The following is a 72,089-nucleotide window of genomic DNA, read 5'->3' as shown; positions in this document are numbered from 1 at the left end:
TAAAATTTATGAAAACGTACAGCTTCTGTTCTTATCATAATTTCCTTACCAGGCAGCAGACTATTTAAAGAAAAAATAATAATATTGTAAAGTTTATAACATATGTAGTTGTAAAAATGTGGCAAAAGGTGGTGAGTAGGTAAGTAGGATTATACTGTTAGAGTACTGTATTTGTGAAGTAGAAAATAAGAAGTAGAAAGTGTTAAGTTTGAATGAGAGGTGGGAAGTAGGAAAGGAAACCGCAAAGTTTCAGGTGTGAAGTGAAAATTAGAAGAAGTATGAAGGGTCACTATGAAATGTGAAATGGTGCCATATTGACTGTAAAAGACTGATACATTAATGATACCAATTTTTAGATCTAAAAAAAAAAATCACTAAATTTTTTTGAAGACATATTTTAGAAGACAGTGCAAAAACTAAAATAGGAGAGTAAAAAAAGTTTAAATTACCCCAAAGAAGGCAAGAAAAAAGCAACAGAGTACCAAAATCAGGAAGGATAAATGGGGAGAAAAGCAAAATAGCATACTTAACTGCTAATATCAATATCACTGTAATAAGTTAAAGATATATATTGCAAACCTTATTGTAAACACCAAAAAAAGAAGTATAGCTAATAAACCAACAGTAAAAAAATACTCAATCCAAAAGAAAGAAGAAAACAATAATTTAAAAAAGAAAATAACAATAAGCAAAATAATAGAAAACAAAGAGTGAGAAGATAATTTTTTTATTCACCTGAATAGTCAGGTGAACTTTCACTTATGTAGATTTTAATTTTTTCAAATTCTAACCAGAAGCTAAATACAATTGAGAATTGGTAAGCACTATTTTTACTCCAAAGGAGTAGGATCATTTAGATTTATTCCAATAAAAGCAAAGTTTTTCTTCATTTAAAAGAAAAAAAAAACACACACTTCTATATGATAGTCTTTCATGATGTTAATTGCATAAAATAGGAAAGTAAATGTAAATCCAAACCAATAATTTAACATTTCAATTAACATTTAGCATTCTCTACAAGGGTAGGGGGAAAAAGACAACACCCAACTATATATAAAACAGTATATGGTATATGTCATATAACTATATTATAATATTATGTAATGTTAGTTACATATGACACTGATGAGTAGAAAACCAGAGTGACTACAACACTAGAGAAAATAGACATGAGAACAAAAATTATCACCGTGGGTAAAAGAGACATTTCATAATGATAAATGAATCAATTCATCAAAGAGATGCAACAATCCTAAATTAGTATACATTCAATGATAGCTTTAAAATGCATTTAAAAACTTTAATAACTGAAAATAAAATAAATTCATAATTTCTGTTGGAGATTTAACATTCTTCATTTAATAGCCAAGTAAGAACAAATCAAAAATCGGTAAGGATATAGAATACTTGAATAAAAAGATTAACCGATCAGATAGAATTGACATTTGCAGAACACTCCACTAAATAACTGCAGAATACATATTTGTTTCAAGTACACATGAAATATTCACTAAGATAAGCAATTTTTTGGCCCTGAAATGAATCTCAACAGAATTAAAAGTATTTAAATAATATAATATAGTCTCTGATCACAGCAAAATTAATTTAGATATTAATAATTGAAAACATATCTGGAAAAATCCACAAATATTCAGAAATTATACAACACACATCTAAATAATCCACCTATTTTGAAAGATATTAAAAATAAAATTAGAAAAATTATTGAACTGAATGAAAATAAAAACATAGCATATCAAAATTTGTAGGAAACAGGTAAAGAAGAGATGAGAGGGAAACTTATGCCTTTAATTGTATATGTTAGTAAAATAGAAAGCTCTAAAATCAATACACTAAACTTCTCCTTTAAAAGCCACAAAAGATAAATTTAACACAAATTTAGTAGGAAGAAGAAAATAATAAAGATGAGAGTAGCTATCAGTACAATATGAAATTTTATAAAGAGGAAATCAAAATTGGTTTTTTGAAGAAATCAATGAAATTGATAAATTTCTAGCAGGATCAATAAGGAAACAAAGAGATACAACATGAATTTTCAATACCAGGAATGAAAGAGAGACCATCACTACAAACTTTACAAACATTGAAAGAATAATAAGAAAGTATTTTTTGAAACTTCATGATGATATATTCAACAACCTAGATGAAATGGTCAAATTTATTGAAAGACAAAAATTATCAAAACTTAGTCAAGGAGAAATAAAATGTCTGAATAGTCTGACATTTACTAAATGAATTAAATTCATAATTAAAATCTTTCTATGGACACGAAAATATTTCAAGCTTCGTTGGCTTCACTGCTGAATTCTACCAAACACTTGCGGAAAAAACAAGATCAGTCCTACACTAACTCGTTCAGAAAATAGAGGAGGAGGGAATACATCATAACTAAGTTCACAAGGCCAGTTTTATCCTGATACCAAAACCAAGGCAGGTCATGTGCAGTGGCCCATGTCTGTAATACCAACACTTTGGAAGGCCAAGGTGGGCAGATCACTGGAACCCAGGAGTTTGAGACCAGTGTGGGCAACATAACAAAACCCTGTCTCCACAAAATATACAAAAATTAGCCAAGTGTGGTGGCACACACCTGTGGTCCCAGCTATTCAAGAGGCTGAGGTGGGAGTATCACCTGAGCCTGGGAAGGTTGAGGCTGTAGTGAGCAATGACGGTGCTACCCCACTCCAGCCTGGACAACAGAGTGAGACCCTCTCGAAAGAAAAAAGATATTACCAGTTAAAATTAGATACCAATATACCTCATTAACATAGATTTTAAAAATCCTCAACAAAATATTAACAAATTCAATACAACAATATATAAATAAGATAATAGACCATGATCAAGTGGGAATTTTATCCAAGAATTGTATGTTGGTTTAACATTTAAACATCAGTCAGATTGGAAACAACCCAAATTATTTTCAATGGGTTAATGGATAAATAAATTTAATGCATCCATACAATGGAATATTACTCAGCTATGAAAAGAACAAACTACTGATGCAGACAACAATGTATATGAGTCTTAAGAAAATTATGCTGAGTGAAAAAAATCTCAGAAAGTCACATACTGTATGATTTCATTTATACAACATTATTGAAGCAACAAAATTATAGTGATGGATAATAGACTAGTGGTTTCCAAGGGTTAGAGTTCAGAGAGGGTATAACTATTAGGTGGTAACAAGAGAGTTTCTTTGTGGTGATGAAATGGTTATGTATCCTGGTTGTAGTGATAGTTACAAAAAATCTATATATGTGATAAATTTGATAGAACTACACACACACACACACACACACACACACACTACACAGAAAAAGAGAGAGAGAGTCAATAGAAAATAGTCGAATTCAAATAAGGTCTATAGTCAAATTAATGTTATTGTACCAAAGTCTTTTTTTTATTTTAGCACTGCACTCTGGATATTATCATGAAAGAAATCTGGGTGAAGTGCACACAGGAACTCCTTTCTATCTATTATTTTCTTGTGTCTTAAAGTATTCCAAAATAAAAAGCATTAAAAAGAGAAAAATATATAGCATTACAAAAGAAATGAGTTATAATAAAATGCAGCCATCAAAATATTAATAATCAAATTTGTGATATAGTAAGAAAACATGATCGTTGTATTTCAACATATTAACAGAATAAAGGAATAAAAATTGATAATCTCAGTAGAAGCACATAAAGTAAATGACATAATTCAATGATAAACAGAAATTCCAGCAAACTAGAAATAGAAACTTCCTCAAAATGATAAAAAACATCTACGCAAAATCTATAGCTAACATCATATTTTATGACAAAAGAAACTGAATGGTATCTCTCGAGATTAGCAACAAGGCAAATTGTACACACTCTTCACTATATCAAGGCAAGGTAATCACCTCTGTTAAACAATGTACTGGAGGCCTAAGCTGCTGCCAACAGGCTTAAAAAATATACAGATCAGAAATGAAGAAGTAATATTATTTTTTTCTCAAAATACATGATTGTTTGCATATGAAATCCAAAGAAATCTACAAAAAACACTCTATAATAACTGTTAAGGTCCAAGGACACAAGTTCAATGTACAACAAAATCTGTTATATTTCTATATATTAGCTACACAGTATGAGAAGCTGAAATATACAAAATTACTACTTATATATGTATCAATAAACACAAAAATACTTAGGGATAAATTTAATAAAATTCTACAAGACCTACATTTTTGAAAACTTTAAAATATTGCTGAGAGAAATTTAAAATCATTTACATAAAAGTAGAGATACAGTATACCATGTTCATGGATGAGAAGATTCCATTTTAAGATGTCCATTTTTCTCAAATTGTTCTACATATTCAACATAATCCCAGTCAATGTGCCAGCAGTATTTTCTAAAGAAATTGGTAAGCTGATTATAAAATTTGTATGGAGTTCCAAAAGACCAAGAATAGTCAAAATAATTTTAAATATTGAGAACAAAGTTGAAGGATAGAAAATCAATAACGGTTTAAAAGACTTGAATATGACTATCAACCAACTTGATGTAACTGATTTTTATAGAATACTCCACTCAATAACAACAGAATCTACTTTCTTTTCGAGTAAACATAGAACATTTAGGAAGGCAGACTATATCCTAGGCTATCCAACAAATCTCAATCAATTTGCAGTCGTTTAACTCATAAAGTGTTCTCCGACTACAATAGAATTAAATTAAAAATAAATAATAGGAAGATAACTGGAAAATCTCAAAACATATGAAAACAAAATAGCACACTTCTATATAATTCATGCGTCAAATAAGATACCAAAAAGAAAAGTATAATGTATTTGAAACGTTTGTGAAACTGAGATAGCTATTCCTATTTTACAGGTGAAAAACACCAGTTCTGAGACCTTAAGTGTTCTGTTCAAAGCCACATGACTAGAGTTTGCCAGAGCTGGAATTCATATTCAAGCTGTGGTGGTTCCAAAGCCCAACATGCTATCCTATATAACTAGTCACTAATATATAATTGTTCCTAGAACCCAAGATATATCAGAACTTAATTGGTAGTAGTAGTAGCTAACACTTATTAGGCAATTAATGTGCTAATGCACTTTTTGCATAGTGCCTTATTAAACAGCACTTTGCCTGTATCGATTCATTTATTACTTAATACAACTCAATGAGGATGGTACTATATCTATCGTCATCTTATAAATGAGGGGACTGAGGTGCAGAGAAGATAAGTAACTTCATAGACAGTTAGTTAAGGTAGAATTGTGACTTGAACCCAAGCAGTCTGGCTCCAGAGTTTGCATCCTTAACCAGGATACTCTATTGCCTTCAACGTATATGTGTATGTGGTGAGGAGGAGGAAGAGTGAGAGACAAATTGTGTTTCTAATGAAACTAGTGTCACATTAAATTTGTCAAAATAAATTTATAATTTGTGTGTCAGAATAAAAAGTACACGTAAATTTAAAATATTAGAGATATGAATTAAAATATCAGTTTAAAGTGTCAAATATATGTGACTATCTGACAGAAGAAAAGAGGTCTATGCATAAATATTATTTAAAAATCAATACGCAGTCCTTCAGTATTCCTGAGGGATTGCTTATAGTACACCCACAGATACCAAAATCCACAGATTCTCAAGTCTCTGGTATAAAATGATGTCATATTTGCAAATAACCTACACACAACCCCTTACATACTTTAAATCATCTCTAAATTACTTATAATACCTAATTATAGTATTAATGAATGTTGTGTAAATAGTTGCCATGATGAATTGTTTAGGGGATAATGACAAGAAAAAAGCCTGTACGTGTTCAGTACAGATGTGACCATCCTTTTTTTCCCACCTGAATATTTTCAGTTTGTGATTGGTTGAACCAACAGATGAGGAACCCATAAATTTGGAGGTTCAACTGTACAAATAACACTAAAATTTAAACTTTTGAAACAAAGAAAATGAAAAGATGTTTTTTGGTTAAAAGATTAATAGCTGTAATATATAAATAGGCCTTATAGAACAATCAAAAAGAACACTCATTTATTCTAATATAAAAACAGACCATGAATATAAACACACAAAATGACAGAAGAGTTACAAGAGGCCACTACACATAATGCGGACAAAAAGAAGAAATTCCAGTAAAGACAGAAATGTAAATTTAAAACAAATATCCTTTTGTCCATGTTTGTATGGCAAAGATAATCCTGTATTTGTTCTGAATAAGTTCTTTTGCTTTTGCTGTTGTGTTCAAATAATTCTTTTGTGCAATGGAAGAAAAAGTATGGCCTTACTCATATACTGTTTATAGACTTGTCAATAATATAATTTTTCTGGTGTTTACATTGTCAGTATGTATTTTGAAAGCCTAAAGACCGGGCGCGGTGGCTCATGCCTGTAATCCCAGCACTTTGGGAGGCCAAGGCAGGTGGATCATGAAGTCAAGAGATCAAGACCATCCTGGCCAACATGGTGAAACCCCATCTCTACTAAAAAGTACAAAAATTAGCTGGGCGTGGTGGTACATCCCTGTAGTCCCAGCTACTTGGGAGGTTGAGGCAGGAGAATTGCTTGAGCCCGGGAGGAGGAGGTTGCAGTGAGCTGAGATAGCGTCACTGCACTCCAGCCTGGCAACAGAGTGAGACTCTGTCTCAAAAAGAAAAAAAAAAAAGAAAGTCTAAAACATATTATATTCTTCATATCAGTAAAACTTTGTGAATTTGTAATGAATAAATACTCAGTGCTGCACACCAAGATTTACATGGAGAGATGTTCCTGGTATGATATATGATAGAAAAAATAGGAAATAATCTATACGTACATTAGAACGTTGGTCAACATGATCAAATATATAGAGAAATTTAAAACCAAATTTTAAAATAATTTTTGGGAATTTTTAAAGAATGAAAAATGTGCAGGCTATCTTATGTAAAAACTCAGCTTATGTAGAACATGAACACAATCGTTTATATATAAAGCCAAAAGGAGACACATTTTTAAATGGAAAGAAAGGCAAAACTCTAACATTTATCTCTGGGTTGTGATTTTTGCAGTACTATTATTACCACTTTTCAGATTTTCTATCATACTCCTTTGTTATTATTACAATCAGAAAAATTATAAATTCCTTCTTAAAATCTCCACTTAACTCATACCCTCCACCTGGAATGGGGTGCGATTCTTTCCCTGTTAATATTAGCTTAAAAAATAGAACAGCTGCAATGCAATTATGTTGGCATTCCTCTCTCCAGCCAGATTGAACCTGGCCTTAAATTAACAATGATCTTGTAGGAGTAAAATATCACCTGCATTCCTTGCCAGAGGACCAGAGCTTTTTAGAAGAATTCCTGAGAAAATGAAAAAAAAAAAGATTCAATCACTTCTTGAGACCTGTGCATTCCTTCCAGAGCATTTGCGAGGAGTGTTCAGCTGCTGCAATCAGCCCATGAATCCTCTGCTACTTGGAACAGGTGTACAACTCTGAGCCACAGTGGGGAGGCAGATTAGTGATAAAAGAGAGCTACAGCAGCCTCAGCCCCCATGTCCATCCAGCCAGGAATCTCCAGTTGAGGTTTGTATACACCAGGGAAAGAAACTTACCATCACTCATGGATTTTGTTTTTAGTGGATAACCATTTTATCCATTTTTGAAAATGCAAGAGTCTTCAGACAGTTGGTTTCTGGATGAAATGATAACAAAAGGGACAGATAGATGCAACTGGATCTCTGAGGGCGAAGTGTTGCAACAAGATCTTCATCGATTTGCTAAGTGTGTCTAGTGACGGGCCCTCCAGCAACCAATCAGAATGAGAAATGGAATCTATTAGTGGAGTTGTTAAAGCATCCCTGATCTCTGTGGATGACAGCCAAGTGTGTGCCTTTTTCTACAAACATTAAATCATTCACACAGGAGAGAGAGGGGTTAGAGGAGGGTGCGAGAGAATACACACACTACTGGAAAAAGTCTGAACAGTGATTGCTTTATTTTGGAGATGACATTGAGAACACCCGAAGTTCCAGTTAGAAACACTTGGAGATTTATTTTTGTGAGTTTTCATCCTCAGGAATTATTTACAGGGCAACCCCTGAGACAAAGTAATAATTCACCATGCACCATGGGACTGGGTCTATGTTCTGAAGCCTTGAGAATAAAATATTCATTTTTTATTCTGTCTATGGCTGTGAAAATGAATGCTAAAAGTTAGTGATGGATAGGAACTCTGTCATATTAATTCACAGGCTTGCCAGTTCCAAAATTAATATGGCTTCACCTGTGTGCCTAGAGCTTCCTGAATTCACCTATGGTAACATTGCTACACTTTGTACCATGCATCACATCAAATTGAAAACATAATTTCATATTGGATGAGAAAGAAGAATGCGGTCCTTCTGGTAATTAACTTAGTACCACTGATCCTTGTAACAAACCAGAGTAGTGAAGCATGCCTCATCAGTAAATTAGACTTATGGGTAATCAGTAAATCTGTAGAGTTAGTCATGCTGACATGGTATTTGACGATGATGGAAAAAAACCTCACTGCCAGACAAAGACAAACGCATTTATCACTTGCCAGGGCTTTGATCTCCAAATCCTTGCTATCTTCAGACACACACAACAATCATAAACTTCTAGACTTGGTGTCAAGTCAAGGCAGTTTAATTCATCCAGCAGTCCTCAGATCATTCAGATGTTCCAGTTAAAAATAAATAAATTATACTATCTGGTCACAGACCCATATTGGGTCACAAATAATAACTATCAGATTAAGATTTCTTCCAAATCCTTTTACATTTCCAATGATTATTATTGTTGTAAAGGCTGCACACCGCACAGGTCAGCTCCTCCTAGCTAACATTCCAGGGGCAATAGCCTTTCACTTGCATGTTATTATCGAGTTTTGTTCCATGTGCATCTCTGGCTCTCATTGTTGGATTGCATTCTATTGCCGATTCACAAAAATAGATCAACCACTCAAAAGTCAACGATCGATCATGAAAGCATTTTGAGTTTTCTTTAACCACATGAAAGAATTCTTTCTACCACCAAATCTGGATTCCGAGTTTCTTTTCAGATGGAGTCTTGCTTTTCTTACCCTTAATATGGATAGCTACATTTACAGTTTGAGATATGCCTGTCCAGAGTTCAGAAAATAATTTCTCAGCCTTGATCATAGTGAATTTCTGGTTTCCATTCCTTGAATTTCAGGGTTTTACACTAAGGGGTCTCACCCAATGCAAAAGTCATGCTCTCCCCAGTGGGGAGAAAAAGGTGTGCATGTGTAGTGTGGAGGAGGTTTTGCAAACGCAAAGTAAAAACATTTGGAGGGGCAGTGTCCTAATCTGTATTGTGCTGCTACAACAGAATACCTAAGACTGGGTAGTTATAAAGAACATAATTTTATTTCTCAGGTCTGAAGGCTGGGAAGTCCAAGTTCAAGGCACCAGTAGGTTCAGGGTCTGGTGACGGCTGCTGTGTCCACGATGGCATCCTGTTGCTGCATCCCCCAGAGGGGAGAAATGCAATGTCCTCACATAGCAGAAGGTGAAGGGCAAGCTAGCCCAAGGCTGCATGAAGCCTCTTTTACCAGGGCTCTAATCCTAGTCAGGGAAGAAGCCCTCTGACCTAATCACCTCCTTTTGTTTGGGTGGGGGGCAGGGTGTGGATGGAGTCTCACTCTGTCGCCAGGGGGAGTGCAGTGGCACAATCTTGGCTCACTGCAATCTCCACCTACTGGGATCAAGCGACCCTCCTGCCTCAGCCTTCTGCATCACTGGGACTACAGCGCACACCACCACACCCAGGTAATTTTTGTGTTTTTAGTGGAGGTGGGTTTTCACCATGTTGGCCAGGATGGTCTCGATCTCCCGACCTCGTGATCCGCCTGCCTCGGCCTCCCAAAGTGCTGGGATTACAGGCGTGAGCCACCGTGCCCAGCCTACTTCTTAAAGGATCCACCTCTTAATATCTTCGCATTGGATATTAAGTTTCAACTGAATTTTAGGGGCGGCACATTCAGACCATAGCAGGTAAGGTATAAATCAAACTATTAACGACAGTTAACTTTGAGGATTGGAACTGAGAGTGATGTGAGAAGAGAAGAAATTTGACTTTTCATACAATTTCTGTACTGCTGTCACAATTTATTCATTCAGATGCTGTTTACTGAGCCCTTGCTGTGAGCAGGTGTGAACATCCACAAGACAGACAAAGGCCTCTGCTCTCAGTGAGCTACCTTCTCGTGGGAAATGAAGGGAGTAGACACATAAACAAGGAAGCACATTTGATAAATACACACTGGAAACAGCACCGTGAGAAAAATAAGTGTTCCACAGGGACCTGCTTTAGAAAGAATTGATCAAAAACATCTCCACTATCTCACAGGAAGTAACATTTGTTGTTCAGTGAGGAGACATCATCATTACAGGGAGAGGAATAATCAACAGAGAAGGAAGAGCAAATGCAGTGCCTAGAAGTGAAAATTAGTGGAGTGTGTGAGGAGCTGCAGGAGGCCGGTGCCCCAGAGATTAGAAGGAAAGGGGAGAGAGACTGACATGAAGTGGGGAGGTGGGTCGGTGGGTTGGTCGTATGAACAGTTTGAATTTTATTCAGATAACACATATATCCTTCAAAAGATGCCTTTGAAGAAAAAGAGAAAGACACCCAGCCCCAGGTATGACCTTGGACCTGAAGCGTTTGTATTGGCACCCCTATTCCTTGGTAGGGGTCTCAGGGTGGGAGTGGTACAGACCACAAAGCTGGAGAGGGCAGGGCCTCCATTCATATTCTGGAACCCAAGAAGAGGCCTTCAGTGGGTGATGCAGATGTAGACTCCTCCAGGGCAGGGGATTGGTTTGGCCCTCCGGGCATGCCCGGTAACCGCTGCTGTTCTTCATCACAGGACAGGCTCCATAAATGTTGCCCAAGCTAAATGAGAATGACCATGGTATTTTCTAAACTGTTTAGTGACAAGGAAAGCCTACGATGATGCAGGTCTCAATTGGAAGGTGAGTTCCTTCATCTACTTTTGTGAAGACTTCCTGAACATCAGGGGTTCAAAGTGATGATAACCCTTCCTTCTGCATGAATGTCCTTGGAGCCTTTAAGTGTCAGGATCATTTTCCTATTCATCCATTCACTGAGCTGACGACAAGTCAGCTCTTCTAAATAAGCCAGAAAGAGTCATAGACTCTTAGCGGGGAAGCCAAATGCCAGTTCCATTTTAAGAGATTGTAGGGACTGGCCACAGGGGAAAGGCTCTGGCTTGACCTGACTCTATTCCCCACTGTACCCAAAGGCTGGAGCAAGCATAAAATTGAAAGTTTCTGCTTCATGGCGCCTCTCCCAAGTGGGGGCAGAAGTGAATTCAGACCCTACAGCAGTTCCACAGATGAACCCTGGATAGTGCAAGATAAGCAGGATGGGAAAGTTTTCCTCTCACATGAGGGAAACCTCTAACCCATTTGAGGGCAGTGGAACCAGTTAGAAGCTGCAACCATCCATGTTGATAAGTGCAACTTGAAGATAAAGAAAATGGCCCATTCTCTCACTGAAGTTGACTGTTAAATGCAAAAGGCCAAGTCAACTCTTCTAAATAAGCCAGAAAGAGTCATAGACTCTGCTTCATCATGCAACAAGCTTGCAGGCATGATACGGCTTTCTGTCACTAACATCCTGTGTGAATGTATGCAGGTCACTACAATACTTGGAGTATTGAATTCGTTGGCTATAAGACAAAAGAAAAATCACCCATTCCTCCCTATCTCCTAGGGCGAGTTCCAATCTTCAGGTGATGAAACGTCAGGCAAGTTCCTGGGACCCACAGAGGGTGGTGGCTCGACCTAGGAGTATCTCTCAGGTGAGAATCTCCCATACTCTAGATAACATAGAGCAGCATGGCATCCCTTGTTCCTTAGGAAATGAGGTCGGGAAGAGGTAGCTGTAGCTAGTGCCCTCTTTTGAGCACAGGGGGACAACAGCATGAGCATTCACAAATATTTATCAAGTATGCTTAGATCCATAAGGGCTATGCTTTGTGCTCAAGGCAAAGAGATAAGTCTTCTACCTTCTCAAAGGTCACTGTGTAATAGGGACACAGGAAAAGTACATAAAGGGATGAATAACATAATGTTGCCAAGAGTCGCAGGACCAGACAAGGAACAGCCATCAGTGTTGGCCTCATGGAGGAGGGGAGCATGTACAGGGGCCTGGAGACAGGTTGGGATGGAGTCAAGAAGAAGGCTGGTGATGAAATTGAGGCTCAGCGGGACCAGGGAGATACATCTTAAGGAAGAGTGGTGTAGTAGAAATCAAAGCATCAGAGGGATAAGGTGTGAGAGCTGGGATTGGAGATGTGGTGCAGGCCAGGCTGTAGAGGGCTTTGAATGTCAGAGTGACATGCTTCCATTTTATTCTGTGCACAAACGGAAACCACTGAAGGTTTTTTGATCGGAGAGGGTGATGTGCGTCAAGTCGAGTTTTCCGTTTGAGAGGGACAAGTCTGAGGACATGGAGTTCTGGCATCAGACAATCTAGGCTGGAAGTAGACAAGGGTCTTAATTAGAGAGGGGTGGGCTGGATTGGGAAGGGAAACATCCAAAACATGACTGGAGGAGTGATCTTATTTGCTAGCAGTTTAAGATGTATTAAGATTCCTACATGAAAACATAGGAAAGAAGCCAGGGATCACAGAGAACACTGAAATATCAAACCTGGATGACTAAAGTGGTGACACCTAGGCAGGAAGTGGGGAAATGCAGAGTGGGAGAGAGACTGCTGAGGAGCATCTAAAATAAGGGACACACCAGCTACAAGATCAAAGACAGGTACAGAGGGGGACAAGGACACTCTGCAGGGTGAAGAAGACATGCTGTGAGGTCAGAGACCATCAGGGCAGAGTATTTACTGCATTTTTGTTTGTTTGTTTGTTTGTTTGTTTGTTGTTTTCTGAGACAGAGTCTTGCTCTATCTTCCAAGCTGGAGTGCAGTGGTGTGATCTCAGCTCACTGCAACCTCCGCCTCCCAGATTCAAGTGTTTCTGCTGCCTCAGCCTCCCGAGTAGCTGGGATTACAGGTGCATCCCAGCAGGACGGACTAATTTTTGTATTTTTAGTAGAAACGGGGCTTTGCCATGTTGGCCAGACTGGTTTCAAACTCTTAACCTCAGGTGATCCACCTGCCTTGGTCTCCCAAAGTGCTGGGATTACAGACGTGAGCCACCACGCTCGGCCTTCACTACGTGTTAAATGACAGACACCACATGCGTGCAGACAGTCTTGACCATCACAGAGGGCCCTGTCTAGTAAACAAAAACACAGACCAGGAAAGGTGAGGAATCACAGTGCAGCACGAAAACAAATGCCCCCATGCATGTTCTCCACTAGAAGGTAAGCTCCATGAGGGCAGGGACCTGGCTCTATCACTATGCATCATCAACATGGAGAACGGTGCCCAGCACAGGACAGTGCCCCATAAACATGAATTGGATACATGCAATCCAAGGGTAACTGAGCAAAGGGGGTGAACAGTGAGATGACTTTTGGAAAGGAAGGAATTAAGAGTCAACTCATGAAGGGGACACTACTTGGATAAGATGGGGTACAGAAAATGCTACCCCCAAAAACACCTTGGCATACTGAATATTTTAAGCTGAAGGAAATTGCAGAAGCAGAAAGATCTCTCTTACCTTCTACCACCTCTTTTCTGAAGCAGGCCTTATAAACTGGCATTCCTCATGCCCCTTCTTCCCTGAAGCAGGCCAAAAACCTAGGAAGGTCCCTCTCTCTGACCTTCTCCTTCTCTCCTTCCCTGAAGACCCTGATGTGACAGGTATCCTGCTCCATATCCAGAAGGAGGGAAGGTCACACAGAGAGGGCAAGAAGAATCTGAACAAAAAGGCCTTGCTAAGTTGACCTCAGTTTATTACCTTTCCAACATACCTTTTGTGCCCCAGTTATACTTCTGCAGGGCTGTCCATAAAAATACATGATTTTCCCTCGATCTCTGAGTACTCATTTCTTTTTTTTTTTTCCTTTTTCAACTTTCATGTGAAACTCTTGGGGTATATGTGTGGCTTTGTTACATAAGTATGTTGTATGATGCTGGGGTTTGAAGTACAACCTGTCCCCCAGGTAGTGAGCATAGTACCAAATGGCAGTTTTTCAACCCTCGTCTCCCTCTCTCCCCCGTCTTGTGTTCCCCCACGTCTGTTGTTCTCATCTTTACGTCCATGTGTTGGGTCTTCATTTCCGAAGGTTCCTGTGTCATGTACAACTTATGTTAAATAAATGTGTTATGCCTTTCTCTTATTAATCTATATTTTGTCACAGTGGTCTCAGCCATGAGACTCCTGGTGACGGTAAGAAGAAGAAATTACTTTGTATCCCCTAGAGATAGGTAGCATGAAAGGAAGAATGCATTCCATGTAAAGGTAATGGCTTTGGAGACAACACAAACGTAGACTACCGTAAGCATCAAGAGAAGGAAGGGAAGAGGGGAGGAAGATGACCTGCCCAGTGAAAGGGACTTATAAGCCCCAAGTCAAAGTTTCTTTCACAGAGTGACTCAGAGAACTTACTGTCATTTTGAGGAGGTGCATATTTTAGTTTAAAGTCTCCCTAAACACAAAGATTCCAGTACACAGAGGAAAAGTGGGCTGGCTGAGCGTGAAACTGCTCACCATGTCATCAATTGCACAGCGATCATCCTATGAGTGTACAATCTGATTTCCCATCTTAATAAACCTTGGCCAAGAGAAAAGACTTCTGAAATTCTGAGGTAAGAGACCTCAGGAGAGCTTCTTGATCTCCATTTTCCTCAGAAGACCCTCATACAAAGAGAACATCAGAACAGATGGCCACCACGCCCCGCCCCAGTTCTGTCCTGTCCTACAATCGTCTTTGTCCAATCCTGGCTGAGCTTCTTGAGCTCAAAGCAAAGAATGAAACCCAGCATCTGGGAGGTCCTGGAGAGGAAGGGCTTTCTAACTGCCGTTCTTCTTACGGTGTTATGTTTGGAAAAGAGACTCTGTGAAAATGATACCATTGATTTCCCCTATTTATTTTCTCTGAAAGGCTTTCATATCAAATTTGCTCTGTCTTCAGATCAAACATGTCTGTGGGAAGCAAGGCTTAGAAAAAGAAGTTACGAAAGTCTGCCTCTCTAAAGAGTGGTTCTCTGATACAGAGAGGCCCACAGGAAAGGAGGGAGAACGGTCACTTTGCCGGTAGTCTGGGCTTCCCTTAGAACACCAAGAGAACCAAGACGCCACCCCAGCCCAAGTGAGGCTCTTCTGCAGCCTCATCTTCAAAGAATCTCAGGGAAGCATAAAATGGCTTTTGATGGCAATTGATCTACTTCATTTGTTTGGTAAAGTTTCTGACCCCCTCTTGACTCAGAACATCAGACTTTCCATAACCACACCCATGGGTTGATAGGTGACTATATCTCTCTCCAGCATTGCCGATTACCCATTTCCCATATTATCCTGAGGCCCAGAAAGAAGAAATATGTTAATGTTCACACTGTCCAAAACATACTAGCAAATGAAGCATTGCTCTTTCCAAAATCTGTGCTATTAATGGTGACACCTAAATCACCGTTTTATTTGTTCTATGAAAAGTTGCTTAGTTAAGATTTGTTTTGTATTATCAAAATAAAAACTAGAGACAATGAAAAATACCTTACACAGCGTATCTTCTGGCCAACCTCTTTCACCTCTACCATGAGAGCCCCCTCATCTCATCTTGCAAGGAATGACTGAAGCGCTTTGCAGCCCCCAAACTTGCAGGATTCAAGTACTTCTGAGCTTCAGAGGTTATTGATCCACCAACTTTTGCTGACCTGTATTTTGCAAAAGTAGTTGGACCACTTTATGGATTAAAGGATTAGAGAGGCCAGGCTCAGTGACTCACACCTATAAGCCCTGCACTTTGGGAGACCAGGGCGGGAGGATCACTTAGCCCGGGAGTTCAAGACCAACCTCAGCAACATGGTGAGACATTGTCTCTACAAAAAAAAAAAAAAATTAATTAGCTGGGGGGTGGTGGTGGTACATACCTATAATCCCAGCTACCTGGGAGGTTGAGGTGGAGGATGATGGCATGAGACCAGGAGGTCCAGGCTGCAGTCAGCCATGATCCTGCCACTGCACTCCAACCAGAGTGACAGAGCAAGACCCTATCTCAAAAAAATAATAATAATAACAATAATAATAATAAAGAAGGCTGGGCACAGTGGTTTATGCCTATAATCTCAGTACTTTGGGAGGCCAAGGCAGGCAGATTGCCTGAGGTCAGGAGTTTGAGACCAACCCAGCCAACATGATGAAACCCTGTCTCCACTAAAAAAAAAAAGTACAAAAATTAGCCGGGTGTGGTGGTGGGCGCTTGTAATCCCAGCTACTTGGGAGGCTGAGACAGGAGAATCGCTTGAACCCGGGAGGTGGAGGTTGCAGTGAGCTGAGACAGCGCCATTGCACTCCAGCCTGTGCAACAAGAGCGAAATTCCATCTCAAAATAATAACAATAAAGAATTAGAGTATGACTTTGACAGGTTACTGGGTAAACATAAGGCTTAGCCAAACAGCCAAGCCAGAAGTGCTTACAAAATGTGTCTCCTGCAATGGCCAGGACACAGTACCCAGCTGGTTATTTATTGAAGAGAAGGTAGCACGGAGGTTTGACTGGAGGCTTTTTGAGGAAAGCAGGACACTGGGAAACTAGAACCAGAGGCGCAACACTGTAACTCTACAGCTGTCTGACTATTGGCTGAGAAACAGGCAAGGAACCTGCCTTCACAGAAGCACGAGTCCTTTCTTATTCTTTTTTTTTTTTTTTTTTTTTTTTTTTTTGAGGCGGAGTCTCGCTCTGTCCGCCAGGCTGGAGTACAGTGGCCGGATCTCAGCTCACTGCAAGCTCCGCCTCCCGGGTTCACGCCATTCTCCTGCCTCAGCCTCCCAAGTAGCTGGGACTACAGGTGCCCGCCACCTCGCCGGGCTAGTTTTCTTTTTTTTTGTATTTTTGGTAGAGACGGGGTTTCACCGTGTTAGCCAGGATGGTCTCGATTTCCTGACCTCGTGATCCGCCCGTCTTGGCCTCCCAAAGTGCTGTAGGTGTTGTAGGTGTGGACCGGACCTGTACCGTGGAAAGACTAAAAGGCAGAAGCACCCGAAAATCCTCCCCATAAATTTCAGCATTTAAACACCAGCATACATGTGCTGTTAGAGGAATAAATCTGACAAGCATCATGTAGAAACACTGGAATGTGACCTTAACAAATCCGCTAACTTGATTCAAATTTGAGAGATAAGTTACAGTTTCTGATTTTGCAGGACTGTTTCCAAATTAGGACCAATGATGTCCTAAGAATGGTTAATAAGGACACGTTTGGGACAATGTTTAAGGCAGTTCTGTCCAACAGAAGCAAAATGTGAGCCACCAATGTATGCTACTGATTGATTTTTAATTTTCTAGTGGCTACATTAAAAATAGTAAAGAGAAACAGGTGAAATTAATTTTAAAAGTATATTTTATTTAACACAATATATCCAAAATATTGTCATTTCAACATGTCAACAATAAAAAAATAATTATGGCCCGGGCACAGTGGCTCACACCTGTAATCCCAGAACTCTGGGGAGGCCGAGGTGGGCGGATCACCTAAGGTCAGGAGTTTGAGATCAGCTTGGTCAACATGGTGAAACCCCATCTCCACAAAAAATACACATACACAAAAAAAATTAGCCAGGTGTGGTGGCAGGTGCCTGTACTCCCAGCTACTCGGGAGACTGAGAAGAGTCACTTGAACCAGGGAGGCAGAGGTTGCAGTGAGCTGAGATGGTGCCACTGTACTCCAGCCTGGGCGACAGAGCAAAATTCCACCTCAAAAAAATAAATAAATAAAAATAATTATTATGAAATGTAGCTTTCCTTCTAGTAAGTTCAAATCCAGTGTGTATTTTACATTCCCAGCATATCACAGTTCAGACCAGCCACATCTCCAGGGCTCAGTAGCAAGAGGTGGCCAAGGGCTATCACACTGAAGATTGTATTTCTAATCTGCTATCAGTATCATTGGACTTAACAGCTGAAACAAACAAACAAACACAAATAACTGTCAATATAATAAAACGTAACACTGGTACAGAATAATTGTTTGAAGATTAGATTCTCCAGAAGGTCCAATTCATGTTCCGAGGTTTAGAGCCTTCATTAACAGAGCTGAAGAAAGAATAAAAGGCCTTTTTCTCACTCTAATTAAAAAAAAAAAGACACACTTTTTTTTTTCAGCGTACAGAACAAAAGGAATCAGCTACCATTTGTTAGGATAACTCAATGCAGATTATCCATGGACATCTCAACTTGAAGAATCAGATGTAATTGCAGGTCTGTGTTACATGGAAGAACCGTCAGTGACAAGCACTCACATCAGAAGTATGGGCCTATTTTATCGAAGCACTTAATAAATGTCTACAGCATGTAAAGAATGAGTTTCTTAGCCATTACCAGTAAAGGTCACTATTTCCTAATTCAGAACCAGAAAATGACTCCTCAAGTACCCCTTTGGGAAGAGAAGGAAGACAAAAACAAAGAAAATCCCTGGAGCCCGGTAATCACAGCCAGAGTCAGGAAGGACTGAAACACATTGTTTTGTTTTCATCTTACCCATTGTGGATGTGCAGACAGGGACAGCCCAGTATTCCAATGGGAGGGACACAGATGCACCAGAGGAGATTGTACGGGGCTGTGTAAATCCAGTACCAAGTGTGACTAGACAATGCCAACACAAGGGTCAACACGCTGGTAATTCAACACTTAGGGCTATCGTAACAACCCATTTGTGCTAATGTAATCAGTGAATGCCTAATCTGGTGCCAAAAGAAATGTCATTTAATTGCATGGACAAACATAATTCAATTTAAAAAGCGATTGATTGAGGAGCCCAAGAAATACAGTTTAGCCATGTATTCAATATTTTCAGGTAAATGAAACTGAGTAATTGGCAACTGACTTTACCAGGGCACTGTTATTCCTAGACCCCCGCAGTGAATGGCTTTGTCCTTGTGGTCTAACTTGTCAGTGCTCCCTGGTCGCATGGAAAACTTTCCTTTCTAGTCGACCCTCATTGGATTTTCCTTAATCCTAATACAGATCCCTAGCAAGTCATAGTACCTTTACACCTGCAGAGGATAAAAAATGTTATTATTCTTCTTTTGTCTTTTTATCAGTGGCTCCTGATAAGAATACTGAATTTTAAAAGGAAAAAAATGCAATTGAAAAGAGACAAGGAAGTGGAAAAACTTGAAGTATTATGGGAATTTCAATCAGTTTAAATTGGATATGGTTTTAAGCAAAAATATTAAGTTGATCAGGAGGTAAAGAGGTTGAAATATCCTTCATAAGACACTACTATGATTAATTTAAAGAGAGAAATTTAGAAAAAGTGGTGCTGAGAAGGTATCTGAGAGAAGTTTGGGGATTAAATTCTCTTAACTGGCTGTGATGTAAATAGGGATATTCAGGAAGAGGTAGCATGGAGGGGAATATGATTGACTTATAATCAGATACAATTTAAGTGGCATTTTAGGTAGAAGAAGCTGTAGTGTAATAAGATCCATTTATACCTGAATAAAGTTTAAACAGATAAACCAAGAGTATGAAAACTGAGTCTCAAATAAGATTAACATTGAAAGGAGATGTGAACCAGGCACGGCGCTGTGCACCTATAGTCCTACTTAGGTATTTAGGAGACTTAGGCTGGAGAATCCTTTAAGCCCAGGAGTTCAAGTCCAACCCAGGCAACATAGGGAGATCCTGTCTCAAATTAAAAAAAAAAAAAAGCCGATGTGTGTTATAGCCATATGTTAAACATCCTGAAAAGCTAATGTTTTCATTGCTGTTTGTCTAAGTAGTCACAGTCCGTAAATGCACTGGTAGAAGCAGATGGTACCCCTGGATGCAAAGCTCACATGGAAAACACTCCTCTCTACAGTCATCCCTCTGCTCCTGGAGAGTGGGATTTGCAGAGCAGATTACTCACTGTAGTCACTGGCTTCCTAGATCCCTCATCTGTTCTTGGAAGCCCTTAGAAGAGAGGTCTTGAAATTTGCGGGTGTTCCAGCTCCTCTGACTACAATTGGCACAGAAGCTTTCTTCTTCCTGCTAACTTGACACTTGTGTTATTTATATTTCTATGCATTCATTAAATAACTATTTATCAACTCTCTGTCCTGTGTACTCTACAAGGCACCAGGGACTAAAACAAAGAACTCCTTCTTTCCTCCTGATCTCCTTGATAGAGAAAGCAGACATTAATTAATTAATTAAAATATAAAATGTAACTGTGACAAAAGTTTGCAAGTAAAGAGTTGGTGCTATAAGAGAGCCTAAAAGAAGGGCCTGCCTTCGTCAGAGGTATCAGGAAAGACTTCTCCAAGTTGTAATGCAGTGGAATGGTCTGGAAGGTGAATAAGGTTAACTAGGTGAAGAGCAGAGAAATGAAGATTTCAGGTAGACGAAACAGGATGTGCAAGGACTCAGATAGGATGAAGCATGCTAAATGGCAAGAACCAAAAGAATGAAGTGTGACTAGGAGGGAAGGCAGGAATTCTGGAAATCCGGGCAAAACAATAGCGACCTAGACCAATGTGGTAGCAGATTTGGAGGAAACACGACCGGGATTGGAGAAAGAATGGAGGGGATCTGATGATGGATTAGCAAGAACATATATTAGTGAGGGTTCTCCAGAGAGACTGTACCAATAGGATATAGAGAGAGATAAATAAGATAAAATTTATTACCGGAATTGGCATATCAGATTAGCAAGAAGTCCAATGATATGCTATCTGTAAAGCTGGAGAACCAGGAAAGCCAATAATGTAATTCACTCCAAGTCCAAAGGCCTGAGAACCAGGAACTCCAATGTCCAAGGACAGGAGAAGACGGATGGCCCAGCTCAAGAAGAGATCGCAAAGTTGCCCTTCCTCTACCTCTCTGTTCTATTCGGGCCTTCAACAGATTGGATGATGCCACCACATTGGTGATAGCTGCTCCATCTACTGATGCAAATGCTGACCTCTTCTGGAAACTCTCTCATAGACGCACCCAAAGTTAATGTTTTACTGGCTATCTGGGCACCCCTAATCCCAGTCAGGTTGAGACATTACATCAATCATGGCAGTACCTCAGGTGAGAGGGAAAGGAAAAATCAACAATCACTCCTATACTATATTTTCAAGTTGAATAATTAATTGAGAGGTAACATATTCTGATTCAGGAAGCCTTGTGGCTGTGTGTTGGGAGGTTTTGTGTTGTGCTGAGAATGGGAGGGGTTTTAGAGGAGAGATAAAATCAATAATTTCACTTTTATCATGTTAACTTCCAGTTTTTTCTGTGATGTTCTAATGGATAGGTCAAGAAGGATAAGTACATTTAGAGTCAGAAGAAAGGTCTTGGTCTTTAGGTAGACATTTGGGAACTAACAATATCAAGAAGGTATTTTAATAAGGAGAAACTGAAAAGCTCATCCAGCAGAGATTTCAGAGAGAAAAAAAAGTTCATTCTAAGCCCCAGGGAACCCCAACATTTAGAAATTTGGTGAAGAGAGAAAAACAAGCATAAGGGACCAAGAAACAGGAGCCAGCTCATAAAAGAGAAAAATCAATTACAGCAGCCAAGAAGCAAAATATTTTAAGAACTACGTGGCCATCAATGCCAAATGCCTATAATAATAATACATGTTTGATAAAGACAAAGAGGCGTCCACTGGATCAGGAAACATGGAGGTCCCTGGGGCCCTTGGCAAGGCAGTTTCAATCATATGTGAGAGGCAGAGCTGTGATGTAGAGGGTAGAAGAACAAATATGGGGCATGGGGGCACGTGCCTGCAGTCCCAGCTACTCGGGAGGCTGAGGCGGGAGGATCACTTGAACCTGGGAGGCGGGGGTTGCAGTAAGCTGAGATCATGCCACTGCACTCCAGCCTGGGTGACAGAGCAAGACTCCATCTCAAAAAAAATACATAAATAAAATAAATTTTTAAAAAAGAGCAAATATGGCAGGGAATGACCGAGCAGACACAGCATGTATGAAACAACCTTTTGGGTGACATTTGGCTACTAAAGGTAAAAAGGAGGAGTTAGGCTCAAGGAAAGTCTCTCTCTCTTTTTTAATGAGACATACGTACTGTTTGTCTTCATCAGTGGTGTGGTGGTAAGTGCTTAACAACAGGCTCTCAGAGGGAAAGCTCTGTTGTGTAGCATTAGCCAGTTTCTGCAGTGTAAATACTCTCACGGGGGTTAATTTCAAGGTATACATGTGAAATCACTGGATGTGGACTTGGGAGGAGATGCTCAGAATCGGCTCCTGCAAGCCAGTACCGCCTGGCTCCAGCACAGCTCTGCTGTTGATGTTTGCATTTTGGGAGGATCGTCTGGTGGAGAGGAAGGGATGTGCCATGCAGGGCATAGAGATCAAAATTAAAGGAACGAAATCCTTGCAAAGGATAGAGTGGAAGGGATTGCAAAGGATAGAGTGGAAGGGATTCAGAGGACAGGAGAGAGTAGGAACATTCCTCCATCCTAATAGGAGATGAAAGGAAACAGGTGCAAGTGTAAATGTTGACAGAATTCCCATCTGTCCTTTTTGTTCATAAACAAAGAGTCAAGATCATCAGCTAAGAAAGGCAGGGGCTCAGAAATTTAAGCTTAATAGAAAACATTTGAAATCTTTATTACAAATGGTGGGACATTGAATTGGATTTTTATTTTACAAGTATGGTACCATTTTCATAATGAAACTCTCAGCTGCTTGAGGGCAGAGACTGACTGATACTCTCATTTGTATTCTTTGTGTCACCTCACACTGTATTCTACACATGATTAGGATCAAGAAATTCTTATGCATTGACTGACCTTGAAATTTGGGATTAAGATCTTTTTCTGGGATGAAACTGACATATTTTATAAACTCACTACTCCCTAAGCACTCATTATTAGACTTCAATAATATAATCTCCATGCTGAAAATAAACATAAAAATCGCACTTAACTCCAATTTGGGATTTCTTGAAAGAACTTCCTCAGCATTCCAAAGTCACTCTTGAGTGGTAACCTGTACCCTACATACTTTGCATTCTAGCTTACTGGTAGAGAAATCCCTTAAAAAAAATTTTTTTTTTATGCCACAGCTTCCCTCATTTTGCAGGGGAAGAAGGATCTCACTGACCTAAGCCCCAACTTCACCTTTTCTACTTCTGCTTGTCATCACACGGATACCGTAGCCCCCTCTTAACACAGAGAAGCCTTTCCACTTTGCTGTCTGTCCTAACTCTGCCCACTTATTTAATATGCATACAGGGCAGGACTTAATATGCTGGGCAAGTCTGAGGGGCTCTGCCCTAGGATTACAGAGTACACCCATCACCCCACTGCCACCACCCTGAGGATGTAATATATATAACATTGCTCCCTCCTTTATAGCTGCTATCTTTTTGTATTTTATACCCAATAAACTATATTCTTTTCATATTTCTGTAGACTTTTGATCATCCTCAATCATTCATCCAACAAATATTGTCTTCTTGTGCTAGGCTTTGTGAGGAATACAAAAATAAGGGTGATTTACCTTTTCTTGTCTCTCACGCAAAGACTATAGTCCAAACTCTTCATGCCTCTTTGAAGTATATGTAGCAGATGTCTGTGAAGCACCTACTGTGTGTGCCAAGGCATGTAATACACATTTTATGTGTATTATCTGATTGGTCCCTAAAAGCTGGTCCATGAGCCAGTAAATTTCATGATACGGTCTTTTTTTCTGGTCTGCAACTATTAGAAATAAATGTTGCAAAAAGTCAAATATATCCATCTTAAAAAACTGTTTCATGTTCCATAATTATGTCATTTCAACTTTTATTAATAACATAATACCTCTTTATTACATAAGAGTGGCAGATTTAACCTGGGATGTTTGGTTTTCTTTTTTATGTTCTTAGTTGGTAAAATAAAGGCAATCTCATGTGGGTTTCCAGTGTTAGTAAGAACCCTTTGGTTGCAAGTAATAGAGAACCCGACAAACTGGCACACAGAAATGAATTCAGGTAGAGGACCTTCAAGCAGAATTAGATCTTGAAGTTCATGATGCTCCTGGAGCTCTGGCTCCTTTTTGAGAATATTTTCTCCACTTATTTGCCCATCTCTTTTGTGACAACTTTATCCCCAGGCTGGATTCTCATTGTAGTAAAAAAGCTGCCGTCAACCCAAGCCTCAAATAAGTCTGCTACACTGCTCAGAGAAGGTGAAAGGGCTTTTGTTGCTGTGTACCAAGCAAAAGTCCCAAGGTTTACTTTGATGACACCAGCTGGGTCCCCTGTCCACACAAAAACAAATCACTGTGGCCATGGGAGCTCTGCAGGATGGAATGTCCTCCCCTGGGAAGAACATGGGCGAGAGGCAGACATTCTTTCCAGTTGAAGCAGGAAGGTAAATGACAACAACAACAGCTAACAGAAAGTCGGAGGTGCCGGGAGTCTTTGAAATACTTTACATATATGATCTAATTTAATCCCACAGACACTAGAAGAGGGAGATTTTATTAGGAACCCATTTCCCAGAGGAGGACACTGAGGCTTGCGGATGAAAGGTAACTTGTGTAAAATCATAGGGTTAGGAAGACTAGAGTTGTCAGGGTTCAGAAACCAATACCATAAATTATGGTGCTTTGACATGCTGAGCTAAGGAAGGTCTCTCTGACCTCCCCCATTCCTATCTCTCAATCCTCTGTCTCTCCCAAAGCACTGAAGTTCTCTGAAGTTCCCCTATCTGCCTAAAGCCCAGACCTGGCAAAGAATAAAACAATTACCTCTGGTCCCTTCCCCCAGTTTTCACTAACCGACCTCATATGCAGGAAGAAAGACTAAAGTCTGTCAACACACATGGATGGACTTGTGTTGCAAACCATTGCCTAGGCTAGAGGCCCAAAGACTCTGTTCCAGGCCACTGTATGTTCTTCAAGTTCATTTAGTTCCCCTAAAAATCACTTACTACCCCCTTAAAATCATCCATATTTCCCCATTACTCTTTCCCTAGGAAGTAATGTATAGAATGTGAACCCAAAATGTCTGAGACAGGTCCCAGTCAATTTAGAAAGCTTGTTTTGCCAAGGTTAAGGACACGCCCGTGACACAGCCTCAGGAGGTCCTGACGACACATGCCTAAGATGGCTGGGGTACAGCTTGCTTTTATACATTTTAGGGAGACACAAGACATCAATCAATATGTGTAAAATGTACATTGGTTTGCTCCCGTAGGGCAGGACAACTCAAAGCAGGGACTTCCAGGTTAGAAGTAGATAAAAGACAAAAGGTTGCATTCTTTTTTTGTTTGTTTTGTTTTGTTTTGAGACAAGGGTCTCGCTCTGTCACTGTTGTGCCCGAAGTCGTGAGACCCCAGTAAGTGACCACCAGAGTCCAGAGTCAAAGCCAAATAGCTGGGGTCGCTTTATTACGAGTTCGAACCCGGACCTCTCCGCTTTATACAATGGCAGGTAAAGAGAGAGGCCCCGGCTGCTGTTTTAGGGTTTCTTTTATAGCGAGGTACAAACAAGTTACAGAGAAACAGTAGTTACAAGCTTATTATCAGTTAACATTTAAAGTTGAACATTCGGCAGTTTCTGGCTGGTTCCCGCCTTTTTCGCAACCTCAAACGGCTGGGGGTTTTCCAGATAAGTTGTTTGTGTAAGCCCGGGGGAGTGGTCACATGCATGTATGTTGCAACCTCAAAGGGCTAGGGGTTTTCTAGATAAGTTGTTTGTGTAAGCCCGGTGCGGGGGGGGGGGGGGGGGGGGGGCGGGCGGTGGTCACATGCATGTATGTTTAGAATTTTTCCCTTAGGGGCTTTCTGTCTCATCACCAGGCTGCAGTGCAGTGGTGCGATCTCAGCTCACTCCAATCTCCGCCTCGTGGGTTCAAGCGATTCCTCTGCCTCAGCCTCCCCAGTAGCTGGGACTACCGGCGCCCGCCACCACACGTAGCTAATTTTGTGTGTGTGTTTGTATTTTAGTAGAGACGGGGTTTCACCATGTTGGCCAGGCACGTCTCTATCTCCCAACCTTGTGATCCACCTGCCTCTATGTTGGCCAGGCTGGTCTGGATCTCCTGACCTCCTGATCCGCCTGCCTCGGCCTCCCAAAGTGCTGGGATTACAGTAGTGAGCCACCGTGCCCAGCCAAAAGGTTGCATTCTTTTGAGTTCTTGATCATTCTTCCACTGAATACACAATTTAACCTGGCTTGGTGAATCTGCCTTTTTACATAAACAATATAGCAGAGGAAGCAATCAAATATGCATTTGCCTCAGGCGAGACTTAGAGGGATGGTTTTGAGTTCTGTCTGTCTGTTGTCCGCAAGGAATTTCCCTTTAGGCAAACTGTGAGGGATGTCTGTAGCTTCTTATCTTTGTAGCTATCTTATTTAGGAATAAAATAGGAGACAGATTTGCCTGACATAGTTTCCAGCTTGATTTTTCCCTGGGATTAATGATTTTGATCCCGAGATTTATTTTCCTTTCACAATAAGCATCTGTACCACTTTGGAATACGGGGTAATCACTCTATGATTTCCTTCTTATGCTTGTTAACAAGTGCATATGCCTTTGCTCCTATTAACCTGCCCCTTGTAGGCTGATTTTCTGTGATCTTTCGGAAGGCAAAGGAGAGTTTTCCATTGGCCCCTACAGAATTCAACTGCTTCTACCTCAGAGCTCTTGCTCCTACCTACCATCCTGCTTTCTATACTGCCTCTAGGCTGGTGCATCTGCAGCTGTTTTGTCACTAGAAGACAGCTTGCCTAAGAACAAAATCAATCAAGCCAAAGCCAACAAACAAGAGAGGAGAGAAATCAAGTTCCAACCATTTCATTTGAACTCATAGATCAAACCATGCATGAAGCTAAAACTACCACTGCATGAAGCTAAAACCATTCACGAAACTAAACCATGCACACATGAAACTATGTATAAGGCTTATTATGCATGAAGCTAAAACCATCTCTGGACTAAAACATCTAAGGCAACAAATTGTTTGCTTCTGCAAGTTTAAGCTATCTATTATTTGCAAGAGAAAAAAACATACAGTTAAGAAATACAAATATTTCAGAATAGCACTTTAGAAATTCCATGCCAAATATATAGCAGGAACCAATATTACATGGATCAGGATGGTTAACCTATATAATGTGATCTTGATGGCCTTTTGTAACATTATTTAATGCATGCTGCAATTAAAATATTTTTAAAGAACAAAAACATTACACACAGCATAATCAACCGGTATGTACAAGTTATCATTGAAGCTTCATTCCCCGTATCTCCGGGATGCTTTTATATTTTGGTAAAGGACGTTCAGCAACCGGATACCTAAGGCAGTGTGATTCCTTCATGCTAGTAAATCAGAGCAAAGATCAGCATTCCTTGTTAGAATATGATGTTTCTAAAGAGAGATCATCTCCTTGATAGAACCATGCAATGCTAATGTTCATACAGAAATGCAGGAGGCTGGACGTGATTGCTATGACAAAAGGATTCTCACTTCAAGATGATGTGGGATCCCTCCGTGGGGCACCAGGGGTATGTACACAGGAGAAAATGAAAACAAAATGATTCATAATAAAACCAGTCAATGGGATGCAGATCTATTCATTTTAAGCTATTGTCCAGAATTTTTAACAGTCCTGGTCTTGCTCTGAATTGTGCACTAACTATGATGTCACAGTCTCTCCCCTAAACTCCTCTTCCTTTCTAACCTGCCGTCTATACCCCCAGGGTTTCCCCTTACCGCAGCTCCCCTAAAATTGATATGGACACTACAAGGAGAGACCAAGATAGGCCACTGGTAAAGAAACTTCAGTCCTGGTTACATTTGGTCCAGGGCTTATTGTCCTGTGGAGCCGGGATGCTGAATTGATATTCTGATGTATGGGGGCAGGGAAATTATGCATGCTAGAGCGATAGTAATTATGTTAATTGAGGAGACCTCTTTGTTGTGGGATTTCCAGAGCAAGAAGCAGCTTGTGTCAGAGATTTACAGTAGAAGCCCTAAAAATAAGACCCCCAGGTGTGCCTCAGGGGTGAAGACAGAGGTAGCTGCGAGGTTAATCTGGGAACAAAGAAAGTGTGCTGGAACCAAAAGCATTAACAAGCTACAACATAAGGTCCAAGACTGTGAACCTCATGAATAAGGAGTAGGGGGTTGAGGGAGCGGAGGCAAGAAGGCAAAACGCTCTGCAAAAAGCATCATCTCTGGAAATTCATGCGTGAAAAAAAACAGTCCAGCCAGAAACTAATTTTAGACGGCTAAGAAAATAAAGGCTGTGCAGTTGCTGATCAGAAAGCAAGTCAACACAAGTCAAGGCGGGCGCCACTGGGCGGGTGTTGGTGAGGCCTGTGCGCTGTGTGTCCAGGCAGGGGACAGACCTCCAGATTTCAGCAGACACTGCACTCAGAAAAAGCTGGGGTCCCTGAAGAATGAAGATGGCACTCTCTCTCTCTCAGTGGCACCCCTCAAATGGCCCACACAAGAAACCTAGGAAGGCTCTGTTAAACCAAGGAATACAACCAGCTGAAGCATTTCTCCAGCCTCCTTCAGGCCAAGGGAAGAAACTGTTCTATTTTATTTTTTCTCTGTCGTGTGTTTTTTTGCTACATAAAATGGAGGCAAAACAGGGAGGAAATGGGACTACTGGTTTACCCGAATTAACCTATAGCTGAAAAGACATCTCCTGACCCAGAAATGAGGAGTCACTTTTTTTTTAATTTCCAAAATCAACCCTTCTTTTTCTTTCTTTCTTCTTTCAGCTTCTCCTTGTGTCTCACAACCATTAAGGTATAATCTGTTTCTGAAGGTAAAATGAACAAATGAATGAAAACGCTCTTTGTATGAATGGAATTGCCACCTCCAACTTCGTTCATCTCTGGTTTTCTGCCTCCTTTTATGGCCATATGTCTGCAGTGAGCAGGTCATACTCGCTCCCACCTCTTTCTCACCATCTCTCCTTTACCCTGGGGATCATGACTCCCACCCTCACCTCTTTACTGAAACTGCTTCAAGATGCCTCTGATCCCCTTATTAAATGCAGTCAATGTCTTTCCCTGGGTCCATATTCTTCTTCACCATCCTGTAGCAATCAAAAGTGTTATCTATGATCCCCAGCCCTCAGAACCAAGTTTTTTGGCATCAGTGATCCATTGGGGGTGTCGTTCTCTAACTACTTAGCAACTCTCCAAGTCATTGGTAATGGCTCTCACCTGGCATCCACATCCGATACCCTCAGGGCTTGTTATAAGGCAGATTGCTAGGCCCCAACCCTACAGTTTTGAGTCATTAGATCTGGGTGGATCGGCTCAGAAATTGCAAATCAAACAAATGTTCAAGAGATGTTGTTGTATCTGGTCCAGGGACCACTCTTCAAGCACCACTGCTCAAATAGTTGTCAGTATAGGGAGTGCATTAAAGTCACCTGGGGCTGAGTCATATTTTAAAATATGCCTGGCCCCAGTACAAACCAATTAAGTGAGAATCTCTGGGACGGGGTCTGGGCTGTCCCTGTGGTTCTGACATGAAGTCCGTGTTGACAGTCTGCATTTGGCTCCTTCCTTAGTTCCACTTGGTCATGAAAACTTCTATGGTGGCCAGCTTCAGGCTCAGTCCCTCTTATCTTTACCCTTCAAGCTTGGTATTCTCTCCCTCCCGATGGGATATTAGAAGACCTGACCTAACATAGTGGCTATGGAAAAAGAGACGAGGTCAGCTTTAAAAGATATTCAGAATCCAGAAGTAACTCTACTTAGTGACCAATCAAATAAGAGCACTGAAAGAGAAAAATAATTCACTTGTTTCGTAGTAGTTACAGAAATAATATTTGCTCTTTTCTCAAATACTGGGGAGACCACAATCAACATCCACTCAACAGTCTTCACAAATATCATGCCAAGACCTGTGTCCACCAGCTAAAAAATAGTTTATTCATCTACTCAGGGATCAGAAGGCATAACCTCCCTGTTACCTTGTCAAAAAAAAAAAAAAAAAAGCCTATTTGGAAACAAGTTTTTTTTTTGTTATTATACTTTAAGTTCTAGGGTACGTGTGCACAACGTGCAGGTTTGTTACATATGTATACATGTGCCATGTTGGTGTGCTGCACCCATTAACTCGTCATTTACATTAGGTATATCTCCTAATGCTGTCTCTCCCCTCTTCTTCCTCCCCACAATAGGCCCCGGTGTGTGATGTTCCCCTTCCCATGTCCAAGTGGGAACATTGTTCAATTCCCACCTATGAGTGAGAACATGTGGTGTTTGGTTTTCTGTTCTTGCGATAGTTTGCTGAGAATGACGGTTTCCAGCTGCATCCATGTCCCTACAAAGGACAAGAACTCATCCTTTTTTATGGCTGTATAGTATTCCATGGTGTACATGTGCCACATTTTCTTAATCCAGTCTACCACTGATGGACATTTGGGTTGATTCCAAGTCTTTGCTATTGTGAATAGTGTCGGGGAAAAAAAAGAAAGAAAGAAAGAAAAATGCCTATTTGGAAACAAGTTTTTTTTCTCCTTCTTTTGAGACAGAGTCTCACTCTGTTGCCCAGGCTGGTGTGCAGTGGCATGATCTTAAAGATCACTGCAACCTCCACCTCCCAGGTTCAAGTGATTCTCCTGCCTCAGTCTCTTGAGTAGTTGAGATTACAGGCGTGTGCCACCATGCCCAACTAATTTTTGTATTTTTAGTAGGGACGGAGTTTCACCATGTTGGCCAGGCTGGTCTCGAGCTCCTGACCTCAGGTGATTCACCAGTCTCGGCCTCCCAAAGTGCTAGGATTATAGGCGTGAGTCACCATGCCTGGCCTGGAAACAAGGTTTTGTTTAGTTTTGTTTGTTTCCCATTTTTGGAGGTTTCATATCTTCTTTTCTTTTTTCTCCTGATAAGCCAAACTTATCTCACATTTGCTGTTTGCATTGTGGTATCAATTTGTTCTCTCTCCATGCATATTCATGCACAAACAGCTTTTTCTTTTCCTTTTATTTCTTTTACTTTTTTTTTCCTCTTTGCATCCAAAGTAGTCATTTGTTCCAGGAATGTTAGATGGATCAATGTTAAAACATTTACCATTAAGTTGATTACAACAACAAATTAAATAAACAGGCAGTGAAAAGGCATGTGATAGATTTCAGCAAACATAACTATTGCTGAAATAAACAGAAATACATAGAATGCCCTAAGTATGATGAAGACTATTATCAAAGCCCAAAATCAAACATCCTATTTAAATGTGAAATAGTAATCAATTTCATTAAAACCAGAAAGTAAGAAAACAGAGATACCTTCGAGCATCATTTATATTCAACATGGTTTTAGAGAGTCTAGCTAACGTAATAGTAAAAGGAAATGAAACAGTGGAATTAATTTGGAAATGAAGACAGCAAATTACCTTTATTTATAGATTGTATAATAACCATATGCCTAGAATAGCCAAGAGAATACAGTAATAATTTTTTAAAACTATTGGAATTAAAGAGTAACTTTGGTTTGAAAAATTTATTAATAACTGCACAAAAGTCATCTTTGTATTAGCTGAAGTCATTTAGAATGAAGAGGCAATTTTAGAAATTCCATTAATGATCAATCACATTAGATATTAAATTGCCGAAGAATCAACAAAAATGTTCTATGTGAAAAATACAATGAAAAATATAAAATAAAATCTAAAGAAATGGATGAGGAAACAAATCACAAAACTGTCAGTTCTTCTCAATACAAATTAACTTTTAATAAAAATCATAAAAGGTTCTTTAACGAAAATTGTTAGTATGATTTTAAATGTTGTACTGAAAGATCAATGTGTAAGGATCTCTAAGACAATGAAGACAAAGAGTAAGGGAGAGATTATACGTGAAATGGTGCAATCAAAATACTATGGTATTGGCATAAGAATGGACAAATAAATCAGTGGACAAGCATCCAGAAGTAGATCCAAGTATATGTAGAAACTTAATATATGATAAAGATGGTATTTAAATTCAGTCATGAGAGAATGGTTTATTTTATAAGTGAGACTGGAATAATTGGTCATTCATCTGGAATAAAGCAATGTTACTCTCTTACTTCAGTCCGCATACAAAAATAAACTTACATGAATTCAAGATCTAATGTAAAAAATAAAGCATTCGAGATTTGGGGGAGAAAAATGTAGAAGAATATTTATGTAGCCATTGGGTAGAGAAGTCCTTATTAAGCAAGAAGAGATTCCCTAGAGCCATAAGAAAGCAAGCAACTAAGTGCTATTTCAAAAATTAGAAATGGATAAATGGATAAAGGCACTATAGATAAAATTCAGAGGACTGTGATAGATTGGTAAGAATATTTGCCAAAATAATATTTTCCAATATTAGCAATAAGAATATTTGCCAGTAAGGTCAAAGAATTAATATCCGTGTTGTACAATTAATTGTTTCAAGATCAAATAAAAATAGACAAATGGGTATGGCATAATCAACAGGAAATTTGTTCAAGGGAAAACACAAAGGGCTAACAAACATATGAAGAGATACTCCGTCTGGCTAGTGAACGGGCAAATACAAATGAAAACAAATAATATGCTTTCCTCCACCCTTGGATTAGACAAAACGTCAGGTCTAGTGGGAACAATGGTGATCATGATGAGGATGATGCTAATGATGGTGACAAAGATGACACCTACACTGTGCTTACAAGGTACCAGTCATAAAATTAGCAGAAAATTCTAAGAATTGTATGTGCAATTGTTCATTTAATCCTATCAATAGCCCATGAAGAGGCACTATTATTACCCTCATTTTGTAGGTGAGGAAATTTATATACACATATGAAATAAAATTTTCAGAAAACAGTACTTATCCTTACCACATGCAAAGGTCTCTGATATTTACTATTCTTCTCTATGCTGCTTCACTTAAAAATTACTGGTTGGGTAAATTGATTTTATGATACACAAAGGGGTAAACCCACAAGGTGAAAATGCCTGACCTATAGAGGTGTTCACAGATTACTAAAACAATTGAGTTTCTACTTTGGGAGACCGAGGCGGGCAGATCACGAGGTCAGGAGATGGAGATCATCCTGGCTAACATGGTGAAACTCCATCTCTACTAAAAAATACAAAAAAAAAAAAAAAAAAAGCCGGGTGTGGTCGCGGGCACCTGTAGTCCCAGCTACTTGGGAGGCTGAGGGAAGAGAATGGCCTGAAACCGGGAGGCGGAGCTTGCAGTGAGCCAAGATTGTGCCACTGCACTCCAGCCTGGGTGACAGAGCGAGACTCTGTCTAAGAAAAGAAGAAGAAGGAAAAGGAGAAAAGAAGAAAGGAGGAAGAAAGGAAGAGGGATGCACCATATATGTATGTCCTTTCTAGAGATGTGTATGTGTGCTTATGAGTGCAGAAAAAGATGTGGAAAGAGCCACATCTATGGATATGGATTACCTGGAGAGATTGAGGGTAGTGAGACAGCTTTTGCTTGTATATCTCTGTTTTGTTTGTCATGCTGCAGAAAGAATGCTCTGCTTTTAGAGTTTTTAAGAACACTTCAACAAACTAGAACAAAAGAATTTTGTGATCTGTAAACTTCTGTGCTCTGGGATTGAAACCTAAGCTTTCCTAACTTTATTGCATCTCATGCTTAAATGGCCCTCATTCAACATTTGGCTCCCATTTATTAAAAAAATAAATCTTTCAATTCTATCTACAAAACCTACTGGGAGAGGGATAAACCTGATTATGGGGACTTCTTCTCAGAGGAGAAGGGGTAAATGATTGTTCTCACCTACATTAATAATGCAATTGAATGAAGGGACAGGAACTCTGTGGAAAATGTCTAAAAAGAATCACAAAAAAAATGTTTACAGGAGAGAGGTACGATTCCATTGAATGAAGTTTCTTTCATTCATTCATTCAGCATGCACCTGATTTGATTTATTTTACCTGTTTGACATACCAAAACTGCTCTTTACATTTTCCAAGTAAATTGATAGAAGTTTCCCCTACCCACAAACCAGGGGTTTTAGTGTCCCCTTTAGGCCTTCCTACAATTGAGTTGTTCAAGATTCCTGGGGGCTTATTCAGTTCAAGCATCAAATAAGGTTGATTTCTTCTTACAAAGGCTGAGAGGAAAAACATAATATGAATTTTCAGTCAACCTCCGAGGTTGTTAGTGCTGTTTGCCAGCTCCATCTTCTGGGCACAGGCTAGGATTGCACAACCCTGCCCACAGAGGGGTTAGATGCAGTTACAGGACTCACTTTGTCCAATGAAATGAGAGCAGAATTGAGGCGTCATTTAAAATCCATTGCATAAATGTGTTACATCATTTTCTGCCTCAGCAATGGTAGCAGCAGGCGTCAAGAATATCTATCAGCCTGGACCTTCAATATCTATGATGGCATTCAGAATAATCTCAGAATAACTTCATGTTGTATTAAGCCACTAAAACTTGTGTATTGCTTGTTACTACGGCATAACCTAAACCTATCCTGACTGATAACACTCTGTGAGCACTTAGGGCTTAGTTGGAAACTGCTGGTTTACATAACTGTTCACACTGGACCTTACAATTGAAAGAACATTTATGCACTGTTGCATTGAGGTCTTTGCTGTCTGGAAACCTGGCAGAATTCAAGTAGTGCACTTAATGGGATTCAGTACTGTATCTTTTTAGCTACACTCAAATTCTTAATCATTGTCCTCTGAAGCACATTATCTTTGCCTGGGTGGCTGAGTCCAGAGTAACTTCTAGGCTCAGACATAGGGTACATTCGAAATTCTTGGTGACCTTAATACCAATGTTGTACCCAGGTCACCAGACCAACTATGCACCTCATGGTGAGTTTCTCTTTGGGATCCCTGGGTCCTTATCCGACCAAGAGTCCTGCTCAGTGCCACCTCGGGCCACTTCATTATGTTTAACTAATTTCAAATATTTGGATAAGGATTTCAGATGTTGATCTCTTGTCCCCAGAAAACCCCAAGTTCCATATGCAATTGGTGACTCTCTTCCGAGGGTTCCTACTGAAGAATCTCAGGGAGGAGCAGCCTTCATCAATCCACAAAAGGCTTGGTTATGTCGTACATTGGGCTAGAGCCAGCTCATAGAGCATACAGGCTCCTGAGAACCAATTGTGACTGGTGGTGTGCAGCTCTTCCCAACTCCGCCTTCAGTGACTCAGATTACATTATTTTATTTTGCTTATGAGACAGGGTCTCACTCTATCACCCAGGAGTGCAATAGTACAATCACAGCTCACTGCAGCCCTGAACATCTTGGTGCAAGCAATTCTCTTACTTCAGCCTCTCTAGTAGTTGGGACTACAGGTGCGCACCACCACACCTAGCTAATTTTTTTTTTTTTTATTTTTTGTAAAGATGGGATCTCACTGTGTTGCCTGTGCTGATCTCAAACTCCTGGGCTCAACAAATCCTCTCTTCTCAGCCTCCCTAAGTGCTGGGATTGCAGGCATGAGCCATCTCATCCAACCTACGCTGGTTTTGACCACAGTGGGAGTATTTGCACAACAGGAATAGGCAATTGCTACAAATCAGAGTTGTTTTTTGTCCTTGGAGAATCCCTTGTTGAACATTTACCAGCACACCACTGAGTACATCCAGTATCCTCATCTATAGGTGCCTGCTACCTTACAACTTCTTAATTGAGAGGGCTGCTCACTGACATGATTCTTCCTGTGATAAGGAAAATTATTCCATCTCTTCTTGCTATTGGCTTCTATAACTTAGTAGTCACTGGCTTACTGTTTTCAATTTCACCTCACTTGATACCCTATTATAAAAAAACCGTATTAAACACCTATTATGTTCCAGGTACTAAGAAGACAATAATGAGGAAAACAGAGATTCTCCCTACCCCATTAGAGATTCACTTTAGAAGTCTGGAAGAGCAAGGGCACCTACCAGTGATGTAAGATATTTTTAATATCATATCCCTGATTTGTCATTTTTGTTTAATTTCCTCAGAGTTAATAAATAAATAGTGTGATTAGTTCAAAGATAGCAGTGATAGCAGTCCTCTGGTACGTTTGTGTGGTCCACAACACTTTCTTTTAGGAATCATCAGTCTCACACCATGTAATTCTAGTAGAACCATCAATTGGGGCCAGTTTCCGTGTCCCAGTGGTGGGCATATAGCTGAGGATAACAGCAAATACCACTCCCCAAGATACACAGACTGCTCCAAGATGGGCACGTGGCCCAACCGTGGCCAAGCAGAATCCTTTTGCAGAGACTTGTATGGATTCTGGAAGTCTGAAAGGTTTCCAATTTGAGAGCATAAAATCTAAGAACCTTATAAGCCTGGAGGAGCCCTATCACATGGAGATCATTTGGAAGAGAATGAAGCCAACGCCGATGAAAGCAGACCCAAGAAATGGGGAGGGAGGCAGAGAGGGAACATGATAATATGGTTTATTTAAGTCCCAAATCTATCCATGACTGAAACCGAACTAACTCACACAGTTTCCAATTATGTGAGCCAATCAATTCCTTTTGGCTTACAGCAGGGGTGTCCAATCTTTTGGCTTCCCTGGGTCACATTGGAAGAAGGATGATCTTGGGCCACACACAAAATACACTAACACTAATGACAGCTGATAAGCTAAAAAAAATTGCAAAACAATCTCATAAAGTTTTAAGACAGTTCACAAATTTGTGTTGGACGGCATTCAAAGCTGTCCTGGGCTGCATGTGGCCTGCCGGCTGTAGATTAGACAAGCTTGGCTTAGAGTAATTTGCATTTTTATCAGGTACAATGTTAGAGTCCTCATTAATACAGCAATGTAAGGGCGAACTTAGGAAACGGCATTCTATCCATGATGAGATTTAAAGAGAGGTAGCCAGGTAGAAGACGTGAGGGTGGATGTGAACAAGATCTAGGAGACCAAATCACAGGGGCCTGTAGGAGCACAAAAGACTGCAGAGGATCCATGTAGGAGCTCTTGTTCTTGTGCAATCCCTTTCTTTGGCATGAATATCAGTGCAGAGGCATCCAAAATCTCTTTGAGAGAGAGAATATAGCTATAGAGAAAACACTCATTCCAGGATGAAGAAAAACAGAAGAGAGGTGGGATTACACTCCAAAGGCAGGGATACTGCTAAAATCTTCACAAGTCTTTTATTGTCTTTCTACTTTCTTCTTGGTGATCCTCAGTGGAGGCAGGGAGGGTAACCCAACTTCTGTAGGTCAACCGGACCTTTCCCTGCCCCACAGCCTCTGCTTCCCCTCTCTTTTCCCTCTTCTCAGCCATGACTTTGGTTTTCTTCTCAAGTTTGGGAAAACTTACAAGTATGTACCTGAGTTGCTTGCCAATGGTTTTTTGGCTTATGAATTGTTTATTGTCTTCATTAATTTCTAGCATTTCAGTGGGCAACTCATATTTACTTATTCAACCTGGGAAAGAACACAGATTTTAGTAAAGGGATTTGGTGAACATTGATGGAGTTAAGCAATGGTGGGGTTAGACTCTAACTGCAGGTTTGAGGAGTGACAAGGGGTTGAGAATAATGGGGATATCAGTGATATATGCGTAGAAAGGGGAGACAAGAAATCAATAGAAGGATGACAAATGCTTTAAAATTACATTCTACTCATTTGGATAAAGGCCCAGCTTCCTCTGATTTGAACAATAAGGAGGGCTGAGGGCTGAGAGACCAAATCCCTGGACTCTAAGTCATCACTGTCCTTCATTCTGGAGTAGCCAATCTGAGATGATATACTCAGTAGGTCCAAAGGCATCCAGAAATTCATCGAGGCAGGTGGTAGGGTTGATTAGCTGTAGAGAGTGTATACTACCATATAATATACCTGCTGAAATATGGACAAAATTTGGATGTTCTCCTTCTAATTTAGGGTGGCAAAAAAAATAAAACCACAACAAATTACATCCTACGAAAAATACACGATGGAGATATCCTAGATCCTTTGAGATTCATGAAAATAATTTCACTTCCAAGAGAAATTGACCATCTGTGCTAGAAGTGCATGTGCTTCCATGATGCCTGTAAGAAGGGATGTGGGGCCGGGCGCGGTGGCTCACGCCTGTAATCCCAGCACTTTGGGAGGCCGAGACGGGCGGATCACGAGGTCAGGAGATCGAGACCATCCTGGCTAACACGGTGAAACCCCGTCTCTACTAAAAATACAAAAACTAGCCGGGCGAGGTGGCGGGCGCCTGTAGTCCCAGCTACTCGGGAGGCTGAGGCAGGAGAATGGCGTGAACCCGGGAGGCGGAGCTTGCAGTGAGCTGAGATCTGGCCACTGCACTCCAGCCCAGGCGACAGAGCGAGATTCCGCCTCAAAAAAAAAAAAAAAAAAAAAAGAAGGGATGTGGGGCAGGCTGCAGTGACAGAAATTGTCCTTTGGAAGGAAGTGTTCTGGAACAGGTCCAACTATTTGGATCATGTGTGCACAGGAATATTAAAGTATCAAAGCCTGTATGTCACTCTAGGAAATCATATAAGGAAAAGTCAAGATAAATCAGATAGATCATTTGCTTATCCACTCATTCCAGTACTCAATAGATTCTTCAGGGACAGTGCAGAGCACTGGAGATATACATATTCAAATACATACATATATATACACACACACATATATGTGCATATATATACACATATGTATATATGTAGTGTGTGTGTTTATATATATGTTTAGAGAGAAAGAGAGAGAGATTTCTGCCTTTCAGGCACTAATGAGAGAGATAGTATCATAATAACAAAGAGTAAATATGTCTTATTAACAAAGTTATACCCAAATGCTAAGTAACTGTGGTGAGGGAAGGAAAAGTTGAACATCTGGGTTCACAGATCTGGTGAGAAATAGGGATAAATGCCAGTTACCTGAATTTAGTGTGATGGAACAAGGACAGATCTTGGACCCAGGAGAATTTACAGTGTTATAGTCCCATCTGTTACTGACTAATTGCATGATGTTGCAGAAACTGGCCTCAGTTTCCTCACTGGAAAATTGAGGTATGTCTTGTAGATTTCTATGGCTTTCATATTTGTGTGTGTGTGTACGTGAATTTTAACTAACAATGCGCCTGCTAAGCAGAAAATCTTTGCACCCAGAACAGCACTGAAAGACTGTTGAGAGAAGGAAACATACCCAGGCTCTCTTTAACTTATTGTCCGCGTTTCCAAATACATCGCAATTTCCCTGTCTTGTCTGATTATGCTGATTTTAAACAGATTGTGATTTAGAAAAAGAAAAGAAAGTCAAGTATTTCTAGCAGTGCCAAACCATTTATTTTGATTAAAAGACAGTCTTTATATCCAAACAAGCCTGTCTTATTTGAATCTGAATGAAGAAAAAGATCTTCATCCTAAGTAATGGGTGGTCAGTATTTTTAATAATCCTCTATAAAATCTGAGTGGAAAGGATGTCTTAGAAACACACAAGGAGACTTAGAAATGGGCCTATTTTCCGTGTTAAAACAAAACCAAAACTAAACACCTGGGAAACAACACTCACGACCCTATACACCTTCTGCCTGTTATCTTCTTTCCTTCCCTGGAGACTCAAGCCCTGTGATGCCTCCATTTTTCTCACCTCCTTATTGTAGCTCAGCCCACCTGCAGCCAGACTGCACCTCAACCACTCATCCAAACCCATGTCTTCTCAGGTCAACACACCTTGTGGCCAAAACCAGTAGAGGCTCCTTGTCCTCATTCTATAGAAGTTCCTTGCCTTGACACTGTTCTCTCTTTCCTGGGCTTCGGGACGCTAATCCCTGCAGGTCTTACTCCTTTAAAACCATGACATAACTGTTTATGGCGTCAAGAACTCTGCTAAGAGTTTTACTTATGTCCTTATTTCAACATAACAATATCTGTATAAAGGGTATGTTATATGCACTTTTACAGAAGAGAAAACAGGCTTGGAGAACCTTGTCCAAGGTCACAAGGCAGGAATGCGGCTGTGCTGGTTCCCAAGGAGACCCTCTTCGCCACTATAATCCTGATGATAAAAAGAACCAGCCTCGACTTACCTTATTGGCTGATTATTTTCTCTATTCTGAATCTTTCCATTTTACATGAAACATTTTCATTTAAGCAGGGCATAGAAATCCTGCAAACGCTTCCCTTGTGTCAGGTACCATACTACCTTTTCTTTTTTTTTTTTTTTTTTAATTATACTTTAAGTTCTAGGGTACATGTGCATAACGTGCAGGTTTGTTACATATGTATACTTGTGCCGTGTTGGTGTGCTGCACCCATCAACTCGTCAGCACCCATCAATTCGTCATTTACATCAGGTATAACTCCCCAATGCCATCCCTCCCCCCTCCCCCCTCCCCGTGATAGGCCCCGGTGTGTGATGTTCCCTTCCCGAGTCCAAGTGATCTCATTGTTCAGTTGCCACCTATGAGTGAGAACATGCGGTGTTTGGTTTTCTGTTCTTGCGATAGTTTGCTGAGAATGACGGTTTCCAGCTGCATCCATGTCTCTACAAAGGACTCAAACTCATCCTTTTTTATGGCTGCATAGTATTCCATGGTGTATATGTGCCACATTTTCTCCATACTAGCTTTTCATAGACTTTTCCTCAGCAAAACAAGCCTATGAGACAGTTGCTTTTATCCCTTTTTTACATTTAAGGAAACACTGATTGAAAGAGGTTGTCCCAAATCACAGGGCTCGCTCCTTGTCTGCCTTCATAGCCCCCTCCACCCCATCAGTCCCCCTCCTCCCTCTCCTTCCTGCACTCTAGCTAGGAAGACCTAAACCATACACATGGTTTTAACCCTACACTGTTGACCTCAACCCTGCATTTCAGCCTCTTCTAGGTGCAAAACTAGTTATCCATCTTATTCCAAGGTCATCTCAACCAAAAGAAAAACATATAAAAAGGGCCAGGCATGGTGGCTCATGCCTGTAATCCCAGCACTTTGGGAGGCTGAGGTGGGCAGATCACAAGGTCAGGAGTTCAAGACCAGCCTGGCCAATATGGTGAAACCTCATCTCCACTAAAAACACAAAAATTAGCCAGGCGTGGTGGTGCACACCTGTAGTCCCAGCTACTCAGGAGGCTGAGGCAGGAGAATCACTTGAACCCAGAAGGTGGAGGCTGCAGTAAGTCAAGATTGTGCCACCGCATTCCAGCCTGGGTGACAGAGTGAGACTCCATCTCAAAAGAAAAGAAAGAAAGAAAGAAAGAAAGAAAAACACATAAAAAGAAAAGATCACAGACCTAGTCATCTTTCCTCCAAAACTTAAATGTCTTCTCCCTCCACTTCCCCTAATGAACTGCACCTCCACTTTCACCACAACATCAGAAATGGGCAAGGCATTCTTACCCCATCCCACCTCCCCTCATTCTCTGCATCAAGGTGGTCCCCAATTTCTATTAGCTCTGTCACACCATGAAGTGAGTCCTCCTGACTCACATTGCCCCCCATTTTCATGCACGCTTATCTTTTCTTGCCAGGATCCCTTAAATTACCTCCTGACTGGCCTCTCTGTCTCCAGTATCACTCACCTTCAGCAGTTAAATCCACAATGCTGCAAAGCCAGCTTTCTAAATCTGAAGTGCCACCCTGCCGCTTAAACTCTGAAGTGACATGCTGGTTGCTTTCCCAATGTCCATCTCATCCATTCCCCACTAGAGCAGCTTAGGGGTTTATGCGGGGTTGACCCCTCCTCTTGCTCATGATGGACAAGATTCCAGACCTGAGCCTATCAACATATGCAATTCCCTATCCATGATTGACAGTTAGCATGGAACCCAGTTGGTTTAATCAGGATGGCAGGGTGATCTCAGGATGTTTGTTGGATCATTAAGAGAAAGACTTAAGGCTGGGCGCGGTGGCTCAAGCCTGTAATCCCAGCACTTTGGGAGGCCGAGATGGGAGGATCACAAGGTCAGGAGATCGAGACCATCCTGGCTAACACGGTGAAACCCCGTCTCTCCTAAAAAAACACAAAAAACTAGCTGGGCGAGGGGGCGGGCGCCTGTAGTCCCAGCTACTCGGGAGGCTGAGGCAGGAGAATGGCGTAAACCCGGGAGGCGGAGCTTGCAGTGAGCTGAGATCCGGCCACTGCACTCCAGCCTGGGCGACAGAGCGAGACTCCATCTCAAAAAAAAAAAAAAAAAAAAAGAGAAAGACTTAAACCTTCTCTTATCTCTGGACATAAATGAAAAGTAAGTTTTGGTGCTATCTTGTAACAGTAAGGCCAGTCAGCCTTTTAAACGTGACATTTCAGAAGATTCCAACGTCCCAAGCAATGACAATAAAAGTCATTCAGGAATATCGATGTATATGTCAGGCCTTTTGAGATGTGTCTTTCCATCTTGAGTACTTCCTCTGTGTATAAAAATACCATTGCTAAAAACTCTGTGAAGCTAATAATTGCATTTTTCTCATATTACATTAGGTTGTTTCATATGAAACTGCAGTTTTTGTGGATCAAAATGGTGGAATCTTGGCATTTCACATGGTTCAACCTGATAAATGTCCATCTCTCCTTTTATCTTCTATGTTCCTTAAAATCAAGAAACACTTTGGTTGTACCAGAGCCTAGCAGTGTGTTTCTCTATTAGTAGTTTGATAAATGTTTGTCTAATTGAATTGAACAGAGACATTCAATATAATACTCTGCTTCTGCAATAAGTCTGTACACTCTCCACCTAAATTTTGAGGCTTCCTACTCTGTCTCCTTCTTTGGCTGTTCCTTGTCCTCAACCTGTAAGTGTAAGAATTTTCAGGGTCCTTTTATCTTTTCACTAAAGGCACTTTTCTGATGGTCTCATGGACTCCCATGGATTTGTTCATCCTCCTACCCCCAACAAACAAACACACACACACATTCACCACACAAATGTCTTCAGTTCCAACTCCTCTCCCAAATTAGAAGCGAAATTTTCCAGTTACTTACAGGACATCCATATGTAGATGTGTAGATATCATCTCTCTGCAGACATCACAAAATAAAACTCATGATGTACCTATTTCCTATACACAGATGTTTCCAACCTATCTGATCTCCTTTCACACGCCATCTTAGTTAACAGCACTCCATCTTCCCAGTGGCACAAGCTCAAAATCTTGTCATTATCCTACACTTAATCACTGTCCACTGTCAAATACTGCCTCCACATCCCTTCTGTTTGCAAATCCCTCTTCCGTCTCCCCTTCGTTAAACACATTGCCAATGCCTCAATTCACTGACAACACTCACATCCCTTATCAGCATATCCTCTATCCCATGGCAAGAGCAAACTTTCTAATATACCTGTATTTTACCATACACCTTCTCTTCTCAAATATACTTAATGTTTTCTCATTGATACAATGCAAACATGCAATGTAAACATTGAGGGAAGACTGCTCAACATAGAAGAGAGATCAGAATGAGAAGTTACTCAGGGTAGATTGCCTGCAAGAGGTGAGCTTTGAGCCAAATTTTATAGGAGTAAAGAAATGAGAACCATCTTAACTAAACCAAGGGAAAGCAGAGATACTGAGAATAGAATCCATGGGGATTCCTTTCAATGCTTCAGAAATTACTTCATTTAAATCAGAAAGTGGCATTTGTCAGACTTTCCATATAAGATGACTGGCATTATAACAATTATTTTTCAGAGTCTAAATATCTCCACTGAAAGAGAAACAAAGCAGAAAAAATACTGTAAGAGTGTTGTCATTAGCATTTTTTTATTCTGGGGCAATACTCTTGCATTGGTGATTCAAAGGAAAATGGAAGTGTGGGCAGTTTTGCTACTAAAGAAACAGGTCCAATGTTTAGGGCTTGAATTGAAAAGTTATTTTTGAGTATTGAAAACTTAGAACATATTTGAGTATTTGTTCCAGGAACACATTTTGATATTCTGCCAAGCAGAATCAGAATTCCCCAAGATCAAGGTGGCAAAGAGCTACTTCAAATGTTTCATAAGTCGTTGAGACACACATCAATCAATAGAAAAAAATCCTTAGACTTATTTATTTTGTTTCAATTCCTATATCTTCATGTGGCAGAAGAGGACAATCTGGTTCTGAAAATATTCATACCAAAACAATGTAATACCCACATCAGCCCAATCTTACATCAACTTCCCAAGTAATTAGTACACAGAATGTCAGTTAGGATATTCTTTTTACTAGTGCTCTTGGGAATATCAAAATAGAACACGTTTATTGTCAAAGTTATATTCATACATTCAACCCTTAAGGCATTTAAGCAAAAGTCTTATGCCTACCCACAAGTTACTAAATTCCCAATCTTCTTAAAGAGCTGGTGGCACTTGACCTTTAGACATTACAGCAGACAAGGGTCCAGGCACACCAACATTCTGCTCACCCTCCTTGTCATGCAGTTCTCACAGGGAAGCTATTCTTAAGAAAGAGATACTAAGTGAAACTAACAATAATATTAATTATTCATCGAGCCCAGCAGCTCCTCATTCAAGGCCAGCTGGTAGGAGCTGCACTGGTCACATGCTCAGGAAGCCTCAAGACCTAGTGGGGTTTCCAGTCTCTCCTGCTGAGTCCCCTCTCCTTGGAGAAAGAAAACAAGGAGACAGGTGCTGCATCACCTTCCAGGTTGTGTTTGTTCTGGGAATGCAGGATGGAATTCTGCCTACCTCCCAAAGCCCGTGAATCCCCGGTTCCCCTCACCCACACAGCTTATAGACCCAGCTATGGGAGAAGAAACATCACTATTAGGTTGGTGCAAATGTAATTGCACGAAAGCCACAATTACCTTTGCACCAACCTAACACGAACAGGAAACACGTGGATGGGGACAGTGTCAGAAGATAACCCTCACAGCAACAGCTACAATGAGGTTTCACTGTGAGCACTGGCAAGTATGTGTATACAAATAGCATTGTTAAAAACTCTGCGAAGATAGTAATTGCATTTTTCTCATATTACGTCAGGTTGTTTCACATGAAACTGCAGTTTTTTGTGGATCAAATTGGTGGAATCTTAGCATTTCATATGGTTCAACCTGATAAATGTCCATCTCTCCATTTATCTTATAAGTTCCTTAAAATCAAGAAACACTTTGGTGGTACTAGAGACTAGCAGTGTTTTTTTCTATTAGCAGTTTGATCAATATTTGTCCAGCTGAATTGAATGGAGACGTTCAATATAATACTCTGCTTCTAAGATAAGGCTCTACACTCTCCACCTAAATTCTGAGGTTTCCTGCTCTGCCTCCTTCCTTGGCTATTCCTTGTCCACAATCTGTAAGTGTAAGAATTCTCAAGGTCCTTTTATCTTTAGCAAGTATGTCTTCATGACTGCCTTGATTCTGACCAATCAAATGATCACTCCCTTTCCTGGGATGGGGTGGGGCAGCCAGGGCGCAGCTGAGGGCAGTGTGATAGGAGCGAATGTGCCCATGGCAGCCCTTTGCCCACCATTCTGTGGGATCGGTCATTATAAGTATCCAACCACCTAGGGGCGCTTGCCCGTTGGCATTTACCCTGTGTCCCTTAATCATCTGACCCTGGGGCTGCCTTCCTGTAGCAATGCTCTATTTCCCATCAGGTAGAGAGAGCTGGTTTCGGCACACTTCCGTCTCCAGCTTCTGCTGCATCAGAACCTAGCTCAGTATCTTCAAGGCACAGAGAAGCCACCACTTCTAGCCCTGGCCACCACTCAAAGCAGCACTGGCCACCTTGGGAAGCCTTTGCTGGGGATGCCTCTTTTTATGACACCTCTAGTAAGAGGGGAGGGGCTTCCTCTGGCACCTCTTGAAGAGGGGAACGCCTGTGGATTTGGGATTTTTTAAAATTTTTAATTGTAAAAGTTCATGCTTCTTGAAAGTAGAATCAAACAAGAGGGAAATGCATAAAATAAAATGCAAAAATCTCCTTACCTAGCCTTCTCTTTTTCACACAAAAACATTGTTAAATGCCTGGTGTGCTTTCTTCCAGACCTTTCTCTAAACAGAGGGAGGGTCGTGAGGGCAGAAGGGGAGGAGGGATTGTTGCTTTTGTTCACAAACCTACTATTCTCTAACTATTGTTTACAGATATATCTTTCCATGTCAATGCATAGAAATTTTTCTAATTGAAATTATATGCATATGCATATTTCAATTATAATATACTTGAATTATATATATTTGGATTATATTTATACATGTGTGTGAACATAAAACTCTATTATCTGTAGATAGATAGACAGATTTTAAATCATTATAGCCCTAAAGCCCTAAAAAATCTTTCTTGTATATCAATATCATAATAGCAGACATTTTGAAAAATTCTTTGCAGGCATAAACAATGGAAAGGTATGAAAATTAATGGAGAAATCCAAAGAATCCGGTTTTTTCAATACAACAAATATAACCGTAAAAATGATCTGGTTGGGTGCATTGACTCATGCCTGTAATCCCAGCACTTTGGGAGGCTGAAGTGGCTCGATCACCTGAGGTCACGAGTTCAAGACCAGCCCGGCTGACATGGCGAAACCCCATCTCTACTAAAAATACAAAAATTAGCTGGGTGTCGTGGCGGGCACCGATAATCCCAGCTACTCAGGAAGCTGAGGCAGGAGAATTGCTTGAACCCAGGAGGCAGAGCTTACAGTGAGCTGAGATCGCACCACTGTACTCCAGCCTGGGAAACAAAGCGAGACTCTGTCTCAATTCAAAAAAAAAAAAAGATCTCCAGGCAGTGTGAACTATTTCGCTTACAAAATACATTTTTTAAATCTGCAGCTGTCAGAACGCTTCTCTTCCCCTTCTTCTCTCACCATAAACAAGGAGTCCAGCATTAGCAGTCAGACTTTTGCTACCAAGACAAATGCAGAAAAGGGGTCCCCAGAAGGGAGGTTTGCTAGGGTTAAGGCAAGGTCACCCAGTGAGATGCTCACAGCAGCCTGAGGTCCTTTTAGACCTCCACAACAGACATGGAGATGTTAAGGGTTGAAGGGGGAAGATAGACAATGCTGCCCAGGAATGAATTAAAGACTCCTATCTCCAGAAAGGAGGTATCTTCATTATGACAATTATCTGGCAATACTTTGCCCCGCACCCACACCCCTCAAGGGAATTCTGTCTTTTAGCAAGACTGACCCAAGTACAGAGCTGGCCATCAGCCCTTCCATTCAAGTAGCCTATTATTAGCAAGGAAACACGGCCAAGTGGAATTTTTTTTTTTTTTTTTTTTTTTTTGAGACAGAGTCTTTCTCCATTGCCCAGGCTGGAGTGCAGTGGCAAAATCTCAGCTCACCGCTACCTCTGCCTCCCAAGCTTAAGCAATTCTCATACTCCAGCCTCCAAGTAGCTGAAATTACAAGTGTGCGCCACCACGCCCGGCTAATTTTTTGTATTTATAGTAGAGACAAGGTTTCACCATGTTAGCTAGGCTGGTCTTGAACTCCTGGCCCCAAGTTGATCCACTTGCCTTGTCCTCCCAAAGTGCTGGGCCACCATGCCCGGCCCCAGGTGGAAATTAAAACAGCACTTGATTAGCAGTGAAGCCAGGCTCAATAATCTCCCATGCAGAGCTGCCTGGTGGAACTGGGGTTGGAGCACCTTGGATGCAGCAAATGCTCTTGCTGCCCAACCCATAGCCCCTCCGCAGGCACTCACCTTTCCAAGTCACTTTGATGGCTTCTTTCTGCAAGTTTCTACAACTTTCAGATCCAGCTTTCTCCAGCCACAGGACTGTCCTCAACCTGTGCACAGCGCAGGCTAGAAGGACCAGGGAGTGACCCCCTACAAGAAGTAGCCTGTAACCAATCGTGAATGAGCATTAGTGCCAGATGCTTGAGCTTTGCATCCATCAGGCATGAGGTGCATCTACATGCCCTGGCAGAAGTCCTGGTAAGATAGAGCACCACTGCCCACTGACATAGCCTGCTCTGGGCACACCTGAATTGGTTTTTTTCCATTTCCTGCCCATTCTCACTTCCTCGACCCTTCCTGGTGCTTCCCAGATCCCCCTCCGAAATGAACCCCTTGCACCTGAATCCTTATCTCCTCGTGGGGGGAACAAACCTGAGACACCAGGCCTTGAAGTCTTTCCTACTTGCTTTTCATCCTTTTGCAAATTTATACAAGTCAGAGAAGCAAGTATTAATCCAGGGAAGTCTATCGTTTTCAGAAGTGTTAAGAAATGATAAAAAAGGAATCAAAATAAATAGAAGTAAATTTTATATTTTTAAAAGCATCTAATGATAAATATGATCCATTTATTCTTAGGAGACAAATTAATAATATAACTTTTCTTTATAATTAAGTGACGAGGCCCTCAATGGACACATTATCAAGAAGCTCAGGATGTCCTTTTTGAGGCCTCCTCCTGCTCTCCAAACTCCTCATGATTGTGCAAAAACGCCAAGCAGAGAGAGAAACGGAAATCGTGACCAGTCCAGGCTGGGTTTGCTATTGGTCTCATTAGTGCCAGTGAAACTAGTTTTTTAAATCTTGTCTGCCTTGGTGAAAGCATCCATGCCCTTGGTGACTCAGTTCCCAGCACCGACTTCACACTCAGCTTTGGGATCCATGTACCCAACCACGAGGGGCCACTCAGGTGTTGGGGTAAGAGACTGTCTGCAGTTGCCCAGGCCAAGGTGAAACTGGAAGCATCTTTTGATAAATATACAATGTACCGTCTCACTCAGTCCCTGCTGGGATAGGCCAATGAACGTCTTGAACAACTCCTGGAAGGACAAACATCGAAATGTTTATGTTGTTGTCTCTGCATTGTGAAACTGGGGTTAATTTTTATTTTTCCTTTCTGTTTCTTTATTTTCTGAATATCTTCTGTGAAAATGTATTACTTTTGCCACCATATTTTTTCAATGCTATCAATTTTTTTAAAAGAAATTGCCACTGATGTTCACTCAGTCATTTAACAAATATCTATTGAGTGTTTTTTTATGTGCTAGGCACATCCTAGGCACTAAGAATGCATAAATGAAGAGATAAAACACCTCCTTTCATGGGTGTTACACACTAGTGAGGGAAACAGGTGCTACATAAGTCAGCAAGTATGTACAGAATATAAAGTCAGGTCTCGGTGAATGTTGGAGGAACAGCAAAGCAGGATGAGCCATAGATGACCCAGGTAGATCGTGTGCAAATGGAACCTGTCTCAGTTCAAGCTGCTATTACAAAGTACAACAGATGGGTGGATTATAAACAGTCTTACAGTTCTGGAGGCTGGAAGTCTAAGGTCAGTCTAAGGTATAGGCATGGTCAGGTTCCATGAAGGTTCTCTCCCTGCTTCCAGATGGCTGACTTCTTGTACCCTAGTACGGTGGAAAGAGGATGAGAGAGGGATCTCTCCAGGATCTCTTTTATGAGGGCGCTAATCCCATTTATGAGGCCTCCACTCTCATGACCTAATCACCTCCCAGAGGCCCCACATCACAATACCATTACATTGAGGGCTAGAATTTCAACATACGAGTTTGCATGGGAGCAGGAGGAAGGGTATACCTTCGGTCCATAAATGGGAAACCATCCAGAAATTATCCATTACAAAGGAGTTACTGTGTCTTTCATTTTTTTGCATGAAAATTGCACAAACTGTTGGAAAACAATTCATCTTCATCCTGCATTTCAGACTAAAATTGTATTATTTACCTTCTATATAAAATGATCTAAAACAAGATCAATTTATCTGTTAGAAGTAACCTAAAAAAATTTTTTAGGCCAGGCACGGTGGCTCACACCTGGAATCCCAGCACTTTGAGAGGCCAAGGCAGGCAGATCACGAGGTCAGGAGATCGAGACCATCCTGGCTAACATAGTGAAACCCCGTCTCCAAAAAATTAGCCGGGCGTGGTGGTGGGCACCTGTAGTCCCAGCTACTCAGGAGGCTGAGGCAGGAGAATGATGTGAACCCAGGAGGCGGAGCTTGCAGTGAGCTGAGATCGAGCCACTGCCCTCCAGCCTGGGCGACAGAGCAAGACTCCGTCTCAGAGAGAAAAAAAAAATTTTTTTTAAACTAAATTCAGATTTTATATGTGTCATCTTTCCCAGTTCCGTTGATTTTTCCCCCTTTCCTCACTCTCTGGACTTCTAGTGTTCAAACCCACCTACAAATCCCCCTCCACTGTATAGCAACAGGCTCCACAATCAATACAAGATGCCATGATCACAGAGACTTCCGCAGCCATCCACCTTCATTCTTCACAGCCTCAGTGTCAAGGAAGTGATGAGTCACGCTTCATCATGAATGCCTCGGCCAGGTAGGCCCCCACAGGCTTCAGAGGTTAGGACCCAGAGTAATCCCTTTACAACCTTTGAGGAAGAGTTGCTGAAGTTCAGCTGCCTTTTGCAGCCTGCACACCACTGTTGAATGTTATTTCATGAAAGAAGAACATCCAAAACTCACCAAGGAACAAGAATTCACAACCACATTTACCCCCATCCTTTGGAAATGGCGGGATCAATTTTCCTCTTTCCAAGTCCTCTTGGCCATTTCCAAATGTCATGCAGGATGTCCTGGGGGTCCTCTTGCGGGCCCATTCAATGTGGCCGAGAACCCCACAGTCCGCACGTACACGAACAGCTCTCAGTGATGCTGCAGAGCAGAACAAAGAAGGACAGAGCTAGGTAAGAAGCCAAGGAGAAAGGCTGCCAAGTGGAGAGGCTCTTAAAGAGACACCGTAGGAGACTTTAAAAATTACTGTATAGGCCGGGCGCGGTGGCTCAAGCCTGTAATACCAGCACTTTGGGAGGCCGAGACGGGCGGATCACGAGGTCGGGAGATCGAGACCATCCTGGCTAACACGGTGAAACCCCGTCTCTACTAAAAAAAATACAAAAAAACTGGCCGGGCGAGGTGGCGGGCGTCTGTGGTCCCAGCTACTAGGGAGGCTGAGGCAGGAGAATGGCGTAAACCCGGGAGGCGGAGCTTGCAGTGAGCTGAGATCCGGCCACTGCACTCCACCCTGGGCGACAGAGCCAGACTCCGTCTCAAAAAAAAATAAAAAATAAAAAATAAAAATTACTGTATATAAAAGAGCTCAGGTGGTTGAACTAGAATGGTTGCTATAAAACAGTTGTTCTAAAACTCTCAAAGAAAACACTGCTAGAATTTAACAGAAAGCTTCTGCGTTCTGCAGCTGGAAACTCTAACTGTGGCACCAGTGAAATTGCCCTAACTTGGCTTCGAGAGGTGGCTGTGGAAAATGGCATCCCAAGGCAATCGAACAGACAGCCTCGTGCTTCCTCTGCTGAGCCAAAGAGAAGCTGAGCACTAAGGATGGCCAGGTTTCAGATAACCAAAGCCCAGAGCCAGGAAGATAAAAGACCTTTGAGCAAAGACATGCCACCAAGTCCATGCACTAAATCTGGACCCATTTATTCTTAAGAGTGCCCTACTTAATTTTTAAATTCTTAATAAGATTGATTGTCTGGTGTTTTGACCCATATAGTAGATTAGAAGAGGCAAATAAGAAAATGGGTCAGGGGGCCAGGTGCAGTGGCTCACGCCTGTAATCCCAGCACTTTGGGAGGTTGAGGCAGGTGGATCACGAGGTCAGGAGATCGAGACCATCCTGGCTAACAAGGTGAAACCCCTTCTCTACTAAAAAATAATAATAAAAAAAAATTGGCCTGGTGTGGTGGCGGGTGCCTGTAGCCCCAGCTGCTGGGGAGGCTGAGGCAGGAGAATGGCGTGAACCCGGGAGGCGGAGTTTGCAGTGAGCTGAGATTGCGCCACTCCACTCCAGCCTGGGCGACAGAGCGAGGCTCCATCTCAAAAAAAAAAAAAAAGAAAATGGGTCAGGGGGCCAGGCACGGTGGTTCACACCTCTAATCCCAGCACTCTGAGAGGCCAAGGCGGGTGGATCATGAGGTCAGAAGTTCAAGACCAGCCTGACAAACATGGTGAAACTCCATCTCTACTAAAAGTACAAAAAATTAGCTGGGCATGGTGGTGCACACCTGTAATCCCAGCTACTCGGGAGGCTGAGGCAAGAGAATTGCTTGAACCTGGGAGGTGGAGGTTGCAGTGAGCCAAGATTGCACTACTGCACTCCAGCCTGGGCAACAAGAGTGAAACTCCGTCTCAAAAAAAAAAAAAAAAAAAGGAAAGAAAGAAAGAAAATGGGTCAGGGATGCTGTTGGGTTAGAAGCAGGAACACTGATTTTTAAAAAGACTACACGCACAATAAAAGTGACAGGTATGTGTTAGAGAAAGATTAACAATTTTACAACAACCAACAAGAACCTCCCAAGCAAAACAGGGCAGGTTTATTAGAGGCAAAATAGTCTAATTCCCTCACCCACTAAAGATACCACAGAAACCGATATTCACAGTGAAGACTGCAAAGGGTCAATAGTAAAGGCACTTGCGTTGGGTATTCTCATGGAATGAAGTGGAGGGGCTGTGTTTTAGACAAATTCCCATCAAAAATGGTCAAGTGGAGAGAGTTAACTCCAAAGGGCCACAAAGGAATTTTGGGGTTGATAGAGATGATTTATACATTGATTGGGAAGAGGTTGCACAGATGTATATATTTGTCAGTTCACCAAACTCTATACTAATGGAGGTGTGTCTTGTTGCATGCCAATTACCTCAGTGAAATTGATTTAAAACTAAAAATAAGGTTCAAGTGAAAATTTGGCACTTACAAGGCAGGAGTCAGCTAGCTGAGACTCCACTAATACACACAATGGCCTAGTTCCTTGGTGATAAGGCCGTTAGATTCACTCAGGAGCACACATTGTGCCTGCACTGTGCTGAGTCCTGGGAATACAAACATCTTGGAAATAGAGTCTCTCCTTTGGAAAGACCTATAGTTTGATGAATTTAGTGGCTAAAAGATGCACTAATTTTCTTAAAACCTCAACACACATTAGAATAGGGTGTTGAAAAAGTTAAGGCCCAGAGAACCCCTTTGGTATATCGTTCCTTGCCTCTTCTCTCAGGTTTTGCTGACCTACACAATTTTCTGCATTTGGAATAAAGCCCACTTTTTCCAGCATCATTTTAAAGAGGAATCATTACCACCCCCGACTGAGAACAATCCCAAGGGAGTTGGCAGAGTGGATTTTCCTCTTGATTTCTGAGCAATAAACGGGACTTGACACAAGCTGTCAGAATCTAGTAGCTTTAAAACTACCTATTGGGTGGGGGAGGAGACACAGCACTGAAACATTAGGCTGCAATCCCCCTGACCCAGGACAAAGGGTCCCAACACTCAGTCATCTGGGACTGTCTCTGAAAACCTATCAAAGGTTACTAACACAAAAGTAGAAACAGATTGGATGGCTGAAGAGTGTCTTAGCCAGAACCAGGCTTGCAGCAAGGTTTTATACATATTTGTTGAAAGACTGAAGAAAATACCAAGCTTTTGTTCTTATGACTGCTTTATAGTGCAGCGGGACTGTAAGGCTAAGACTGGCACAAAGGAGGAGGTGAAGCAATTCAATCTCTAAATTTAGCTGAGTGCTGTTACATCCGTACCTTGCGCTACCTCTCTGCCCAATCCCCACCCCTCAGCCTAATCCCCACCCCCTCAGCTTAATCCCGACCCCTCAGCTTAATCCCCACCCCCTCTGCCCAACCTAGTATCCCTCAGCCCAATCTCACCTCCTCGGCCTAATCCCCACCCACTCTGCACAAAGTTGTCCCCGCTAAGCCTAATCCCCTAATCCCCGCCCCCTCAGCCTAATCCCATCTCCTCAATCTCATCCTGATTCCAAAAAGTTTACAGGCTCAATCAGAGGATGCCTGGAAGTTTCTGTATCTTGGGAACTGTAGCCCCAGTGTAACACCTTCCCCAGTGCTTCCCTTGGCCTGTTATGTACTGGCAGCATGTCAGTCATCACCCCAGAAGGAAACAGCGTGTAACTCAGATTGTAATTCTCTTAAGGGGAGGGATGACACACAGGGCTGTGGGCACATTTAAGGGAAACAGTGAAGGATGGTGAGGCACAGAGACTAGCAACATGGGAGACCATTGCAACCCCCTGACCTAGGGTCACCAGATGCAAATAAAAATGCCAGACACCAGTTAAATTTGAATTTCAGATAAACAACAAATAATTTTTTAGTACAAGTATGTCCCAAATATTGCACTTATATTTACTTATACTAAAAAAAATTACTAGTTGCTTAACTGAAATTAAATTTAACTGGATGTCCTATATTTTATCGGGTAGCCATACCCAGGCCTGAGGCAACTTGGTGTTACTGGAGCCCAGTGAGAGTTGGAGCTGAGGAGGAAGTCAGGGAGGACCAGCAGGAACAGTGTTCACTGAGGTGTACGGACCAGAAACAGAGCCCACTGCAGCAAAGAGCAAGAAGAAAGATGGTACCTCTCTCTCCTCTTGCCCTCCAATCTCCTAAGGGCATTTCCCAATGGCAGAAGGCACCTGGAAATCAGCCTATAAGACAGCCTCACTGTATAACCCTTAGGGGTTGGTCTCCCGGAGCAAAGAGGCCAGCAGGGAAGGCAGAAAATGGATATGGAGGTTGAGGCAAACAGACTAACCAGCATACAAATGTTCTATATTCCTTCTGGAAGCATATGGAAGTTATTTTTATTTTTGCTTACCACCACCAATAAAGCTGAATTCATAGAAAGCAAATATTTGGGGTGTCTCCAATTGCACAGTAACAATACAGCTTGAATTTTATATGGATATATTTACTCATACACAGGAAGACACCTCTTTCTAAACATGTACACAGGAAGCTGGGGAAAGTGTTTTAATCGGCAAAGATGATACTGCAAACTGCCTCTTGGACAGGTAAAAACTTCTTGTTTTGCACCTAGGAACTATCTCAAGACAGAAACAAGTAATTCCATGGTCATATTTTTGCTGACAGTTTAAAAGCAAAACTGGGCCAGGTTTAACTTGCTATTAGAGTTGAAAGAATTAAGCATCTTTGGAACCTCCTAGTTTTGGGCTGGGCACTGTGACTCACGCCTGTAATCCCAGTACTTAGGGAGGCTGAGGCGGGTGGATCACAAGTTCAGGAGTTCGAGACCATCCTGGCTAACATGGTGAAACCCCGCCTCTACTGAAAATACAAAAAAATTAGCCGGGCATGGTGACAGACACCTGTAGTCCCAGCTACTCGGAAGGCTAAGGCAGGAGAATGGTGTGAACGCAGGAGGTGGAGCTTGCAGTGAGCCGAGATCCTGCCACTGCACTCCAGCCTGGGTGACAGAGCAAGACTCCGTCTCAAAAAAAAAAAGTATAATTAAATTTTGCCCCCTCCAAGATCAAGTTAAACATTAAAGACAGTGCCAAGGAGGAGGAGGGGATAACACTGAAGTCCTATATGGACCCTTTAGCTTAAGGAAGGAGGTGGGGTGGGACGTTGGGAAGCATCTAGAAAGGTCTGAGAAGGACCAGGCTCCTAGTTCTTCCTGATTCTGCCTAATTGCCCCCAGCTCCTTGTGCAAGTCACCTAACCTCTCCAGGCCTGTTTTTTTGTTTTGTTTTGTTTTTGTTTGTTTTTATCTCTGTACTAAGGTGATTAGTTTTAAGCCATGTGGGCTTTTTCCTTATCTAAGAGTCTCTGGGTCCTGTATGTGTTTTGGAAACTCAACTCTTAATAACCTCATGGGACAAGAGTAAATAGAAATCTTATCTGACTATGCTAACAAAGGTGTCTTCACTACCCAAGATTAACCTAGAGACTGGCCAAGCCCACTGGAGCTCAGCTTCCATTCAGCTGATTTTACCATCCAGCTTCAAGAGGAGCCATCACTGCAGCAGGAGGGGAGTGGGAAGGAAATCCTTCCCGAATGCTTAGGACAAGACAAAGAGGACAGTTTTCTCACTCCTCACATAAAGTCAAAAGGGGATTTAGTTCACCAAAGGCACAACAGCCTCAATGCCCACAGGATCCAGCCAATAGTTAAAGAAAGACAGAGGAGGCCGGGCGTGGTAGCTCATGCCTGGAATACCAGCACTTTGGGAGGCTGAGGTGGGCAGATCACAGGGTCAGGAGTTCGAGACCAGCCTGGCCAGTATGGTGAACCCCTGTCTCCACTAAAAATACAAAAATTAGCCAGGCGTGGGGCGGGTGCCTGTAATCCCAGCTACTCGGGAGACTGAGGCAGGAGAATTGCTTGAACCCGGGAGGCAGAGGTTGCAGTGAGCCAAGATCACACCACTGCACTCCAGCCTGGGCAACAGAGCAAGACTCTGTCTCGAAAAGAAAAAAAAAAAAACACACAGAGAATGAAATGGGGGGAAAAAAATCTATAGTACACCAGCAGTCCTTATGAAAGCCTGTATTCTTAATTTTAACTTATTTGTTTATTAATGTATTTTTTCACCACCTGATTGCACCCATTAGCTTTTAGTCCTTCATGTTCCATGATCACAAGTTCAAAGCAAGACATCCATGATCATCTGGCCAAGACTTTATCTATACCCCCTCCAGGTGCCACAGAAAAAAGTTAGATACCCTTAGAAGTTTGAGGGAACACCCTTCTACTTCGCACAGCTCAAAGGAGCAAAAAGGAAACGCATGCCTCTCAGTCGTCCTGCATCATTTCAATCAAGGTAGAAACCTGATGCTTATTTTTCCATCCTGGCTGAAGAGGTCTAAGCACCAAGGCTGTTCACCTGGGTCTCAAATTGCACAGCCTAGGAAGATCCTGGGAAGATACTGAGGAGCTTACCCAGATCATGGGGTGCAGAGAAAGCAGCCTCATGCTAAGTCCTCCTTAGGAAAGAGAGAACAACAATGGATTCCTATGCATGAACCAGCGTTCCGATGATCTCGCAGGAAGACCACAATCAAAGAGAAAATTCCAAATTATAATGAGCCGTGCGTGTCTCCATGTAACAGTAATGTTCTCCAGCCTTTGAAGTTTGCAAGGAACATGAGAATCCAACTGGAGGTTCCACCGGGCCATGGCGAGGGCCCCAGGGGACTGCATGAACGGGGGCCCTGCAGGTATGTGTCCTTGGTTCCCATCTATCAAATCGCCAGATTTAAACAGACAGCTGCTGTTCAAGCTCTTAAAATGCTGTGTGGAGGGAAACGTGGGGCTGCCTTGAGCCTGCTCACCCAGCAGTCAGTCTGATGAGAAATACAGTTGAAAGAACAAGCTGGAAAGCCAAATACCTGTCAGGCTCCTTCACACTGCAACGTTGCCAGAAGGTCTATAAAAATGTCATTGTCTCTCAGCTGCCGGTGATTATATTACCCTTTACATTGGCTGTTGGTAATAAAAAAATTTAAAAAGGCAAATATCATTTTTGCACTGCTCTGGCCTTCCTCTGGCCTTTTTCAAACAATAATAGACTAAATATAAAGAGACAGAAGTCATTACTGGACTCTTTAACTTGTGCCAAGGAAAATGAATAATTAAGGAAACATTACTTGAAAGAAATTTACACGGTTGCTTTTAAGTTAGAACTAAATAAGAGCTCTTTAAAAATACATCATTTCCCCTTTATCTTAACACAGCATTTGTACTCTGGCCTAATATATTATGGTGGCTACTGTTTAGATCTCACCAGGAAAAAAAAAATGCTTTTAGATTCCATTATCCTGTTATAAGTCCCAAATCAAACAGAGACACAGGGGAGAGATGAGGAGGCCAGGGAGGTAGAGGCTGGTCTGTTTGCACAGCTTCCTTCACATCTGGCCTACCAGCCAATATTTAATTTTGTTTGCCTAGGACAGCAATTCTCAGACAGTTCTCTGACCGCCGCCTGCCCCCCACGCCTTGAACATCCATCTCAATTGCAGGAAGCCTAGCAATTTTTAAATAATGTGCTCGATTTTGTTCTCTGAAGTCGTCAAGAAGAGGTATGCACACATAACCCCTTTCTATGCCTCAGCATCTGACTTGGTGTGCACAAGACTGATTCTTGTTGAGCAATACCGCCTTCCCTAGCCCTCCTCACTTGCTGGCTCTCCCTCCCTTTCCCCATCTCGCTTCTTTCCCCTCATTGGAGTCTTTAGCCTCCCTTACACGAGGAGAATTAAACAGAGCTGGTACCAGACCCAATAGTATGCACTGTGCACAGGGCAACAATCTTGACCAGTCGGAGCGAGCAAAGTAAGATTGTTTAGCAGGAAGTCCAGGGCTTGGAGCACTTTTCTCAGCCTGGTGCCATGACAGCAGGTTGTCCTGGGGCTTCAGGCATAGCCAGTCCACCTCTGCAGTGCCAGATCCGGAGACAACCTGAAGTCTGACAGAATCCAGGTGTGTGGCTGCTCGGTAATGTGAGGCTGCAATCGGAGAGGCAACCTGTGTTCCTGATGTTGTCTTAGTGCACATTATGTTTGAGGTCTGAAGCATTGGGCCTTGGGAATTATCTGATCACTTGTTCAGATAGATGTTCTGTGTCCTGTCTTCTCAAATGCCCTGACCCTCCATACGTAGGGGCTTCACATGCCATAGCCCCACTCCTTTCCTCTCTGCTATGGGCTGACTTGCATCCCCCCAAAATTTATATGATGAAATCCCAACCCACTTCCTCAGAATGTAGTTGTATTTGGAGAGAAGGTCTTAAAAGAGGTGATTAAGTTTAAGTGAGGCTGTTGTAGTGAGGCGCTGATCCAATATGACTGGTGTCCTTAGGGGAAAGGCACGAGGGCTCAACTGTGTGAGCAGTGAGCAAGAGGACGCCATCCCCACGCCAAGGAGAGAGGCTCATAGTCTCAGGAGAAACCAAATATGGCCACATCTTGATCTTGCACTTTGCCAAAACTATGAGAAAATAAGTTTCTGTTGTTTCAGCCACCGAGTCTATGGTATTTTGGTATGGCCTCAAAAAATGAATCCACTCTACAAAGGTCAATATTTTGCCCCTTTCTGAAAAATGTATTGTAGTATTAGGGATGTTATAAGCTACAGCCTGGGCAACTTAGAACAACAGAAATTTAATGCCTCACAATTCTGGAGGCTGAAAGTCCAAGATCAAAGGGCCAGCATGGTTGGTTCCTTCTGAGGCTCTGAGGGGAACACTGGCCCACGCCTCTCTCCCAGCTCCTGGTGGTTCACTAGTGATTTTGGTGCTCCTTGGATTGCATGCACATCCCCCCAGCCTCCACTTCTGTCTTCACATGGTGTTCTTCTTGTGTACTTGTCTGTCTCTGAGTCCAAATTTCACCTTTCATTGGAACACCTGTCATATCGAATTATGACCTCCTCTTTCTTTTTATTGAGGTATAACTGATGAACAAAAAATATATATATTTACAGTGTACAACACATTTTTTTTGTTTCTTTTTTGTTTGTTTGTTTGTTTGAGACAGAGTTTCGCTCTTATTGCCCAGGCTAGAGTGCAATGGCACGATCTCGGCTCACCGCAACCTCCCGTGATTCTCCTGCCTCAGCCTCCCAAGTAGCTGGGATTACAGGCATGCACCACCACACCTGGCTAATTTTGTATTTTTAGTAGAGTTAGGGTTTCTCTATGTTGGTCTGGCTGGTCTTGAACTCCAAACTTCAGGTGATCTGTCCACCTTGGCCTCCCAAAGTGCTGGGATGACAGGCATGGGCCACCACACTCAACCTACAACACAGTGTTTTATGTATACATTGGATGGCTAAATTCTAATGACCTCATCTTAATTTGATCATCTGCAAAAACCCTATTTCCAAAAAAGGTCAGTCACATACACAGATACTTGGGTTAACACTTTGATAGTGGTGCAAAGCAGACAAATGGCTAGGCAGATAGGGGAGTGTCCCTGGTGAAACCCCAACTCCAAGCCAAAGACAGTTTAAAGCCTGAAAGCCAAGCTGCAAGTCAAATCCATGGACTGGATTGCAAACCTGTCTTCCTGTTTGGTGCACTTTCCTCTGATTCCCCTTTACCTATATTATATATACCTAACCTTTCCTAATCGATTTTTCTACATGGCTGTGCTCACCTTTGAGTGGTGTTTTTGCTTTGGCCTTTCTTTGCATACTCGCAAACCAATCAGCATGCACTCCCCTATTCTGAGCCCATAAAAACCCCAGACTCAGCCACACTGAGAGGCAAATCAACCTTCCCATTCCCTCTCTGCTGAGAGCTGTTTCCTCACTCAATAAAATTCTCTGCTCTCATAACCCTTCAATATTCAGTGTGACCTCATTCTTCTTGGATATGGGACAAGAATTTGGGACCCACCAAACATGGGGGCTGAGCACACAGTTGTGGTGGCCATGGGAGCTGCAGGCCAGAGCACAAGCCAGACGCATCCCATCAGGCCCAAGAGGTGGGATGGCTCTTGCTGCAGGCCCAGCAAAGGGACCAAGAAAAATTCAACATCTTCCTGGAGGATACAACTCAATCCACAGCCACCACTTATAGAAATATACTTATGTCTAGAATGCCAATGCCAGGCAGTTATTTATGAGTAAACATAGTGAAGCTGCGATCATTCCTTCCTCTAATACTTCCCAATCTACTCATTAATGTTTATAGTTCCTTTACTGGAGAATAAAACTTTTCTTGGCTCAGTAAGAAAGAGGATTTCACCTGCAGGTGCACCCTGAGAATCCACACTGCAATGCATATGTGCAAGAGTGGCTGTTTCCTGGCAGAAGATGTCGTGGCCAGGTAGGTGCAGGACAACTAAAGGGTTGTGGCATGAAAGGCTTGGTGACTAGGAAAAGCTGGAAGAAGCAGGAAGGAAATTGAAAGAGGTTGGGAGTTGCAGAGACTTTTGTGTGTGCTGATTCAGATCATTGTACTTTTTTCATCCATGTGTTTTCGGTCCTGTGGACTTGGCCTTGGCACTCAGGGGAGAGAACAGTGTTTTGAAGGAGCCTCTCATGAGCGTACATGGTCCCAATAGACCTGGAACAGAGAAAATCAGAGGTGAGCAGCTGATTCTTCTGACAAGAACAAGACAGGAAAAGAAGAAGAAAGACTGGTGGAGTCTTTAAAAGCCACCTTGACTTGTTTGCCTCGCCCAGAGGTGATTAATTATACATCATCACAGGAAAAGGCACATGTTTCGGAAATGCTCTTCAGTGAACTACATCCATTTGTGTTTTCACGGAGTCAATCCAGGTGATTAAGGCAGAGGGAGGACTTGTATAAAGAGAAAAATCTACAAAGCAGTTTCATTCCACACGTATTTGCTCTTTCAAAGCAAATTCAGCAGGAAATCCAAATCACTGATGCAAACCTTTGCAGTTTAATTTGTTCCCAGGGGCATATTGGGGGCCATTATCCCAGAAGCGTATACATGAAAATCCCATTATTTAAAGTATATTCATTGTATTTCTGTTTAACCCTAGGCTGTTCATCGAGAAGTTAACAGTAAATAGGAAGAAAGGTGAGGATGATAGGAAGTAACTTTGGGGGTATTTAATGCCAACAGGAAGGACACCAGCTTGGCAGCACTTGGAGGTTATTGTAAGAGTTGTTTAAAAATCACCCACAGCAACAAGTCATGGGCTGGTGTGTGTGTGTGTGTGTGTGTGTGTGTGTGTATGATCTGGGTGATTTATGAGAATTGGTTCTTTAGGCAGTGCCAGCCCACAAAGTTATTGCCACTGGCCACTTTAAAATGCTGAAGTTTCCTATTTTGAGAAATCTATTGTTTAGGACACCACTAAACTCTTGAAATCTGCACAGTAAGGCACATCACTGCACATTCATATTTTGCTGGAAGAAGATATAAACTATCAACAAGGCAAACTATTTAAAAGACACCTTGGCATAATTCCCTTCTAGTCCAGCCCTCCTTAACACCTTAGCACACAAAGTGACATGTGTTACATTTTTGCTGATGATGGTCCCACCAGGCACAGTCTGCCTCTGTTATACCTCAGGGATGATAGAGCAGCCATGTCTGCACTCTGTTGTTGGCTGTTCACCCATTGTGCATTGTGCCCCTCCCTACTTCCTCTGCCTTCTCTTCCCTGGTTCATTAGAGAGGTAGTGTGAGTGCCTCTCTAACCCACACATGGCATGTACTATTTTACAGAAAAGATTTTATCCTGTTCCAGTCATCTTTTGGATGAGGTTGACAGCTGCCACACAATAGCACAGAGACAGCAGCAAGAACCAAGCTGTGCACCTTGCAGTGGCGGGACCTCCCAGGGCCACTCATACCCACTGGTAGCCCCTGCTCTGGCAGAACCAGAATTCCAGGGCTAGGTTGCCTCTTCTCTTTTGAATTTGTGAACTCTTTGCCCCTGTTCTCATGCATTATGCCCATGCCTGGTTTTGCCAGAAAGAAGTGACCACCTTCTACTCTTCTCAGATGTAACCCAGGGAGATATTCTGTAACTCAGCATGTGAGACCACAGGAGGACCCAACAAACTGCATTCACTCACCTTGCTTCTCACTTCCTCTCTAGGTGGAGATGTGTCCTTTTTATCCACTCTTCCTAATGCCAAAGACATAGAGGAGGAGATATTGCTCAAGGAATCATCATCATCATCATCATCATCATCATCATCAAGGTCATCATGATTTAAGCAGTCTAGTCCTCCAAAGGCCACTCGATGGGTTAACTCAGTGTTAACTAGTTACTGTTATTAACCAGCTTCGTGGTTTGTTTTAGTAGAACACAGACATGGACCAAAACTTTATGGGGAGCAGCCAGCCAACATGTGGCAGTACCATGAACAGAACTACCTCTGTAGGGAACACAAAAGAAGCCAAAGATAGAATTCATAACAGCTTAAATGCTATTCAATAGAAAATGTATTTTTTAAATAAATAACTGAGGTACCCATACAATGGAATTTATGTAGTGGTTTAAAAGAAAGAATCCATCTCTATTACATGGATGTATCTTTATGATATCTTGCAAAGTAGGGATGCAAATTAAAGAATGATATATATACCATGATCCCACATATGTTAAAATAAACATCCAAAACTATTGTCAGGGGAAGTGAAAGAAAGTTTCCACAGTTTTATTTGTGCAATTTAAAAAGAAGAAACAAAGATAAGCTCTCTCCCTTGAAAAACTTCCAGTCAACGAAGGAAGGAAAGGTGAACAAATCTGACCTATTTTGAAATTGTTCTCCTGTGTGTTGTGAGCCATTTGACTAGAGATCACTGCAGGGAGAGCCAGGACTTGTCCTGGAGACCTTCCTGCAAAGGTCAAGACTGGATGGGGGCTTTGAGGAATGGGTAAGGCTTGGAAAGATGGAGAAAAAGGAGGAAGACTATAAGACAATGTCTTATGTTGCTGTCAGTATTGGAAGAGTGGAGCAAAAACACATGCTACCCTCCTTAATCATGGCCACAAAGGGCTCCTAGACATTTTCTCACAGTGGTAAAGTCATTACAGAGGTTTTTACTCCAGCAGTTAATAAAAACTCTGGGCTGGGCATGGTGGCACGCACCTGTAATCCCAGCTACTCAGGAGGCTGAGGCAGGAAGATCACTTGAGGCCAGGAGTTCCAAGCTGGGCAACCTAGTGAGACCTTGTCTCTAAAAATAAAAATTAAAAAGTTAAAAATAAAAACTCTTGGAAACACAGATTCATGGAAGGAATAGAAATATGCATTATGCTTTCAAAACAAAGTAAAACATCCCATTTCCTTTAACATAAATATCAATATAAAGCAAAGAAGAAAAAAAAAGCAGCAGCCCAAGTTTAAGGAGTATATTTTAATACACTTAATTGACTTCTGATCGTTTTCTGATAATCCATTCTCTCATTCCACTAATTACAACTATTTTAAGCAGAAGCCCATTAATTCTGTATTAATATTGCCTTTCTAATGAAAAATAGATTAAGAATAGCCTTTCTAATTGCCCTAGACTGATTCCTCCTTTTAGTTATAATATGCTGCCTAAAGCCTCCTACTTAGGGGCTCTTCCTGGTTCTAAGAACTTTTAAGTGACTCTCAGCAGCTTCCTTGTTGTAATAAAGGCGTGTGAAGCCAGCAGTACCTCAGCTGCACACAATTAATCCCCTACCAGGATGCTGCTGGATGAATGATTCAGCAACCTTTCAAAGGGCCTGGCTAATCTTTATGCACAGCCAACATATGTTACAACAAAGTTAATCCAACATGCAACATCAAGAAATTTAACAGATTTATTCACAGGGAAGAAAGTGCCTAATAGACGAAGGCAGGGAGGACCAAGGCAGGGTCTGTGAGGAGTAGGAACTCTGCCTGGACCCAGATAAACTGTTCTGCTTAACCGAAGCCAGGCAAGTCCACCATTTTCACAGTCCACTGAAATCTGTTGCTTTGGAAGATAATATTATTTTCAAAAAAAAAAAATTTGTGTAGTCAAATAAGTTTGAGAAACAATGGCCTAAACCAAGTTAAACAGATTTTGTTCTCACTGCAGGACTACCCAAAACCTGTATTACTGCCAACATGCATAGTGGGTCTCTGGAAGCACTCATAGAATTCAGCATTGCTCAAGCCTTTCTCAACCAAAGGTCCTCTGTGGTTATCATTACACACATATTGTTTAGAAAACAATGATTTAAATCATGGTGTATATTTCTTGGGGACATATATGTCCTAAGGCCATGTATAATGCTCCAACGCGCAGTTTCCAGACATTGAGGACAATTGCAGTTAGCTACTTGGAGTTGTTTTATAGTAACTAGTGGGCAAGTTAAGCCAGTATACTTTGTAATGTCTAAAGTTTGGCCCTTCCTTTCTATTATAAGGCTTTTGATTATTACCATCAGGTCCTCTACAGCCTTACTCCTCAAAGTGTGATCCCTGAACCGGAAGGATGGGGATCACTGGGAACTTGCCAGAAACGCGGCCTCTCACCCCCACCACCCAGAACTCCTGAATCGGAATCTGCATTTGGTTGAGATTACAGGTCATGTCCATGGTGCTACAGTTTGGGAAGCTCTGCTCTGCACTGCAGTGCTGGTTCTCTACGTCAGCATGCAACTGGATCATCTGGAGAGAAGGGATGACAAGGGCCATGGTGGATACGTTGACGCAGCTTCTTGACCACAGCTGTTTTGAAGCCTGAGTTTGATCAATCTGGAAAACAAGCCATCAAAACAGATCCTCAACTCACCACTGGTCTCACCTTTCCTATTAGCCTCAGCCTGTCCTTGAAGTTCAAAACACCCCTCAGCTGTCATCCCTAAAGTGATGGAATGGGTATTATCGTACAGTATTACTGGGTAAGACTTTTTAAACCATCCAGTTTTTACATTTTGGTGTGACTGTTCTTATGCAGTGTCTGTTACCCTCAGTCTCCTAAATCAACTGAATCAGAAATTCCTGCCACACTAAACTTCATGCACATAACTAACAAAAATTGTTCTTTGAGCTTTGCAGTAGAAGAAATAGATGATGAGGAAATCATGCACTTTTTCTGCCATAGTGAACTTGAAGCATATGTGCTCTGCACAATAAAGGGTGCAGGACTGAGTTTGTTTCTGGGATTAGGTCACAAAGCTCTTGACCAGGATTAAGAGCTCAGGCAGCGGTCACGAAACAGTTTTCATCCATGTGAGCTAACTGGGGAGTGAGCCAGTAACCTTGATCCCATTAACATGGGGCTGTAAGGAGCCTGTCTAAGGAGCTAGAGGGAAACAGATGACTGTGGAGGACAGAGAGTACATATATGGCTAAATAATTAGAAGTTTTCCCCCTTTTGAAAAAAAAGGAATGCACTACTTGACTGACAGAAACCAAAGTCCACATTTTGTCTTGGCCGTTCGAACTGGATGATTAGAGTATCGTGAAAGGGGATAGGAGAAAACATGTAAGACATTACCAAACTTCACGTTTCGTTTGAAGCATGACCCTGTAGGTTTTCAAAGCCAGTTTTTCCAGAAGCCTAACTGATTGGCACAGTCTCAAACCTCTGTAGGTAATTTAAAGTCCTGGTCTATATCTGTCACTTTGCCAAGGAGCTACACATGCAAATCTTATCATTATTAATAATAGACTTGAAACATTTCCTGCCTAAAACTCCAGTGACGTGCTTAGAGAAACACCCATGCAATGAGTAGGACTCCTCATTTCTCTGGAGGAAGGAGAGCACTGAAGGCAGGACACATCAGAAAGTCATCCCTTCCTTCCTGCTTGAAAGCCCCAGCTTCTCACATCACTATGGTGCTACAGTTTGGGAGCTCTGCTCTGCACTGCAGTGCTGGTTCTCTATGTCAGCATGCAACTGGATCATCTGGAGAGAAGGGATGACAAGAGCCATGGTTGACATTTTGATGCAGCCTCTTGACCACAGCTGTTTTCAAGCCTGAGTTTGATCAATCTGGAAAACAAACCATCAAAACAAAACAGATCCTCAGCTCACCGCTGGTCTCACCTTTCCTATTAGCCTCAGCCAGTCCCTGAGGTTCATAACACCCTCAGCTGTCATCCCTAAAGTGATGGAATGAGTATTATTGTAAGGAGTAAGGCTATAGAGGACCTATGGTACCATCACCATGGTTGTTCTAGAAAGAAGAATTTTGCAGTAATATCCCTGTCCCTCAGTGTAGCCGCCCTCTAGGAATCCCAGAGACCCAGCCAACTCAGATGTCAGATGTTTGCGATACAAAAGCAGCACTTTTTCCTTGATAAACTGAGTGACAAGTACTTTTAGAGAAGACCTTGCTGGAGAGGCTGACTGTGTTCTGTTTCGTTTTGTTTCCTATATAATCCCTGTTCACATCCACAGAAGTAAAGATGACGATCCTTAAGCCTTGTCCTTAATTTATTTGTAGCGTCCCTTCTTTGTAGTGGCTCACTTGAATCATTGCAAACTCAGACATTGCATACTCAGCCAGCAACTCAAGTGGCAATGATTTATTTTACTATTGTCTGAGATATCCCGGGATACAAACACTGTGCAGAGTTAGATTGCACGTATAAGGCATGATAATAGACTCTGGTCACTCGTGCAGACCAAGAAGTTCTCAGACTATAAAACAGTGGGGGTGCCAAGATCCAGGTTGACGTAGGATGCTGAGGAAGCACAGTGTGCCCCTCATCTGGGCTACTGGTGACCTCTGTTTCAGGTTTAAGGTTAAAAAATAACGAGTCACCTAGGAAATCAAGGAGGAAAGGACATTCCAGACCAAGGACAGAACCTATGGGAGGACAAAGAGGAAAAAGCTTAGTACATCTGCAGATGATCAGCTCAGTGGGTCTGGAGAAAAGGATGGATGAGAAAGATGAGAGGGAAAGAGAGAAAAGTGGGCATAAGGGCTGAGCCTAATGCCAAAAGGCCTTGTAAGTCAAGCTAAGGAGTGTGGATCTCATTACAGGGTTTTTAAAGAACTTAAAGCATTTGACAGGGCCAGACTTGCCCTTTGGGTCCGTCACTCACTAGCAGTTTGGGGAATGCACTGGGATGATGTGACATTAGAGATGAAAGGACCAGTAAGAGAACAATTGCGTTGGCCCAGAAGGCAGGGCAATGGGAATGGAGAGAGGGGAAGAGGAGATAAGGAGTGTAAATCCCAAGAAAGTTTTTCACTTAGTTTAATGGTGGGACAAGCCTCTTCCTGGCCAGCTCACGCACACCGGGACACAGGCTCAGTAGAGTTGAAAGCCAGCACGCTGGCCTCTGGGAATAGCAGCTCCAACACAGATTGACTTCATCCCTTAGGAATCCGTGCCTATAGGATGCCATATCCCTGTTTCCTTGAGGCATCTGGCCACGGTATTGGCTGCGGTGTCAAGTTCCCTGCAATCCAGAAACACATCAGCCTCTCAGTTCCTTCTGGCTACACTAACCCCGCAATTCCTGCCTCTATGGGTGGAAGAGCCTCAAAGAGGAATGTCTGTCATGAAAACCTCCTGGGTGTTAAAGATTTCCCCTCAAAGGGCTTATAATGTAATCGCCTGCTCCTGTGCCCACAGAGCCTTGAGGACTGGTCTTTTGAGCCAGCAATCCTAATCATTGCAAGCAAGCAGCTTTGAGGCAACTGTAGAACACAGCTGGTCAGAGTCAAGTCCTGCAAGCTGGTAGGAACGTGTGCTGCCTTGTCAACATCACGTGTTTTCTAGAGAGCCATATTCAACCCTGTTTCCCCACTGCCCACCACCACCAGCACTGCCCATGTGCAGACTAGTGTTCTAGGATCAGTAAGAGATTGTAAAAGAAATTAAACACACAGTCCCTGTCCCAGAAAACTTATCACCTAGTTTGGTGAAGCAGAACATTCACAGATGTACAAAATGACTTAAAAAGACATTGACAGAAACGTAATAAAAAGCATAAGTGGAAGAAACCACTTCCTGAATGGAAACATACCATCCCAGCATGTAAGCCGAGTCCACGGGACAAAGAAAACTTCCCTTTCAAACTTGATGGTTTATTTTTTTTAGAGTTTACCTTCTTCTAGAAAAGGCTTGAGGAAATTTACAAGAATACATTTATGAAAATAAAATCTAGGAATAAAAGTAGATAACTAGAACCAACGTAAATAAGAACACGAAAATGCCAAGCAGAAGGTCAATCCATGTGTTACAGTGATGGCTTCGAATCTAGGTCTTCTTCTTCCTGGGGGGAAGTAAAGATATGATTTGTTTTTTAGTTCCCATGATCAGATATATCAGACAGAGGAGTACTGAACTCTAAAACTTGGTTGCTCAAAATGTGGTCCTTGGACTGTCAGCCTTAGCATCCAGGGAAAGGTAGTTACATATGAAAAATCTGAAGCCAACTCCAGACCTACTGAATATGAATATGCATTTGAAGAACATGATTCACATGCACATTGAAGTTTGAGAAATACTGTTCTAAAAGTCATCCTTCACCTGGAATGTCATACAGGAGATCTTCAGTAATAAAATAGGCCATCTATCCACAGAGCTTTTTACAACAAATGTAGTAACTGAATATGTCTGATTTTTACAGCAATTTTCTAAATGGCAAAAGGTATAATAAAACTAAACCTAAGGCAAAGAGTTCTTAGACATGACACCAGAAGCACAATTCATACAAGAAACATTGGGTGAATTGGACTTCATCAAAATTTAAAAATTTACTCTGTGGAAGACCCTGTTAAGAGGATGCAATGTGGGGGAAAATACTTGAAACAGTGTATCCAACATTAAAAACAAAACAAAACAAAAAAAACCTAGTACCTAGAATGTATAAAGAATCTTTAAAACTCAATGGTAAAAAAACAAACAAACAAAAAAAATCCAATAGGCAAGGCCGGGCACGGTGGCTCACGCCTGTAATCCCAGCACTCTGGGAGGCCGAGGTGGGTGGATCACGAGGTCAGGAGATGGAGACCATCCTGGCTAACACGGTGAAACCCTGTCTCTAGTAAAAATACAAAAAAATTAGCCGGGCATGGTGGTGGGCACCTGTAGTCCCAGCTACTCAGGAGGCTGAGGCAGGAGAATGGCGTGAACCCAGGAGGTGGAGCTTGCAGTGAGCCGAGATCGTGCGGCTGCACTCCAGCCTGGGCAACAGAGCGAGACTCTGTGTCAAAAAAAAAAAAAGAAAAAAGAAAACAGGCAAAAAATATGAATAGATGTTCACCAAAGGGGAGATATATAAAGCAAATAAGCACATAAAACGATATTCAACCACAAAAACCAGTAAGCAAATGCAAATTAAAACCGTGATATCTTATGACATAGCTTCAATATGTCCCTGCCAAATCTCACGTGGAAATATAATCCCCAGTGTTGGAGGTGAGGCCTGGTGGGAGGTGTCTGGGTCATGGGGGCAGATCTCTCATGGCTTGGTGCTGAGTGAATTCTCAAGAGATCTTGTAGTTTAAGTGTGTGGCACCTCCCAACCCCACTCTGTCTCTCTCTCTTTGTTTTTTTTTTTAATTATTATACTTTAAGTTCTAGGGTACATGTGCACAACGTGCAGATTTGTTACATATGTATACATGTGCCATGTTGGTGTGCTGCACCCATTAACTCATCATTTACATTAGGTATATCTCCTAATGCTAACCCTCCCCGCCACGCCTCCCCACAATAGGACCCAGTGTGTGATGTTCCCCTTCCTGTGTCCAAGTGATCTCATTGTTCAGTTCCCACCTATGAGTGAGAACATGCGGTATTTGGTTTTCTGTTCTTGTGACAGTTTGCTGAGAATGATGGTTTCCAGCTACATCCATGTCCCTACAAAGGACACGAACTCATCCTTTTTTATGGCTACATAATATTCCATGGTATATATGTGCCACATTTTCTTAATCCAGTCTGTCACTGATGGACATTTGCGTTGATTCCAAGTCTTTGCTATTGTGAATAGTGCCACAATAAACATATGTGTGCATGTGTCTTTATAGCAGCATGACTTGTAATCCTTTGGGTATATCCCCAGTAATGGGATGGCTGGGTCAAATGGTATTTCTAGTTCTAGATCCCTGAGGAATCGCCACACTGTTTTCCACAATGGTTGAACTAGTTTACACCTACCAACAGTGTAAAAGTATCCCACTCTGTCTCTTGCTCCTGCTCTGGCAATGTGACGCACCTTCTCCCCTTTACCTTCCACCATGAATCAAAGCTCCTTGAGGACTCTCCTGAAGCCAAGAAAATGCTGGCGCCATGCTTCTCACACAGCCTGCAGAACCGCAAGCCAAGTAACCCTCTTTTCTCTATAAATTACTAAGTCTCAGGTATTTCTTTATAGGAACACAAGAATGGCCTAACACACCATACCAGCACACATCTGTTAGAACAGCTAAAGTTAAAAAAAAAAAAACAATGATTACACCCAGTGCTGGTGAGGACATGGAGAAACTATCTCTCACACACTGATAGTGAGAATGCAAAAGTGGTACAGCCATTATGGAAGACAGTTTGACAGTTTCTTATCAAAGTAAATATGCACTTAACGGACAACCCAGCACTCATACTTCTAGGCATTTATCTCAGAGATATGGAAAGTTATGTTCACACAAGAACTTGTACACAAATGTTCACCACAGCTTTATTCATAGTAGACAAAAACTAGAAGCAACCTCAAATGTCCCTCACTAGGTGAATGACAAAATCAACTCCAGTATATTTGTATAAGAGAATACTGGCTGGGCGCGGTGGCTCAAGCCTGTAATCCCAGCACTTTGGGAGGCCGAGACGGGCAGATCACGAGGTCAGGAGATGGAGACCATCCTGGTGAACACGGTGAAACCCCGTCTCTACTAAAAAATACAAAAAACTAGCCGGGCGAGGTGGCAGGCGCCTGTAGTCCCAGCTACTCGGGAGGCTGAGGCAGGAGAATGGCATAAACCCGGGAGGCGGAGCTTGCAGTGAGCTGAGATCCGGTCACTGCACTCCAGCCCGGGCGACAAAGCGAGACTCCGTCTCAAAAAAAAAAAAAAAAAGAGAATACTACCCAGTCAAAAAAGGAACTATTTATATATACCACTGGGTTGGATCTCAAGGGATTCATGCTTAGGGGAAAATGTATCCAAAATTATATTCTATATGATTCCATTTATATAACCTTATCAAAAGGACAAAATTGTAGAGAACAGATGTGTGTGTTCCTTTACCAAGGGACAGAGGCAGAGGGGTAGGTGTGACTATAAAACAGGTAGCATAAGTCAATCCCTTTGTAGTGATGAAACGGTTCTACACACACACATGAGCCCAGGCAAAACCTAGTGAAAACTGAATAAGATTTTTTATCTAATTGACAATACTGTACCAATGGTAATTTCCTGGTTTTGATACTATATTAACAGCCATAAGAGATGCCACCATTGAGGAAAGCTGGGTGAAGGAGTTACAGGACTCTAATATGTTTGTGACTTCCTGTGGACTCATAATTATTTCAAAAGTAAAAGCTACCCCGAAAGGCTAAATCTAAAAGCAATTAAGCCAAAAACCAAAGTAATATGATTTAATGCTACTAATGTGTTGGTAATACTGCTCTCCAGAAACAAACACACCCTGAGTCTTAGCCTTTACCAATTTCCATGGTGTAAATACTTCCTCTAACTGGTGGATGGTTAATTTAAAGCTATCCGTAGGGTAACCACTGGCTCACAAAATTCCTGCATATGTAGGAATCGACTCTCAGGAGCCAGTACGAACAAGTCCCAGCACACCACTGCCTTCTGATAGCTTGATTTGATCCTTGGACCACCTGTATCAGACTCACCTGAAGGAACTTAAAAATTCATATTCCTGGCCAGGCACAGTGGCTCACATCTGTAATCCCAGAACTTTGGGAGGCCAAGGCGGGAAGATCACAAGCCTG

The 72,089-nt window shown here is 41.7% G+C and overlaps 1 long non-coding RNA gene across 1 annotated transcript; it reads right to left on the bottom strand.

Annotated features, from left to right (window-relative positions):
- Nucleotides 1-48,261: 48,261 nt before the first annotated feature.
- LOC117066518 lies at nucleotides 48,262-49,363 on the bottom strand. The gene is made up of 2 exons (XR_004430372.1): nucleotides 49,206-49,363; nucleotides 48,262-48,714 (listed from the first exon to the last, which is right to left on the bottom strand). It is a non-coding gene; the product is annotated as an uncharacterized LOC117066518 (long non-coding RNA).
- Between the last annotated feature and the right edge of the window lie 22,726 nt (nucleotides 49,364-72,089).

This window comes from Trachypithecus francoisi, unplaced genomic scaffold (assembly GCF_009764315.1).
Source record: "Trachypithecus francoisi isolate TF-2019V2 unplaced genomic scaffold, Tfra_2.0 Lachesis_group20, whole genome shotgun sequence".
NCBI lineage: Eukaryota > Metazoa > Chordata > Mammalia > Primates > Cercopithecidae > Trachypithecus > Trachypithecus francoisi.
The sequence above is the reverse complement of the archived record's forward strand: the minus strand, read 5'-3'. Positions and strand labels throughout refer to the sequence as shown.